The sequence below is a fragment of the Python bivittatus genome, unplaced genomic scaffold (genome assembly GCF_059951505.1).
Source record: "Python bivittatus isolate LINGU-HERP-01145 unplaced genomic scaffold, Pbiv_v1 ctg000850_np1212, whole genome shotgun sequence".
Taxonomy (NCBI): domain Eukaryota; kingdom Metazoa; phylum Chordata; class Lepidosauria; order Squamata; family Pythonidae; genus Python; species Python bivittatus.
This window is the reverse complement of record NW_028277112.1, coordinates 22,226,708-22,287,655: the sequence shown is the minus strand read 5'-3', so window position 1 is coordinate 22,287,655 and position 60,948 is coordinate 22,226,708. Positions and strand designations below refer to the sequence as shown.

General features: G+C 37.0%; 1 protein-coding gene across 1 annotated transcript; it reads left to right on the top strand.

The window, feature by feature from the left end:
- Positions 1-10,365: 10,365 nt before the first annotated feature.
- On the top strand, positions 10,366-36,165 carry TRIM36 (tripartite motif containing 36). Its single transcript, XM_088129967.1, has 10 exons — positions 10,366-10,633; positions 15,146-15,383; positions 21,725-22,050; positions 24,912-25,058; positions 26,060-26,155; positions 29,140-29,393; positions 29,986-30,110; positions 31,289-31,582; positions 32,288-32,585; positions 34,506-36,165. The coding sequence occupies exons 1-10, from the start codon at positions 10,607-10,609 to the stop codon at positions 34,870-34,872; spliced, it is 2,172 nt and encodes a 723-aa protein (XP_087986093.1). The 5' UTR covers positions 10,366-10,606; the 3' UTR covers positions 34,873-36,165.
- Positions 36,166-60,948: the final 24,783 nt, after the last annotated feature.

Genomic DNA, 60,948 nt, shown 5'->3' with positions numbered 1-60,948 from the left:
ATGGGATGAGGTACCATCAATATGTTGATGATATTCAATTATATATCTCCATCCCAGATGACGTAAGTGGTGCTGGGACCACCCTTTCGCAGTGCCTGGAGGCTGTAAGGGTCTGGATGGGGAACAACAGGCTTCAACTGAACCCTGGTAAGATGGAGTGGCTGTGGGTTAATGGCTCCTCTGTATCCAGGACTTTGTCATCTTTGGTGCTGGATGGGGTAGCATTGCCCCAGACAGACCCAGTGCATAATCTGGGGGTCCTCCTAGGCTCAAGGCTCCTGCTCAAAGAGCAGGTGGCAGCCATGGCAAGGAGAGCCTTTGCATAACTTCGGGTTGTGCATCAGTTACGCCCTTTCCTGGATTGGGATGCCCTTTGAACAGTCACTCATTTCCTTGTTATCTCCCATATAGACTACTGCAAGCACTGTACATGGGGCTACCCTTGAAGAGTATCCGGAAGCTAGTAGTATCTGGAAGCTGGTCCAGAATTCAGCCACGTGGGCTATTCTGGGAGCCCCAAGAAGGGCCCATGTAACGCTGTTGCTCCGTGAGCTGCACTAGGTACTGGTTTGTTCCCAGGTCCAATTCAAGGTGTTTGTTATCACCTTTAAAGCCCTACATGGCATGGGACCAGGTTACCTAAGGGACCGCCTCTTCCCCATGACTTCAACCCATCCCACCCGATTACACAGAGAGGGCATGCTTCGGACCCCCTCAGTAAAAGAACTCCAATTAGCGGGGTCCAGAAGGCGGGCCTTCTCTGCTGTAGCCCCCGTCCTTTGGAATATCTTGCCCCCGGAGGTGAGATTGGCCCTCTCACTCCTGGCCTTCAAGAGGGATTTGAAGACCTGGTTCTGCCACTTGTCCTGGGGTGGAGAGGGAATACATCAAGCATGGGGATGGCTAGCCCCATAGAGGCCTGCTGACTTCACCCCCAGATCCATCATCTTCTTGGACTTTCTCCTTTTTTAGTAATGTTTTGTTTAAATTTTTAGGTTTTGTGTGTGTGTGTGGTGTGTGTGTATGCATGCATGCGCGCGCGCGTGTGTGTGTATATGTGTGTGTGTGTGTGTATATATATATATATATATATATATATGGTTTTACTGTTTTGTGTGAGCTGCCCAGAGTCCCCCATTGCGGGGAGATGGGCAGGGAGAAATTTAATAAATAAAATAGATAAATAACTTAAAATATATTATAGAAGAATAAAACTATATTCAAACTGACATTGAGAACATTCACAGCCAGTGGATGTAAAGCAGAAATGTTTTTAATGGAGATAAACATAAAATAGTCACAATAATAAAATAGCCCTAATACACTGAAATATGTTAAAAACTTGTTTTAAATAATTGAGAAAATAGGCGAGAACAAAAATATTTAGGCAGATTGTAACACAGACATGTTTCAAGTGATTGGGATATGTATAATAGAATATATGAGTTGCTCAAATGCAAGGCAAACAAGACTTTGATTCATGTTAAGATTGAGTATGAGTATATTAATACATTTTCATCTGCACATGTAATAGTCTTAATGTTAAAGAACAATGTTAGTTTTAAGCAACATTCCCAACAAACCATTTTTATAAATAGACTTTAACCCTGTCCTACTGAAGACCAAACTTAATTAACTTAAAAAAGCAAAGATTTTAAAGCACCTGCTAATGTCTGCTGTCTTGAGTTGACCAAAATATATAAAAGATGGGATAAAAGTATAATAAAATTGTCATGTGATGTCATAGAATGGAATCATGCGCACTTCATGATAGAATGTTTTAACTTGCAGAAAAGAAAACATGGATACGTTTGTTTGCATAATGCCAAATGGATATAAATTAGCAAAGTGAGCCATTTTATTAATAGTTTATTATTGATCTACTTGTTAGATTTGGGGTTTGGTATCATCATATAGATAGCCAATTTGGTGTAGTGGTTAAGGCATCAGGCTAGAAACTGGGAGACTCTGAGCTCTAGCCCTGCCTAGGCACAAAGCCAGCTGAGTGACCTTGGGCCAGTCACTTTCTCTCAGCCCTAGGAAGGAGGCAGTGGCAAACCACTTGTCAAGAAAACTGCAGGGACTTGTCCAGGCAGTCTCCAAGAATCGCACACGATTGAATGGATTAAAAAGAATAATCAGCATAGCTTTACCTCTCAACCCATAGCTGCACAGGTGAAGCTGCAATGTATTGACCCAGTATCTGGAGGCTGTTCAAGGCTGGATGGAGAGGAACAGACTTTGGCTTGCCTTCAGCCAAAGACTGAGTGGCTGTGGCTGTTTGGCCCCTGGAAATATTTGTTGTTGGTCTTGGATGGGGCTGACTTCCCCATTCAAGACTTGTGTTGCTACCTGGGGGTCCTTCTGAACTCACAGCTACTGCTCGAAGAGCAGGTGGCCTCTGTGGATAGGAGGGCCTTTGCACAGGTTCACCTGGTGCACAGATTCATCTGGTGCACAAGTTGCACCCTTTCCTCAATCAGGAGGCCTTTCAGACAGTTACTCATGGCCTGGTCACCTCACGACTGGATTATTGCAATGTGCCCTACATGGGGCTGTCCTTGAAGACCGCGTAGAAGCTACAGCTGTTTCAAAATGCAGTGGTGTGAGCAGTAATGGACACCTGTTGGCATACCCATGTGCCACTACTGCTGTGCAAGCTGTATTGGTTGCCAGTTGGCTTCTGAATGCAATTCCCCAGCATGTTGGCTGGGGAATTCTGGGAGTTGAATCTTAAAGTTGTCATGATTGAAAAACACTGTTCTAGAACATATGGGGGGGGGGGGGTGTCACAGATTATAAAGAGGAGGGGATGTACTATTGTACAAGTTGAAGTCCCCTCACAGGACAATAGATGTCATCCATCAGTTTTATATAGTACCAAAAGGGGTTATTTTAAGAATGTAAAACTTTCCCCTTAATGGCTATTTCTGTTGACTTGCTAAAGGAAACCTTTCATCTTCCATTGTGCTGCTTTTTTATGGTAAAAGTTCAAGATGGCTCACAATTACCATACAATGCCATTGTCATTGGTTCCAAATAAGGGTGCATTCAAGTAACTTGCAGACTTGAATGATATGGGATAGGTAAAGAATCTAGTTCAGGTTTTTTGTGAAAAGTCTTGTTTCTGTGCAAATGAATAATTATACTCTCCTGAGATCTTTATGGCCTATCAATTTTTGTAGCAGAAGTGTGTTCTGCTAAATACTTTACCCAAGGTTTACTCCAAAGTATGTATACAGTATTCAATGGGACTGACTCCTTGACATGTGTTGATTCAATACTTAGGGAATGAGCCCCATTCAATACAATGCATCTTATTTTTTGAATAAAAATGGACAGACTGTGCTGTCTATGTGTCTGTCCTGGAAGTGGTCACAGACTGTGGTTTCCTGCATCTGGTAGACCAGAAGAGCACTTAGTCTCTTCCTTATCCTAACAGACAGAAATGGTCTTAATGCATTCATTTCAACAAACTCAATTAGGATACGTCTTCAAGAGCCCTGCTGAATGAGAACCATTTTGTTCTAATAAAAAATAGGTGAAGAACGAATGAATGTGCTGCTCTTACAGTGAAATATATGGTGTTAATAATATCCTTTGCTGTATTTTGCTGGTCAATATTATGGCTGCTTGTTTAAGGTACTGTAATATTATTTTATATTGTACATTTTGGTGTATTTCTCCCAAAGAATGGTTTATATATTTATTTGTTCCTAGTAAATACATTCTATGATCCATTTTGATATTCTACACTAGCCCTAGAGTTTTAGTCTAATTCCAGTCAGTTCAGATCTCTAGCCAAAATGATCTGCCCTTTTCTGGCAGCCTACTGTGTAAGGTGGATGGAGAATGGAGAAAGAGAGGGAGAAAGAAAGTAGGGAATATCAGAAAAAGAAAAAGGGGGGGAGGGGCAGAAAGCAATTGGCTATTCCCACATCAGGCTGCGGTCCTACTCACTGCTGGTTTCAGCCCCATCCATAGTTGGCATGCAGTGCATCCCTCAAAAGATGATTCCAGGAGGAATGTGGCTCTCAAAGAAAATAGGTATGTTACTGAAGCCAATGATTGATTCAGAAGGTTAATCTGTTAATTAAAATGATAGCACGGCTTCAAATAACAACAGAAGAGGATGCTAACACAGTCAGCTCTCTATGGAGGTAGAGGCAAGGATTGGTTTTACCCTTCTGTTTGTCTGGAGATGGGCAACCTGGGCAAAACAAGGCAGGTATATGTTACTCTGCACAGAATCTGTAGTCTGCACATAGAAAGGCTAGCTCTGCTTTTGTAAATGTATTTTTGATAGTCCTTAACATCTGAATAGTTCTAGTGGACTGAAGGTATATTTTACTTGATTAGTTTAAGATTAGGATTCTCAAACATCTTGGGTCCACACTTAAAATGGGCTCATCATAGAACTTCAACATTCCCTGCAAACAGGGAGTTTAGTACATCAGGGAAAAGGACTGAGGTCAGCATTTTGCTGTACTATTTTTATATTAAGGAACATTTCATAAGTACTATATGTTGCATCCATTTTTCTGCAGAATACCAAAGTGTTGGGGCCATTGGTGAATTGTGCTCCTGGTTCAGTTCAAACTGGGCTTGGCAAACTACTTCGACCAATCATTACAATACTCAGAGCTGCATTTTTCTGAGCTACATTTGGACTCGATTGTGCTCCTGGTAACTATATTAGTAACAAAACACTTGCTGGCCTGTTTCAGTGGAGTCACAGCTTGTTTCCTGCTTGCTTGCTTGATTCAGTGGTGATGGCAGGAATGGCATAAGGATGTGATAGAGAGCGCTTTCTCTTTAAATGTCATTTAATACATTTCTCTTTAAATACATTTTATATATTTTGCATGAGTATCAGGCACCCTAAAGAATATTGCATTCTTTAGGGTGCCTGATACTCATGCAAAATATATAAAATGTGTAGGGAAAGCTTACATGTTCCAAGTACAAGGGAGCCTGGGAAGTTGCATGGCAGGATTCAGAGCCTCAGGGAGAAGCTTTCCTTCCTCGTGGCACTACTTCACAGCAATCATTCTTATTGTCACGTAGGTGAGTGACTAAGAACCTATCACCACATATATAGGTTTTAACTTAGCATGTTGCATAAATCCAGCCGCTGCTTTGTGAATCATGATTTACTCTGAAATCCCAGCCAATTCTGACTTATTCAACAAACCAATTAAACAAATCAAAGCTTAGTGCAATGTGTGAACCAGATAAGTTAATACGTGTAAATTCTTTTTTGGTTCAATTGTAATTTATAGAGGAACTCTAGAATTGTAATGTTTAATTCAGTTTACAAGCTAATCATTATGACTCATTGTACTTTATCTCATACTTCATGAAGTTATTCCTTTCAGAACAATAACAGGGATAGCACTGCCTCTCAAGGTCTTGTTTTTATTTTTTTAATTATGGCCTAAGTGAAAATATATAATGTGTGCTCAAAGCATAAAATTGATGATGTAATTTACCAGTGGTTGCTTGTATTTATTTATTTACATTTGTATAGCCACCCATCTCATATGGTGAATCTGGGCAGTGTACATAGTAAGACAATCAAAATACATAAAAACCATTAAAACCAATTTAAATTAAAAGATAAAAACAAAATAAAAAACAAAATGGCAGCAAAACATACAAAGTGTGCATTCCATTAACTGTCACATAGCCATTTAGCAGGCTCCACTCTGTCATGGGATCCCCAAGCTAGTTGACAGAACCATATTTTAAGGGCCTTCAGGAAGGCCAGCAGAGTTGGGGCCAGCCTCACCTTGGGGGGAATGATGTTCCATAGGGCAGTGGCCATGGCAGAAAAGGCTTTCCACCTAGGTCCCACCTGACAAAACTCCCTTGCCGACAGGACCTACGATATGCCTCTCCTGCCAGTCCTGATGGGACAGGTAGATGTAACTGGGGAGAGGCTGTTCCTCAAATATCCCAGTCCAATGCCACGTAGGGCTTTAAATATTTATATTTAATTTTCTCTGTTTTAAGTGTTGACTGTTTTTATTATTGTTAGCTGCCCAGAGTCACTGGTCTGAGATGGGCGGCAGGCAGGCAGGTTATAACCAGCACATTGAATTGGACCCAAAGCAATGCAGCAGAGGTATAATGTATGCAGTTTTTGGAGCACGCATAATTGCCCGCTCTGCTGCATTTTGCACCAGCTTAAGCTTCTGGATACTCTTCAAGGGCAGCCCCATGTACAGCAAGTTAAAATGTTGTTAAAATTAGCCACATATATGTTTATTTTTATAGAAAGAATGCTTAAAACTTCCAAAGAGAAATATTTTGCTCCGAACTTCTCTTATCTCCTGTATTTGTTTTGAAACAGTGATATATTTTCTTTTAAGACTGAATATTAAAAAAATACTGGACAGAACATTTACCAAACAGATGTGTGTGTGTCTGTTTGTGTGTATATATAGAAACAATTTAGGGTCTCACATAGGAGATAACATTTTTATTTTTAATATAAAGTATTTTACATATATATAGTACTGTGCAAAAGTTTTAGGCAGGTGTGAAAAAATGCTGTAAAGTAAGAATGCTTTCAAAAATATATACTGTAATTGTTTGTTTATCAATTTACAAAATGCAAAGTGAGCGAACAGAAGAAAAACCCAAATCAAATCAATATTTGGTGTGACCACCCTTTGCCTTCAAAACAGCATCAATTCTAGGTACACAGTTTTTGAAGGAACGTGGCAGGTAGGTTGTTCCAAACATCTTGGAGAACCAACCACAGATCTCCTGTGGATGTAGGCTGCCTCAAATCCTTCTGTCTCTTCATGTAATCCCAGACAGACTCGATGATGTGGAGATCAGGGCTCTGTGGGGCCAAACCATCACTTCCAAGATTCCTTGTTCTTCTTTATGCTGAAGATAGTTCTTAATGACATTGGCTGTATGTTTGGGGTCACTGTCCTGCTGCAGAATAAATTTGGGGCCAATCACACACCTCCCTGATGGTATGGCATGATGGATAAGGATCTGCCTATATTTCTCAGCATTTAGGACACCATTGATCCTCACCAAATCTCCAACTCCATTTCCAGAAATGCAGCCCCAAATGTGCAAGGAACCTCCACCATGCTTCACTGTTGCCTGCAGACACTCATTATTGTACCGCTCTCCAGCCCTTTGGCAAACAAACTGCCTCCTGCTACAGCCAAATATTTCAAATTGTGACTCATCAGTCCAGAGCACATGCTGTCATTTTTCTGCACCCCAGTTCCTATGTTTTCGTGCATAGTTGAGTCGCTTAGCCTTGTTTCCACATTGGAGGTATGGCTTTTTGGCCGCAATTCTTCCATGAAGACCACTTCTGGCCAGACTTCTCCAGACAGTAGATGGGTATACCTGGGTCCCACTGATTTCTGCCAGTTCTGTGGTGATGGCACAGCTGGACATTTTCCGATGTCGAAGGGAAGTAAGCATGATGTGTCTTTCATCTGCTGCATTAAGTTTCCTTGGCCGACCACTGCATCTACTGTCCTCAACATTGCCTGTTCCTTTGTGCTTCTTCAAAAGAGCTTGAACAGCACATCTTGAAACCCCAGTCTGCTTTGAAATTTTTGCCTGGGAGAGACCTTGCTGATGCAATATGACTACTTTGTGTCTTGTTGCTATGCTCAGTCTTGCCATGGTGTATGACCTGTGACATGAAACTGTCTTCCACAAGCTCACCTTAGTAGCAGAGTTTGGCTGTTCCTCACCCAGTTTTAAGCCTCCTACACAGGTCTTTCTGTTTCAGTTAATGACTATGTTTCAACCTACATATGAAATTGATGATCATTAGCACCTGCTTGGTATAATTGGTTAATCATACACCTGACTCTAATCCTACAAGATCCCTGACTTTGTGCAAGTGTACAAAGTGTGCAAATGTAAGAATTGATGCTGGTTTGAAGCCAAAGGGTAGTCACACCAAATATTGCTTTGATTTAGATTCGCTCACTTTGCATTTTATAAATTGATAAACATAAACAATTACAATATATATTTTTGAAAGCATTCTTTCTTTACAGCATTTTTTCACACCTGCCTAAAACTTTTGCACAGTACTGTATATGTAAAGTACTTTATTATATTAAAAATAAAAATGTTATCTTCTATATAAGACCCTAAATTGTTTTTTAATTAACTAATCTTATTTTTATTTAATTATCAACAATGGTGAAATCACTTTTGTTCATGCTTGTGATGAGAGGTCTTTCCTTACTTGCATCTAACTGCAGCATAAACATAGTCTAACAAGATATTTTTGTTGTTGCATACACATGATTTGCCTTTATTTTGTGTCTAGCCCAAGGTGAGAGAATCTTTAGTTTTCCTTTCATGTAAGGATATTTCCCCTCTTGTCACAAGCATCCAAAGGCAGTCTCAAAGTTATAAAATACCTTATGTTTTGTCACCTTGGAGGGAAGTCAGGCAATGACTTGAAGCAGGGTAGAGATTAGCAATGGATAGAATACCTTTTACATTATAGTTTCTGCTGACTCAGGGATCGATAGATAGCAAATCAGCTGAACAGTGAAGAATGGCCTTATGATTTGGAAAAAAAAACCATCTGAATGTAGGAAAAGTGATTTAAAAAAAAAGTTTTATGGCAGATTCTTTGTTTTAATCAAACTCCCCCCCCCCACCCAAAAAAAGTGAATCAGAGACATTTGATGTAGAGGGAATTGACCTGCAGTTGTTTGCTTTCCCAAAGATTTGGTCTAGCCAAATGGAAGACTTGTGTCTGCCTATGACTTCCCTGTACTTCAGTGGTTCCTAACATCGCAAACCAATGCGTATATGCACCATTGATGCTGGGCTGTGAGATGTTTTGTCTCAACTTAAAAAAAAACCTGAAACATTTTCAGTTACTCATTTTTTACATGCATGTGTTTGCAATTAATATATATATAATTCTGAATAAATACCAGTAACAAAATCTATATCTTAACTGCCATTTTTTTCTTTGTCTTATATTACAAGAGGACTTTAGTCATATCTCTGGTTTAACTGCATAAGCTCCTTAGAGCAGTGTTTCTCAACCTCAGCAATTTTAAGATGTGTGGACTTCAATTCCCAGAATTCCCCAGCATGTTGGCTGGGGAATTTGGAAGTTGAAGTCCAGACACCTTAAATTTGCTGAGGTTGAGAAACACTGCCTTAGACTGTGGGAAATCATATGCATTTTGTAACAATCCTCTCCAGTAAGTGATATTTCAATAAGGAAGTATATACTGTCTCTTAGTGCTCTTCCACTAAGTTCACACATTGCACTAAGCGATAATGTGGTTTGGCTTAGGCTTAGTGTATTTGTAAATCATGACTTATGGCTAATGTAAACCCCCAGCCACTGGGTGACTTTGGGCCAGTTGCTCTCAGCCCAACCTACCTTATAAATTGTTCTTGTGGGGAAAAATAGGTTCTAGACTGTGCTTAGATATATTTAAAGGCCAAAGATGATCTACTAAGCATATTGCACAAACCTGTCCCGCTATTGTTAAGAATAACACTGGAAGCAGTGAATGTGCTTCAGTTAGTTACTAAATCATGGTAAAGCAGAAGTTCCATTTTCAGAGTTAATTTCCTCAAATCTAGCGTCATTCTTAAATCCTTATATTAAGCTAGGGAAGCTGTTTTGATGCTCCTCATACAGGAGCTGGACCAAGACTAAGAAAAGAGTGACTTGCGAAACCCTAGGCCTGCAAAGGGTGACTGATCTGCGCTGATTAATCCTCCATATAATCTGTTGGTTGCTTTAGAAAAAGGCAAGGCAAGTTTCAGAGCATCGGCGAGTTCTGCATCCGAAAATTATAAAACGCCCTGGTTGTCGCTTCTAAGGTAAAACTCCTATTTGTCTTGAAAAATAATGTCAACACTGCGTCCTTTTCCCTCCTCTCTTCCCGCCGGCCTCCCCCCGTCTTTTTGACCGCTGAGGCAGAAATCCAGTTAGGCGAAGCCCTTCTTGTAAGTCCAGGGAAAGCTGCCCTTCTTCGAGACTCCGTCAGTCTGGAAGCGGGTGGCAGTGATTCCAGTTCGAGCCCGACTGGAAGGCATGGCCGTCCCGCACTCTTCTGGAGAGAGGTATAGCCGGGCTCCTCCTCCTCCTCCTCCTGGCTTCTACGCATAGGTGTGTCCGGCCGGAGACTCACTCCGTAAGTCTGCCCCCTTCCTTGAAAGAGAAGGGCGGGGAAAACAGCCCCAGCGCGGACGCTGGCGACGGCTCAACAAAGGTGCCAGGTGGCGCTGACGCCCCACCCCCATTGTGGCGTGGACGCTGTTGCCAAGCAAGACCCGCCCCTCTCCCCGTGCCCCGCCTCCTTCTCCGCCGCCCCCCCCCCCGCCCGGCGTCGGAGTTTCCTAGGGGCAGCAGTGGCAGCTGCTGGGCGCCTCGCAGCCGCTTCGCGCGTGCTCTCTTGCTCCCTTCCCTCGCGCCGCGCTCTCGGGGGGAAGGGCGGACTCGACCGGTTCCGAGAGTCTGCGAAGAGGGCGAGGGAACCAGACTCGCGCGCCCCGGGCACCCTCGGCTCAACCGTCCGGGACCAAAAGCGGCGGCGGCGCTGGTAGTGGTAGTGACGATTCCAGGATGGAAGGGGACCGGCTGGAACCCGTCGTGAGTGCTCCTGAGGGGGAGTCTCGGGCCGAGGGAGATGGGAGGGTCCCCCGAGAGGGGCTGTGACACGGGGGGGGGTCGTTGTTTCGGAGGGGAGGGGGCGGATCTGGGGTTTTCTCCCGACCCTTGAGGCTGACCGTGGCTTTCTCCCGACCGAAGGGAGGCAGGAGCCCTATCTCGGCAGGGCTTCCCTTCTCTTTCTTTCTTCCCATGGCTCGGCTGCAAAAGCAGAACTCTGTGGCAGCCTTTTCCGCTCTTTTCTATCAAGAGATTGTGGTCGCCTTTTCAGCAGCTGGCTTGCCAAATACCCGCACCCCACCCCGCCCCGTCCTCGACTTGAAGGCTGACACTTCTCCCACCCCCTTGTTTGCTTTAAGACATAAGATTGGAGACTGGGGTGTTGTGCCGTCCGCCCAGGCTTTGTGCAAACTCATAGTATGTAGCTGAGCGTTTGGTGGACTCTATCCCAAGGAGGGGCGGTCAGCTATTTTGACCAGGACTTGTTTCAGATCTTTCAGGAATGTCTGCATTACTGCAGATGTGATGGGAATACTTGAATGGAGCTTGTGTGAGAGAGCAAGTGTGTCAATCCTTCATGCCCCCTTGATCTAGGCTGGGAAGGTGCAGTCCATCTTTTAGCTTTTCACTGTGTGTAAGTATTGACAAGGCAGGGTTAGTTATTCAGTCATGAATTGCTTTCCACATGCAAGCAAGATGATTTCAAGTCTTGCTTTCTAAAGCATACATGCAGCAAAGTAGATGAATGTATGCAAATACACTTGGGAAGATGATAGGGAAATTAAGGCAAAAGACTATGTTCCGCATATGCTATTTGCATTACTGCAGCTGTATCCAGGTTTCTCAAATAAAGATGACCAATGCAAATCAGAATATTAGACTACACTCTAGCCTGCATGAAACCAGGATGTGGGAAACTGATGCCAAGGTTATTACTGGTAAAGAAACTTAAGTTGGAAAAAGCACTCCCCCAGCCATCAAAGTCACTTGGATTAGTGAACCCAAAGTTAATACCTAATTGTTCACTGCAACTCCTTCAGGACTTTTTTTTCCTTCAAATTTCTATTGTATAAACAATCTATACAATAGTTTTTTGTAATGATTATGCTTCATTTAGTTTATCTTCATCCTGTGTAGAGCTGTCTTGAAACCCTTAACTAAGGATTTCCCAGGGATTAGTAGGTGGAAGAGAAGTTAGACTGTTGATGGTATCTTAGGTCAAGCTTTTCAGTGATTTCTCAGAGCAAGTTTATATAAATTTTGAAAAGCATAATTAAGAGTGTCTTGGGGTACTTTAAATGCCATGACAAAAGCATATACATCCAAGGTCAGTGTTTATGCACAATTTTCTGAAAACACTTCACTGTAATATCATGCCTTTCAAATATTACTCTGGAGAAGTCTTCCAGATGGATACCATGCCAGTGATTTAAACATCTATGAATGATCCAGGGTGAGAAACAAAATAATACTCTCCCTGTCCGTCTCCAAGCACAGATCCTCTCTCATTCTGGGACACAGTTTCAAAAACTGAGTTGAAAAAAGGATGAAATAGCTTCAAATCCAAATCTAAAATCGAAGTTGAAAGATCATCACTTGGTCATCTGTCTTTATTTAAAATGATACATTTGACACTGAATGGCAGTTGTTCAGCTTTATAGCATCCAAGGTATATTTTAAAAAGGCAGATTACTGCATCTTCCAAAATGGAAGAAAACTCATAGTTCAAGGAAAGTTTTACAAAGGTTTAACTCATTTTGTTTGCTTTCAGAAGAATAAGATTGTCATCTAGAGTATAAGTCAAGCTACACAAACTGAAAGGGAGTATCAGTACCATAGGCTGCAATCCCTCCTTAAGAAATGTCAGTTTAAAATATGAGTGGAAATCTATGTTTAAACAGCAGAAAATAACTTTTATCAATTAATCTTTATTGAGTGAATTTGAGTAAATATATGAAGAGATGGTGGTTTATGTATGTCTTATGTTTATGTCAGAACAAATGTTTTGAAAGATCAGATTGCAGCTTGTGGTACTTCAAAGCTCCTTTCATAATATAACAATGTGACAAAAATGAATCTATCCTTCTATCATCACATTTTCAGTTTACTGAAAAAGTACTGTGGGTCTCTACTCAACACATCACACACTAAAGTAGAACTGTATTTCTCTCATTTCCCTTTTTTCTTTGGATAAGTAGAAAGTGATTTTATTTTATTTTATTTTTTGCTTCTTGAGAATGAATAGCAACTTGACTATCCCACACTGAATCTTTGGCAGCTGAGTTTGTAAACTGCTATTCCCAAAAGGCAACATGCTGAAAGTTGCAGAATACATCTTCTGATTTATTCAACCAGGCTATAATTTATTCTGACTGAACTGTAACTGGGACAAGCATCTTTCTTTTCTATCCATGTGCTTTCTTGTACTTCAGAATCCTTTTGGAAAGAAGGCAAAGAAAACTGCCATGTGCTTACTAGATGTCTATTTAAAGCACAAGCCCTTCAGTCTATCTAGTACTATCTTTAGTACTAGAAAATACAACCAGTGATAGATTGGATAGGATTTGCATGCCTTTGTTAAATATTTAGGCTGAAATAGTCTTCTAACAAGTGACATTAATTCTCATATCTAAAGTGGTTTGGTAAATTCTTAAGGTATTTACTGCCATACCATGGTATCACTGTGAAAGTGCAACTCTCAGAATCAAACATTTTCAGATTGTATTTGGCATTTGTTTTCTTTCTAGTATTTTTTTTTTTTTTGGTTTTATACAAGAAGTGAAAAAGCTTCACTTTTATTATATTAGTAATTATATATATAAGTAAAATATATAATATATTTTATTGTATTATATTAGTCAGAATAATTTATTATCATTTTAAGATTTGTTTATCTCTGGTTTGTTTTTAACTCTGTTATATACTATCCAGGCTCATAAGATTGCAGTGGTTAACAAATATAGTAAATCAATCATTTTTAAATTAACATTTTAAAATTATTTAGGGGAACAGTATGTCAACAACACATTAAAAGTAAAAAAAAAAGCATCATAAAGAAGAAACAAAACAAATACATACACACACACAAATATTTAAAAAGATACTGCAGTATTAAATCTGTGCCTTGCTGGATTAGTTGATATAAGTGATTAATTATGGTTTGCAAATGTTTGATTAGAAGCTAATTAGAGAAAGTGGTGTACTGGAATATACAGTAATAGAAAATATTTCATTCTATTCTGAGTAAAGAGAAAGTTGATCATTGTGATGTTTAAATATACATCATTTTCATACAATGTGTTTTAGTAAATGTATATTTACTGAATGTATAAGCAAGTATATACTGGAAACAAGGATGGCTTGAAAGGATAGAAAGGTATGACTTATACTGGATTGTATTTGTGTAATGTAAATTTACCTATTTCTATTTTATTTCCTTTTTCTCTCTTTTTTAATTTCTTTTGCTTATTACTTCTTACTCCTTTTCTGTGCCTTATATAATGTTGCTTTCTCCAAAAGAAAATAATATGAAAGGTGTATATGTGTGTATGAAATGGTATAGTATACAGAGAACATAATACTTCTTTTCATAATCAGATGCCTCACATTTTTATTTGGAATCAAAACTCAGGTATATCTTTTTTCATGTTGCTCCAAAATTTGGTTTTTAGAAGTTTGTGTTGGCCTTATTTTCTGTATGGTGCTCTCCAACATTCAGAGAATGTGTGCAAATAGAGGATATCACATATTACCAGTACAAGTGATGGCACTCTGCAGAGTAAAAATAAGCCCAAACCTCTGAGAAAAACTACTTATGTTTTATAGCATTCATTAAACATAGACAAAAATTAGTACAAACTTATACATGTTTACTCACTATAACTCTCAGGTAAGTTAGATTGCAATATTAATGGTACAAATGAATGACAAAATAGCTTTACTGGTGTTTGCCATGTAATTCATTACTTTTCCTTTTTTTTTCTCTTCAGTTTAGCCTTGCTGTAGCTATACATCTACTTTAAACAAACACATAATACATCAAGATTTTTGCAGAGCATCTCTCTTGCTCAGAGTAAAATTCAGTTTCTTTTCACTAAGCTCAAGAAATCAGCCTTCTTTCCAGGGCAGTTAATAAGCTTCCATACTAGTTAGAGCTCTATCCTATACCTTTTTTTGTCATCGTTTATATTCTTTCCCATTTCATTTTTATGGTCTTGGTCTTATTAAATGTGTTAACTGACTACTTCATTTTTTACTGCACTTGATTAATCTCTGAATCAGAATAGGAGTCTTTGTTGTCTTTAGTTATTATATGAACATTTTTTTATAATGGAAATTACAGGTAATTTGGACACAATGTCAAAACAGAAAAGTGCAGCATATTCATATTTTCATTTCTTTGAAGTTATTTGACTGAAATAATATATGTTACTTGTCTCTGTCTGTAGCCATCATACTGCTCCTTATCAGCTTCTCATTTCTTTTTGCTTATAGGTTACCATTAAGAATATTGAACGAGAACTCATCTGCCCAGCATGCAAGGAGTTATTTACCCATCCACTTATTCTCCCTTGTCAACATAGTATCTGCCACAAATGTGTAAAAGAAATTCTGTACTTAACATTTGAAGATTCGTTCAATGATGCTGCGTCAGAAACTTCCAATCATAGTAGCCCTCGCAGTAGAATGAATTCCCCTAGCTTGGATAGAATTGACAGGGTTAATAGATCAGGTATGTGAAAAAAACACTATTTTTAAAAAATATTTTCCTCTTAAAGTAACATGGTAAGTTACAAAATAAAACAATCTTAATCAAACCACATCAAAATACAATAATAAAACATGTCATGACAACTACACCCAGCTTAGTCAGTCAAAATGGTTAAGCAAGTAGATAGGCTTTGATCTAACACAAAAAATAATATACATTATCTTGATTAGTATGTGAATTGCACAATGTATTTGTAAATAACCAGTGCATTAAAAAAAGTGTAAAATGGTGCTTTTTGCTATGTGGTTGGCAAGGTGGGGTTAGGGTATTAATGTTCCAGCAAAATAGGTTTTATATCTGTTGTGTATCTCTGCATGTACATGTAGTATCATCAAATTGTTCTGGTAAGCTTAATTGCTTACTTGAATACAAAGCTTAATTACTTTATAGTATGTGCATCTTCACTTTCCTAAGAATGCACCATATTTTTGTGCTGATTTAATTTCCAGGTCCTTGCATTTTGTATAACTAAGAAATAAGCCCATGTAAATTAATGTAATCCTAGGAAGAATGGCTAGGATCATGGTATTGATTTATCCACTTGTTTCTCTACTCAGCTGTGTTTGACTTCATCTGCATATACAATAGTGGAATTCTTCACAAACCCAGCTAAAATTGTGAAATGTTTTCAGCAACCTAACAAATCAAACTATTCATCTAGTCCAGAATTGTTTATAATGAGTAGCAGTTGCTGACTAGACTCTAAGGGAGAGGTCATGCTCACCACATATTTCCTTTTTCTTTTAAACGTGGATACCAAGAGGATGAACCTGTGATCTTTTGCATATAAAGCATATGCTTTGGTGACTGAATTATGGTCATTTTCATGTTACTGGCGTCTTTTTGGTGCTGTCCAAGATGATAGATTGATAGCCACTAATGATGGATCTTTGAATAATTTTCATACATTAGTATCATTTTTTTGATTCCCAGTAATTTCAGCAATTGTAACTAGAATTGAAAGTTAAAAAATAATGAGCCATGGCTGGCCTCCTACCAATTGTATAAGTGTCCTTGTTTATAAAATATGAATATTAACTGGTTGCTTTCAATCAGGAGTTCATAAGCTCTAGTACCAAATTTCCTGTTTTAGACCTTGAGAATCTAGTTAAATACAGATTCTGAAAGTTTCATGCTGCCCTAATTGAATAATCAAATAATGTTTTCAAAATAACTTCTGTAATTATTTGTCTATATAATTAGATTGTGTTATTGGTGTTACAGAAGCACAGAAGTGAGGTTATAAATGTTGATTCAGCTGGTTAGCTTGATGTGTGCGTTATTAAAATGTTATTAATAAAATAAATTAGACTTTATTTTATTGTGGAAATCACATTTTAATGAAAAAACATTCATGAAACCTTAGCAGTGTTATAGTTAAAGCATAAGTAAACTATGATCTAATAATAATTCTATCTTTCAGTTATAGATGGTGATCTTTTCTTCATCCCTATGATACTTGCTTACTTAAATGTCAATCCCATTAATCATAATGGAACTTCCAAATAAATGTGCATGGCTTGTCACTTAAGCCAATTTGCTGTTATGAAACAAGGGTAGATGCTGTGTTATCTCCAGCATATCACTGTAAACCAGTACATAATCCTTCCTTTTCAGCTTCTAAAAATGATTCTCTGTTCACTGTTTACAGCCTCACAAAGGAGGTCTCGTGGGTTGAGAGGTAGAAATGTTTCCTTTTATATGGATGTAGATAATACTTAGTTGAACTTGGGTCTTATTATACTAGGTCTAGTATAATTATTTTAAGTATCAGTGGTCAAGTCCAAAATTATCAGTTGGGCAATTTTGCAAACAAAAATTACTTAAATTTTGCTAATGCATATAAAAGTCACCTGGATTCAAATGGGCAATATTACACTTTCATTAGATTATGTTAAACTTCCATGCATTAAAGATTATCTTTAGACATAATTAATAAATGGTCTTTTGGATTTTGGTACAGTGATTCTGATGCTACAAAGGTGTCAACTTACATTGTTGTCTGAAGTGAAAAGTTTTGTTGGTTTTGATGTTCTGAGTTTTTCTTTAACACAGTTTTTAAGTATAGATGTCAGTTGCAGCATTTAAATTCATTAGTAAAGTAATTAATTCTAATCTGATTCTATTGTAGAGGAAATAAATAGCAAAGGAGTAAATGATGTATCCCATATACTGATTTTTGCTACCAGGTTTATATTTTGATTATTTTCTGAAAAGAATAATACAAGATTGTGCCCCTGTTTTTACTCATAGTTAACAAATAGTGTCTTATTCTGTCTATATGCAGCCTCTCAATTTTTTTGGATTGATTAAGTGGTTTTCCCCAACCTGCCCCCTTCCAGATATTTTGGGATTACAACTGAGTCTGACACCCTCTAGATATAAACAGTCTTTCCCTTTTTCAACTTTGATATGGCTGCAAGGTGGAAGTCACAAGTTTCAGCTATTTATGATTAACTGTAGCTTTCCTTGCCATCCAAATCTGGACAAAATGTAGTCAATCTTAGTTATAGTTGATGGAAACAAGTCATTTATGAAGCTTGCTTATTTTACTAGCTATAATTAAGATTAACCATAAACTGAATTTAAGAGAACACACGAAACTGCAGTTAATCTGAGTTAATTATCCCTTCAGTCATATCAGAAAAAAGTAAGGGGTGAGTATCTAAGCTCAGTAGAAGACTAGATGCATTCTGTGGATTGGCTTCAACCTAGGGTTAGGTTTCAGGGGTGAATAATTGTTGCTTGTTCATCTTGTTTTGTGAGAGCCATCAGTTTCAGTCCTTTTCACATGAAAGTTTCATAGGTAGGATATAAAATAGTATGTTTGTACAGACACAGGCAATATCCTGTTTGTAGATTAAGGCTGTGTTTCAAAATTCATTTTTGTTAAAGAAGATTAAACTCCAGAAAGGGATGAATGAAACTAAAAAGTATTTTAGTATGAAAGTAATACATTTTACATACTTTTATTCTAATTATGTCCATTTAACTCTATTCAAAAATTATTATTCCCAAGCTGTGATTTAGTTTCCAATTCTAGTTCCCAGTACAATTCTTGTCTAATAATCTTAAAATATTATATCAAAAGGTAGGAAGAACATTGTTGGTGTCAAATATATGAATCCAGTTGACTTAATTTTATTGAGTGTTTTAAAAATACATCCCATAAATGGATTCTTCTTATTCTTCATGTGATATGCTGGTGATACTGTTGATTCAAAACTCTACAATAAATTAAGGGTGTATTATCCCTTTTCTTCTTTGTCATGTGGTATGGTGAATTATTTTTTTAAAGCCATTAGAACATTGAATAAAATAATTGCTCTGTCTCTTAGTAGAAACTCTGTTGCATGCATTCAGTACATTGTATGTTTGTAAAATGGCTTTCTGGCTTGCAACCACAAATATTATTCTTGCATGTCATGTGGAAGCAGAAAAAGGCAGTTGGAAATAAGCATCTTTTTCTCAGCCAGCCAAATACTGTTTTTGTCAAGTTCTGCATTTATATAGGTAGAGGAAAATAGAATAGTATATGTATTCCTAAATGTTGAGCTGCTTCTGGTGCTATGCAAGGGGGATGTTCATTGAAAGATATCTAAAACAGATCTTAAATTCAATGCAGGTTCATATATGTCTTAAGTGTCCAGGTACTAAGCTCTTTAGTGGTTTAAAATTGAATTCAGTACCTTAATTGGAATATGACATACTTCAGGGATGTACTGTGTTTAGCCCAGCTGAAGTTTTTTAACTTATCCTCTAGATATAAAGTGTAATAGAAAACACAAGGGCTAATAATATACTGACAGTCTATATTATTTCTGCTAGTATGTTTTAACTACAGATAGTTCTCAACTTATGACCATTCATTTAACAACCGTTTGAAGGGATGATGGTGCTGAAAAAAGTGACTTACGACCAGTCCTCAGACTTATGACAGTTACAGCATCCTGGGGTCATGTGATTGCCATTTACGACCTTCCCGGGGGCTTCCAACAAGCAAAGTCAATGGGGGCTTCCAACAAGCAAAGTCAATGGGGGAAGCCATATTTGCTTAATGACTGCATGATTCACTTAACAACCAGTGGAAAAAAGTCATAAAATCGGGCGCAACTCACTTAACAACTGTATCACTTAGCAAAGGAAGTCCTGGTCCCAATTATGGTCATAAGTTGAGGACTATCTGTATTAGTAAGTAAATGCAAGTAAGACTTGCACAGACAAGTAGAAATTTGCTTAGCCACTAATAATAATAGTACCTGAATTTTGTGATATCTGCCATATAATACCTTAGTTTAAGCAAATATAAATAGACAACATGAAAAGGGATAGAACATCTTAGATCTAGTTATAACAATCATCAGCATGTCACATGTTTTCATTATCATTGCTTTTATTTTTAACTAATTTTGCTGCAGTTCTAGGCATTTAACTGCACGCTTTAGCTTGAATGAAAATATTTGCACTTGTGGGCATTTCAAAAGCATGTTACTGTCTAAACATTTCAAATCATACTATCTAAACTTGACCACTGCACTTTAATTTATATTGCATTTTATTTTTCATATCTATCTGTTTAACTGCCATCTGAATAAAAATATCTTAAATTACTTCCCTGCTAAATTTGTCAGCCTAAGACTGTTTCTGTGGCATCACTTAACTGCATGTTGCATGCTATACACCCTCCGGCTTCTTAGACTTTAAAGGCTGAAGTCTTATATCAGTTATTTTTAAGTAAGTGCCATGTAACTCAGTGGCACTTACTTCTCAGTAGATCAGTATAGGTTTGTGCTGTGAGTTAAATTGTGCTTAGAACATACTATATTTTAATGTTAAAAATGCATGTGTGTTGTGTTGTAGTGTGTGTGACCTTTTTAGATTAAACCTGCTGTCCAAACAAATAATTCTTTTTTTAATAATCATTTGAAATTAGTTTATAAATGCACTGGTCTCTGTTATTGCAAATTTTCATATGCATCTGATGCTAATCATCTTTTTGAAGGTTTCCTGGGATATCACTTTATCCTTGATTCACACAGATGTTCTGAGTCTGAATAGTACATAATAATTTGTTTAGAAAACAATATTTTAATGAGTTTCCATTATAAAAGTAATTGAGAATGACCACTTCTCCGTACATTTTAGAATTATGTTCAGAAATTCCTTTGCGTGTAAAGAAGTCCTGTAATTTATTTTACCTTTCCATTCTAGTTTTCCAAAACAGTACAAATGTTGTGAGAACCTTAATCTGGGAAGGAATATCTATATAAAATATCTGAAATTTCTCTAGATTTACTTAAACTTAGTAGTGAGATTTAGATTTTTTACATCAAAGGTGGGAAAAAATAAGTTTTTCTTTCTGTAGAAACATGTAAAGGATTTCATGAGTAGTATTTTAACGGGCTGTTGTTCTTGTAGGTCCAAAAGAATATTATTAATGTTGAAGTATGTGACATGCATATATTTTCATGTTCTATCTATAGATGCATTAATTTTAATGACCAGCTAGTACAGGTAGTCCCCAGTTTAAGAACGACTTCCATTCCCAAGGTCTGCCCTTAAATCGAATTTATATGCAAGCTGGAATGGTATTATTGTATAATACTGTATAAATGGTATTGTGTAACTTGAACCATTGTGTATTTAACTCGAATCATTGTGTATGTTACTCAAATTTTGCTGCAATAGGCTCCATTCTTAAGAACTATGGGTCGTTCTTAAACTGGGTGTTCTTAACCTGGGGACTACCTGTAATCGCTTGCAGTTTCGGAATGAAATCAAAGTTATATCACTCCTCTGCTTTGAAAGCAGATTTCTTTCTTTTCCTGTTTCTGCTCCACAACCAGCATATATTGGAATCAGTATATACCTTATTTAAAAAAAAGTTTGCAAAAGATTGGGTTGGAAGACCCTAAAGTACAAAAGGCTATTGTGAGTTTCAAGATAATCAGGGATCTGAACAGAGATTCTCATTACCCGATCTTTCTCAGTTAAATTATACTATTTTCCATTATGGTTTTTACAAGATATGTATGTATTCATTCCAAAATTTTACTCATAAATCAAAGGACTGTCCATTTATAAAGTATTTAGTGTAATTTTCAAAGTAACACACTTTGTTGTCATGATTTCGTAGTTCATATGAAAACTATGTTATTAAACAGTATGACACTCATTTAGTGTCTGCCTATAGTGTGCATCTTTTTTTAAAAAATGCAATCCAGTAGCTTAGCATTTCTTGATCTCTTGACAAGGTAAAACATTTTTTTTATTGCATTGTAATTGTCCTACCATCTACACAGGTTGGAAACGCAATTCATTGACTCCTAGGACAACTACCTTCCCTTGCCCAGGATGCCGGCATGATGTAGAACTGGGTGAGCGTGGCATCAGCGGCCTATTTCGAAACTTCACCTTGGAAACTATTGTAGAACGATATAGGCAGGCAGCAAGGGCAGCCACAGCTATTATGTGTGATCTCTGTAAACCTCCAGCACAAGAATCCACAAAGAGCTGCATGGATTGTAGTGCAAGTTATTGCAACGAATGCTTCAAAATACATCATCCCTGGGGAACTTTAAAAGCCCAACATGAATATGTGGGACCAACCACCAATTTCAGACCTAAAGTAAGTGGTATTTTCCTTCAGTGTGGATATAAGCACATAGAATTGAATGTATGTGTATTTATTTAAAACCAACTGTTCATTAAATGTTGTTATGAAACAATTACTTTACTACTCTTAACAGACATGTTCCAATAGTACCATTCACTGTTCAGCTTTTGATTCAGTTGCTATAGATGTTGATGAACGAGCTGAAATGTATGTAGTATACGCATAAGCTGCACTTGGAAGAAGTGTACAGTTTAGTGTAATTGCCAAAGCAGATTTAGGATAAGAAGCATAGTGTTTATATTTCTTATTTTTTAAAAGTGCATATAGCTGGCTTTCTATATTCAAATAATTTGAAATGTAAGTTTGTTAGGATCTAATATTTATATTCCTTTGTGGAATTAATCATGTTGAATTCTTAGTATTTTCTTTGGCTTAACTTTATTACTTTGTATATTAGCACAGTGAGATATTTTATGCTGACTAGAGTATTATATTTAAGATGGTTATCCTAAAATCTTAAATATTTTGTAAACAGTTTTAAATGTAGGTTAAGAAACCTGCTGCTGCCGCTAGAATGAAATTTTAGGTCTTGCTGGTAGAGTGTTGCTAGTGGAATTAGACTTTTTCTTCCTCTGTAAGCCACTGTTTTGTAGGTGAATTAGCACATTTCAAAACAAATAAGAGGTGATTGCCTCCCTTTAATACTTGTTTTCCAAGAATATGTACTGAAACTATGTTTGATCAGAGGTATTCTTAGAAATCAAAATGAGGGGTTGTGCTTTGCTGTTGGCCAAATTCCAGTTTTAAAAAAAGTAAGGTAGACCTGAATGTTTGATAATGTCTGCTCACACATAGGTATCACAGATCCCAGGTATCCATCCTTGTTAGATCTATATCCTATTTCCATATTTTATAATAATTGTGTAAAACTGCTGGAAAAGTAGTGCTTGTGTAGAGCTCTCAGTGCTGAAAATGTTGCCATCCCTGATTTACTATTTGATTTAATCTGTTTCAGAGAAATTGTAAAAGTTTTTGTTCTGACAGTCTTTCATAAATAGATTATAATAGATAGGATGAAAGAAGAAATCAGATTTATTTTTTGCTAGCATGGTAAAAGCCATGCTTAAAATATTGAGAACAGATGTTTTTCCACACTGCTAAGTGGGATAAAGATCAGAGAACTGGGAAAAAATTGATGTCCTGAAAAAAGCAATTCATAGAGCTGGTCTTGTGACTTGTCACAGTAACAATTCTGACATCATGGGTGAAACTTTCTGCTGTTCAACAACTGTTGTGGTTCAGAGTGAGGAAACCTGCTTGATAGTGGGGCTTTGGATCAGCTCTGTCCTCATTGTATGATGTAAATAGATTGTACTTCAGTATGAGTCAGGTCATATCATTTTGTGGGATAGTTGTGGAGTCAGATGTTAACTGGCCTCAAGTCTCAAGTAAGTATGCCCTGCAGCATATTACAGAACATTTCTTCTTTCTTTCCTGCTCAACATCAGTTTAGGTTGCATGGGGATCTCTTTCAGATTTGTAATGCTATCCCCAAGACTACTGCTATACTTCAAAAAACCTATCTACTTATCGTTTTAAACTGATCTCCATATTTCATAATGCCATAAGAAAACGAAGAGAATCCTGAGTCTGGGTGACTGCTTCCTGATTCTTTTTTTAAAATACAACTTGTAGTTCTTTAGGCAGAAGTATGAATGGGAATGAGGATAGTTATATCCTTAAGATTTGTCTATTGAAGCCTGATGCTGACATTTATTGTAAAGAATGTATGAAATTGTGCAGTTTAGGAAAATTAGGGGGTTTAGCTTTCAGTTTTATTAAGGGACTATTCCAAATCTTCACTATCCAAATTATTAACTTTTTCCCCCTAGTTTCCAGTTTATAATTTGCTCATAGATGCATCCATTTGTACTAGCTCTTGAACCAGTATCAAATCTGAATTCCTCTTTAGTCCAAATAATAGGTTAAATCAAATAATTAAATGTATGAATTAATGGTAGGGAGATTGTAGAGTTGCAAATACAATTGTCACAACCACCATTAGGGATGCTGATAGTTATATAGTGAAACCTTAGTTTAATAGATCCCTTTTTAGTAGACTTTGGATAGAATGGAACAAAATAGTCTGGATGAACAGTTAAATTTACATTAATGTTGATCTTTTGTTGCTATTTACATCTCTAACAAAATGCACAAATTATGTAATTTGCATCCATTTACATCTTTATTATGCAAATGATGAAAATAACCAGGAATGACATCATTTGCAGGTTTTGCATAATGATGTAATTATGCAAATGACATAAATTTGCCACGGATGAAGTAATTTGTGATTTAACAGACACGCAGGAGCAAGGAGCGTTCTTTCCCCTAATTGATCACTGTAGTTCAACAGCATCTGGATTTCACAGCCATATTATAAATGCCGTAAGCCTATCCTACCTCTTGAAAAATGCTTTTGTTAACATTAGAGAACCTTCCATTATGGCATATCCTGCAGCAGAGGACTATAGCTTCAGCTTTATGGAAAAAAATCAGACAAGTGATTTTCTGGATTTTTTCCCCCATTTTGTCTCTCATAGTTGAGGTATACCTATGATGAAAATTACAGGCCTCTCTCATCTTTTTAAGTGGGAGAACTTGCACAATTGGTGGCTGACTAAATACTTTTTTGCCCCACTGTATATAAGTACTATTCTATCTGATAAGAAAGGAAGAAAATAATTTTAATATCTGCAGTAAATACCATCAAAATGTGTATGAAAAACACATACCATCAAAATGCTTCTGATTTTATTTCATAATTACGCAGTTCTTGAAGTATATTTTATATTCTGTTATTTTGTTCTCAGATTTTGATGTGTCCGGAACATGAAACAGAAAAAGTAAATATGTACTGTGAAATATGCAGAAGACCTGTTTGTCACCTTTGCAAATTGGGTGGTACGCATGCAAACCATAGAGTGACTACCATGAGCAGTGCCTACAAAACACTCAAGGTGCCTCCTTTCTTCATTTCTTGTCTGGTTCTATGTTGCTTAGTGTTGCAAAGAGTAAAGCAGCTGCTTTGTTCAACTGATTCTGTGTGTCATGAAAATTCACAAAAACCTGGGATAATTAAATAGTGTCCAACCTTTTTCTGACTTGATTCTGACTTATGCCATAATTTTGTGACCAGCAACCCTCAATAATTTTCAGGTTTCCAAGTGGGTCATATGTGTAGAATGTTAGAAATTTCCTCAGAAGTAAAATGGACTTCAACTTTGTTTAAAAATCTACAGTCTAAATGATGTTTTTAACATTTAGGCACATTTGAGTATTGCTACCCATAAAGCTACAAAGAAGGTCATGGCCACGGGTTGTAAAATTTTTAATATCCTTGAAGGGGAACATTTAAATTTAATCAGTATCGTTGAATACCTTATATTGGCTCATGCCATCTGTTCAAATAGACAAATATTTTATGATGGGTTTGATGGGACAAATAACTTTTTAAATTAGCTCTTGTAATAGAGGCAAAGTAGATTTAATTTGATAATATGTAGTACTGGCTAAAGTTGTTTTGGTTCACTGCAGGTTTTAATGGACTTGGTTATATACTATATTCTTTCAGTAATCTTTTTAATTTGGAAGCAAACAAATAAACAGTTAGAATTAGTGATGACTACAAGCATCTCCATGTGTAGTGAAAGAACAGGTTATACTTTTTTTTAATGCAGCTTTTGATGAAATAAAGTTGACTTTGGCGCATACATAGTTTATGCCAAGGTCCATCACGTTTCTTTGTTCTCATGTCATGATTGAATTATGTACGCTTTTAGTTAACTCTGAAACAGTTGCTGGGCTGCAGTTTTGATAGATGATATAGAATACTGTGGTTTATTGAACTGAACTGTTAGTAGCTAAGCAAAAATATTAAAATTCCTTGTATTCGCTAACTTAAAATGCAAAAATAGAACTTTACAATCATTTTTAACCAGCATAGTATGATTTTTCATAGGAGAAACTTTCACAGGATATACACTACCTCATTAGTAAGGAGAGCCATGTGAAAAACCAAATTACAGAGCTTGGTCTTTTAATGAAAGAAGCTGAGGTAAGAACTACTTATTTTTGCCATGGCCACACTGTGGCTCTTTAATAGTACTAGTATTAATGTGAATTTCTACATGAACAATGTTTATTGCATTTTATTGAAACTCTAAAACATCACTTTCAGTTGTAATTTGACCAATTTATTTAAAGGTCTTGCATACTGCATTTAAAAATGAAGAGCTACATACAGGGCATTCGGAAAGTATTCAGACCCCCTTCACTTTTTTCAATTTTGTTATGTTGCAGCCTGATACTAAAATTGTTCAAATTCGTTTTTTTTCCTCATTAATCTACACTCAGTACCCCATAGTGACAAAGTGAAAACAGAATTTTAGAAACGTCTGTAAATTTATTAAAAAGGAAAAACTGAAATATCACATTGGCATAAGTATTCAGACCCTTTACTCAGTACTTTGTTGAAACCATTGGGGGATTTTCTGCCATTCTTCTTTGCAAATCCTCTCAAGCTCAATCAAGTTGGATGGGGACTGTCAGTGGATAGCCATTTTCAGGTCTCTCTAGAGATGTTCAATAGGGTTCAAGTCAGGGCTCTGGCTGGGCCACTCTAGGACATTCACAGAGTTGTCCCTAAGCCATTCCTGTGTTGTCTTAGCTGTGTGCTTAGGATCGTTGTCATGTTGGAAGATGAACCTTTGACCCAGCCTGAGGTCCTGAGCGCTGTGGAACAGGTTTTCATTGAGGATATCTCTGTACTTTGCTCCATTCAGCTTTCCCTCAACCCTGACAAGTCTTCCAGTCCCTGCTGCTGAAAAACACTTCCACAGCATGATGCTGCCACTACCATGCTTCACTCTTGGGATGGTATTGGGCAGGTGATGAGCGGTGCCTGGTTTCCCTTCAGATATAACGTTTAGAATTGAAGCCAAACAGTTCTATCTTGGTTTCATCAGACCAGAGAATCTTGTTCCTCACAGTCTGAGAGTCCTTCAGGTGCTTTTTTGCAAACTCCAAGCGGGCTTTCATGTGTTTTGCACTGAGGAGAGCTTCTGTCTAGCCTCTCTGCCATAAAGCCCAGATCGGTGGAGGGCTGCAGTGATGGTTGCCCTTCTGGAACTTTGTCCCATCTCCACACAGGATCTCTGGAGCTCAATCAGAGTGACCATCGGGTTCCTGGTCACCTCTCTTACTATGGCTCTTCTCCCCCGATTGCTCAGTTTGGCTGGGCAACCAGCTCTTGGAAGAGTCCTGGTTGTGCCAAACTACTTCCATTTGAGAATTATGGAGGCCACTGTGCTCTTGGGAACCTTCAGTGCAGCAGAAATTTTTTTGTAGCCTTCCCCAGATCTGTGCCGTGCAGTACTCCTGTCTCTAAGCTCTGCAGGCAGTTCCTTTGACCTCATGGCTTTTGCACTGATACAGTATGCGTTGTCAGCTGTGAGGCCTTCTATAGAGAGGTGTGTGCCTTTCCAAATCATGTCCAATCAATTTAATTTACCACAGGTGGACTCCAATCAAGGTGTAGAAACAGCTCAGTAACTATCAAGAGAAATGGGAGGCACCTGAGCTAAATTTCAAGTGTTGCAAAGGGTCTGAATACTTATGCCAATGTGATAGTTCAGTTTTCCCTTTTTCATACATTTGCAAACATTTCTAAAATTCTGTTTTCACTTTATCATTCTGGGGTACTAAGTGTAGATTAATAAGAAAAAAAATGAATTTGAATGATTGTAGCATCAGGCTGCAACATAACAAAACTGAGAAAAGTGAAGGGGGTCTGAATACTTTCCGAATGCACTGTACTTTCTGCTTCTCAAATAGGTTTGTGTTGTATTAGAAAATTACGCTAAAACTGGTCATTCGGTTATATGTGACAGTTGCCTATAAATGTATTGCTAGATATTATGACTGTCAAATAAGAAATATTTGGGCTGTAAATAGCTGGATAATATTTATCTTCATTGTAGAAATTCTCTTGTTTAGAATCAGACTAATAAAACTCTACAACATGGCAATCTATACAAAATACTCAAAAAAGTATGCCACAACGAAGAGGCAACCAGCCCATTATACCATTTCGTGCAAATTAGAAAAAAGTACCTCTGGGATGGAGAAAGTGGGGAGCTTGTGTGCACACACTACTGTGTCCATCACCCTGTTTGGCAAGGACGCATTCCCTTTGGGGCAAGCTGAGTAGCCTAAGTGCCCTCCCTTCTGTTCACTTTTTATTTTGCCCAGAAAAGAAAGTGCTGCAGACTCCTTTTTCTTTGACACTGTTGGTCCCTGCCCTCATGGACAGCCCTGATTAGAACTATATTTGCATTGAGCTAAATGCCTGCATACTGAAAAGACATCTGTCCCCTCCCCGCTCCACAAAATAACTCTTGGTGTCATAAAGATAGTTTCCTTTAAATTGTTTTTGAGATTGTGAGATTGAAATATATATAATTTATTATTCTGAAATGCACAGTGAAAATGTTTAAATTTTTACAGAGTTTTGAAAGGCTTCTGTTGTAAACATGTTCTTTTAAAAAATAGGGGGGGTGTTTCTTATTTTTTTCAACAGTTTTCTACTGAGCCTAAGATCGGAACTGTTTTTTAATGTCAGAGAAGTAATTCAGATGAAGTGTTTCTTCATCCTAATATATTTACCCTAATTGTCACAGATGTTCTGGTGTCTAAATTTTTAAGAACAACCCTTTGTTCACAATTGTAGCTTGTCATGGTTAGTTGCTCATGTGTAAAGTGTTGGACTAACATAGAAAGAAAAGTGTATCTAAATGCACATTTGACTTAAAATTATGGTTTTTAAATGTTTTGTTTAAAAGCAACTATCCTTCAGAATCATAAAGATGAACAACTTATTTCAGTCCATCAAATATTTTAGCCTATGTTCCTGTGTATAAAGAATCCTAGATTTGTGCATTACATTAATCTGACTACCTTCCTTGAAATTGTTCTGGTAACTAATAAAAAACATTTTTAAAGTTAATATATTATGTGTCTTAACTTTTTTTAAAAAAACAGTGCAATGGTGAAAGAGCAAAGGAGGAAGCTTCTAATAACTTTGATAAGCTGTTTGGTGTTTTGGAGGATAGGAAAAATACTGCAATCAGAGCTATTGAAGCATCCAAAAATTTAAGACTGGAGAAATTGCATTCTCAAATAGAAGAATATCAGGGACTTTTAGAAAATAATGGCCTAGTAGGATATGCTCAAGAAGTTCTCAAAGAAACAGACCCATCCTGTTTTGTTCAAACAGCAAAGCAGCTTCATGACAGGTATGTCATTTATTTCTTTTCAAGGTGGCTTGAATTGCGCATGATGCTTTACATGTCTCTTGGGACTTTCCCAATGCCCTTTTAGTTGTACTTTTGCAAGTGCTTGCCAAGAAACTCCACTGGTTGGGATGCATGCAGTGCAGGGGGAATGGGCACAAAAACTAGCAAGTAGAAGTACTTTCTGCTGATGTATGGTCTACTTTGGACCCAAGGATATAATCTGAGATTATGAGATCCATGTGTAGTTCCTATCCGTTTTAATTAGTTTGCACAGGAGAATTTTTTGATGGATTACATCTTTACCATCTTGAAAATTTTATCCAATTTATATGAACTATATAGTTCAGTTGCTAAATTCATTATAATACAGGAATTTGTTAGAAGTATTTTCTCTGGAGAAATCATTCTGTTTACTAATTTTCAGTCAGAAGTAAAAATTAAAGAATCATGTATTTTAGTATGGTTCTTGAATGGTATGCATTCACATTTTTCCCTCTCACATTAAAGCCTTAAAGGCAATTTGTTAATATGTGTATAATGTTTTTCTATGTGTATAATTTAAATTATGTGTATAATTTTTTTCTATCTATAGAATTCAAAAAGCTACTGAATCTTTGAAGAGCTTCAGGCCTGCAGCCCAAGCTTCTTTTGAAGACTTTGTTCTTGACATAGAAAAGCAACAGGATGCTCTTGAAAATATGTGTTTCCATTCAAATGGTAAGCTTAAAAGGAAGAAACATTTAACCTTTCCCCACCTCAGAGGGAGCAAAAGAGAGATTTTATTTGTAAACAGTTTGCTCTTGACTCAGTATTCAATATTCTTCAAAAGTTGGTTGAATGTGCACTTGATTATCCCTCAATGGGGATTTCTTAATATACTAAAAATCCTTATAAGAAGAGAAATAGACCATTAGGAACAAGCTATTACTACCATCTCTGATAAATATGAGTACACATATACTGTTTGGGTGCATCCTGGAGTTTCCATTTTTTATACTGTCAGTGGAGCAAAACATCTTTAGATTGGGAATGGATTAAAGAAGAATACTAGCAGGACCTATCAATAACATTTTGGACAGTTTAATATGGGTAACCTGTAGGCCTCCAAATATTGCCAAGTTAAGATTTCCAGCAGCCTCAATCAACAAGGCTTGATTTTTTTTATCTGGTTATGGAATTTATTCACTGTTTCAGTTTGACTGTACCCCAGGTGGTTTACAAGTAAGAATACAACAACAACAACAGCGATGATGATGCAAAGATAATAAAATAGAAAACACAGTATAGTACAATAAAACTAATTTTGGCATTGATTACACCACAATCAATCTACAAAGGCCATCTGGAAGAGCCAGATATTTTCCAGTCTTCTGGAAGAATGGGCAGGCCTATGCTCAAGTTAATGAACAGAATGTTTCACTGGAAGGGAACCCTACAGAGAATGCCTGAAATCAGGCCCCTATTCATTACACTTCCTGGGTGATGGGAACCCATAGCAAGTGTTTTCTGGCCATCTATGTCAGGCAGGCCAAATTTTTGTCTATCCCTGATGTAATGTTAGTTGCAAGGGGAAAGTTAGTATGGTATGAGCAGCACTGTGGTTTGGTGAGGGAAATAAGTGTGGGTGAGTAACCTGCAAAAAGGTCTATCAGTGTGTTCCTACTTATCAGAAATGGTGCCCACTCCATATTTGGACATACCTGGTCTTAGATAAGCCTGGATGTTGGCTGTATGAGATAGACTGGAGATGTGGGATGAAGATAACAACACTTGAATAAGATGATGTTCTACAAGCCAAATAAATATATGGTTTGCCCCTCTTCTTTCCTTAATTTTATGAATATACATGGAGTGAAATGTATTTTTATATGTAACATCTTGTATGTTTAATTCAGGGAATGATATACCAGAAATCAGTGAGGAACGGAGCAAAATGTATAACAAAGCTTTGATCTGTTGGGATCATCCACAGAGAACTGGTTCAGCTGATACTTACATACTTGAATATCGCAAGCTTAATAAAGAAGATGCTAATTCAGTAAGGCAAGAAATCGAAGTCTGCAGTAAGAGTGAAATAATTTCTGACCTTGACACAAACAGTAGTTATGCCTTTAGGGTCAGAGGATATAAAGGATCTATCTGTAGCCCATGGAGCAGAGAACTTATCTTACACACACCACCAGCTCCAGGTACAATAAAAATCTACATGTGATGCTTTTGTCCCTGTTCTCTTGTTGCATTTAGTGAAACTGAAGAGACTTTAGGTATAAATTTAAACGGCTGTGCTTAATAAGTCTACACATAACATAAGCTAGATGGTATCCAGTTTTTCCTCAGTCTTTTAAGTTGCTATAATGAGGTATAAAATGTCATGATATACTTCTTTGTACTGAGTTTATTGTACTTTTAAATCAGAATGAAGAAAATATTTTTTAGTATCAGTGAATATAAAGTAATAACTTGTTTTTAGGGAAAAAGGCATAATTCTGTAGCACTCTGAGTAAAAAGCAAAAATTGAACAGTCTTGGCTACCTGGTTTACTCTCCATTTTCTAATAATTTATGCATCAGAAGAAACACGGTCACAAAAATTATAGTAATGTATGCTTGAGATTCCTTAGCAACAGCAGTTACTTTAAAATACTATTTAAAATATATCTATATATAGTATATCTATATATCTATCTCTATATATCCTTTAGAACATTTTGCTGTTCCTTCCAGATGACACTATTTTCTGGGTTTTATTTTGATTTTATTGTTTGTACATGTTAAGCCGCCCAAAGTCATTGTCAATGGGCAGTCTAGAATTTTGGGAGAGATGTTTATTGCCCTGTCCTTTAGGATATTTTCTGAAGCTGCAATTCTATAATTGAATAATGTATTCATTTTTAGTTTTCAGTTTTCTTTTGGATGACAAATGTGGCTACAATAGTGAACGTCTTATGCTGAATGCAAGAAGAAATGTTGTGGAAAGCAGGGCTGGGTTTCCTCTGCTTTTGGAAGCTGAACGTATCCAACAAGGCTGTTACACTGCCCTGGATTACATTATTGGAGACACTGGAGTTGTGAAAGGAAAGCATTTCTGGGCTTTCCACGTGGAGCCCTATTCATATCTTGTGAAAGTAGGAGTTGCATCTGATGCTAAGATCCAGGAATGGTTCCAGAGTTCTCATGAACTAAATAGCCCCAGGTAAGTGATCACTTTCTGTTGTTTTCATGGATTTTATTTTCTGTTAAGTTCTGCTGTTGTAACTTAATATAGTAGCTTGGCTCTTTTCCATCAGTACAGATATATTAATTGGATGTAAATATGGAAGATAATATTTTTAGATAGTGATCTGCATCTAAAGAAACACAACCATTTTTTTATTCATGCTCAAGGGAACTTTAGACCTGTGTGTGTTAAATGGATTCCCACAAGGTTTCATTCAATTGAGGGTTCCAAAAGCAATTTGAAGTATCCTTTGATGGGAGGGAGGTCTGCCATTCAAAGAAATAATAATAACAACAAGAACAGCACCAATAATACTTAAGAGGTACATCCAGGGTCTTAGGCATTATATATCACATATGTTAAGATACTTAAAACTGACACACTTGTGTATATGATTAACAAAATAATTAGAGTACTTCCCCCAAGTTAGGGATCTATAATTTTATATATGCACATACTTAATCCAAAGTGCCTTGATTTTAAGAAATGTGACAATTGGAAAATGATGTTTACTTAGGAGAAAGAAAATATACTTGATAATAACCAGTATACTTCATGGAAAGTAGAAAAGAATACATGTAGCTGAAAGAAAAGCAAATAGAACACTTCTAAATCTGTAGGTTAGCAGTAAAAGACAGTCTAAGAGCAGGCTAATCTCACATGGAAAAGAATGTGGCTCTATAAGAATTCTATTGTCCCTTCACATAATTAGTTTGGAAATTGGGGGGTTAAGATTTTCCTTGGTGATTTTCCTTGCAATATACTGCTTTGATTTCTTTAGATTTATAGTATTTACAGAAGTAAGTGCTCTGCTTTAATTCATAAAACTTACTGAAATACTAATAGGGGGGAGAAGATTACTATTGCAAAGAACTGTTTAAAGGATATATTAATTGGTGAGACTTGCCACAAAATGTTGCAATTACATAGTAGAAAATTAATTCTGTTCATATCTGTGAGATGTGTCATCCTCCAATAGCTGTAAGAAACTCTTGAAAAATCATGATGTCCTCTCCTTTTTCTAAGCTTTATGTATTTTCTAGGCCAGGGGTTCCTCCAGTTGTTCTTAGATTATCCCTCTTAGTGGGTATTCTGACCTTGTGAGAAGGTAGTTTTAGAATCTGAAACTCACATCATTCTGATGTTTTCTTATAGTCTAAAAGAAGTCAGTTGTTTATAGTATGCTGAGGAGATGAGATGAAATGATAGGTAGATCTCAACAATTATAAACTCTGATAAGGTAAAAAGAGTGTGTGATCACATCTTGTACATGTCTTGTTCAGCAGAGCACCCCGGGATTTCTTGGATTAGGTTATTTGAGGCTTTGTTAAGTATCAGAGGATTTTAAGATTCAAGTAGTTGTGATATGGATTAGTTACAACAAATACCATACATGAGAGAATCTACAGTATACAGGATAGATTAGGGGGTTTGAAGTTCCATACAAACAGGCTTTGGAGGGCAGTGGGCTTGTTTTACTTCTCTTTCTGCTGGCATACCCTAGCTGAGGTGAGTACTGGATGTGGGTGGATTGCTTCTTCTTATTACAGAATTTTTTCCCCAAGAAGTTACACTGAAATAATGTTGCAGCCAAATTGCTTCCCCACCACAACTGTATTGTAATGCTTCATCTGAAAATAACATTTTGATCACTTTAAATGTTCTAATAAGTTAGAATCCTTTCTGGTCTGTAAGAAATATTTAATAAAGCAAATACAATATACCTTTCTTGTATAATTCTGTCCTATAAGTTGTGTTGATTTTTTCTCTTTAACACATTGTAATATTGTACAAGATTTTAAAAGGCAAATACTTTATTATATGAACATTGTGCTGAAGTCTGAAAAATCTACTGAAGACTTAAGTGTTGTGACATGACTAGTGTTTATTTTTCAGATACGAACAAGACAGTGGTCATGACAGTGGGAGTGAAGACATCTTTGCTGAGTCCTTGCAGCCTTTCACATTGGTAACCATAGGCATGAAAAAATTCTTTATTCCTAAGGCATCATCTGCTTCAGCTGCTCCCAAAGATTCTGTGAACAGAGTTCTTTCCATGCCATCAAGCATCGGAATCTGCCTTGACTGTGACAAAGGCAACATTGGATTCTATGATGCAGATCGGATGAAGTGTCTTTACGAACGTCCAGTGGAATGCTCTGGTAGAATGTATCCAGCTTTTGCACTGATGGGGAGCTCAGGAATTCATCTGGAAGAAACGATTGCAGCAAAATACCTGCAATATCAGGATGAAGACATGTAATACCCAAGGACCCACCTTTAGTTTTGTGTCTTAATTACATTATAACTCCAAGTGCTTCTGCTGCACCCCCTGCTTTTGAGTCTGTTTTTCTTTTGTTTTTTAATTGCAGAAAAATATTCATCTCTACTAAATGTCTAGTGTCCAGAAAGCTCTATTGGAAGACTTCCTTGAACTGTCTTCTGTCATTTAGTGACCTTGAATACTCAGATTAGCACCCTCATTGCCTTTTGTAAACTGGAAACCTGTCTGCTTATCTAATTTTAAACCCTTACTTTCCTGATATTGTTGCCATTTACATTCCATTTTTAAACAAATGGAAGTAGGCTCTTCTTTCTTGGAGCTATATGTTCACTTCAGAAGGAGCTAATTTTGACTACACTGAGTGGCCAGGTGTCTTGGAAACTGTCTTTGCATGAGAGCAAAGTGCTTTGTGAATCCAAGCTACGAGACAACTGGTAGCATTTGGGAGATGGATAATGAGTCACAGTTACTGTGTCTCACACAGATTTATTGTGATTCATATAACTGACTTTTAAAACTGGTGTAATTGTAAGAGTGATTAAAAGGGTTAGGGTTCTTATGTGTGTTTTCAGTATTTTAGGTTATGTCCTATATGCTGTATTTAAATATGTTTAAATAAGTGCAATTTTTCATCAGACCTTGGGGTTAAAACCTCTGCATATATAATAAATCATGGGGGGTGGGGGGATAAAATGCAGACACAATTTGCATTTTATATTTTTCTTTGAGAAAAGGTATTGGCACATTTAATCCTTAACTTTATAAAATTAAGGTGGTTAGTGTGTTTAGAATAAATGCACTGATAATTACGTTTGAAACACTTTCACCTTAAGGTGCCACCATCAATCTAAACCTATTAGCTAGAAAGCTATCCATAAAAAATTGTCTAAAGCTCCATATAATCTACTTAAGCATGTGAAAAATATTGCTCTGAAGTAGAGGTTTGTGAAGCTCAGTATTTCAGGTCATAGGGTTTTTGTTTGTTTTTATGGAAATAAAATGTGTGTAGTACACTTTATGCATTAAATACTGTTTCAAAAAATATCAACTATGCAGAAGTTTCCCAAGATCTGGTAAGCACTAGTTATTCTGAATCAAATAATAATAACCCAAAGCATTAATTTAAGCTTTTTTATTTATAATGTGGTAATTATTTATTGTACAGTGAAGTGATATTCTGCCTGTAGATCTTAAATCATCAATTTAATCCACCCAATGGATTTGAACATTTCTACTGCCTTTACGTACTCTGTACTGTTTGAATTAAAAATAGTAATTTGTGCTGCGAAAAAGTAGAAGGCTCAGGACCTCCTCAGTGCAAAAAGTGGTGCTTTTTCTTTAGTTTAAGGGACCAGGGAAACATCTAGGCATGTGATAATTTGATTTTCAACAAAAATGAAAAAAAAGGAAAAAATAAACAGTTTCTACTTTCTGCACTTTACATACAGACTAAGCTAAACCTTGTGTAGATTACTCACAATGTAGCTGCTATAACTAACAAATAAGTTGGTAACCACTCTGTGATTGGCAAACTCTAGGCAAAGGTACATCATGTAGACTGTTTTTTAGAAAGTAATTTTTGAAGCTTTAATGGAATCCATAAGGCCTTGTTTTGAGAATATTGTGAAGTGGAAATGTAACATTTCTGAATATTTTTTTTTCTCAATTCTTTTTTTCTAATAAAAATAACAAATAAAATGGCTGTTTCTTATTATACTTCCACCTGGTCACTAAATTACTGGTATGGGAAAATTGATGTGTCTGGGAGGCAGGAATTTGGTTCAAAACCACAGTCATTAAATTAAAGTTTTAACAATGGTTAAATTAGGCTTTACTTTGCATTGTTATATGGCAAAATTAAATATTTATTCAATATTGCTTTATGGTTTTACACATCCTTGCATATATGATTAAACATTTATGTTGCATGCTGCAAGTTTACCACTCATAATTTGTATCCATCTTTATTTTTCAATTAATACTAATAGTGAAAAATCAAGGACTTGCAGCTACTAATAAAGACTTCCTAAAGAATTTTGGGATTATTTTGACCTAAATTCTACTTGCAGGTCCTTCACAAAGCAATAAGGTGTATATAGTATAGTATATACTTCTGTGTATATAGTATAGTATAGAAGTTCACTTCTATTGGTATATAGTATCAATTGCAAATGATTCGGTAAGTCAGTTTATTTATGAAAGAATTTGTTTAGCTTATTTATACACTATCTGCCCCTGATTCTTAACCTCTCCTTAGATATATCTAAGCTCCTTCACTATTATAGAGCTGATATTTCAAGGTAGCTTCTGTCATGTACCCTGAGAGTCACTCTATGCTAACTCAATGCTACTGATGAGTGGGCTTTATGGTGGTGCCCTCCATGACCTCCCCAATTTAGAAGATGCCTACTATAATATCCTTTGCCTGTTTTATTTCTTCCTGCTGCTAGAATAATAACTTTTAGTAAGCAAGCCTTCTCTAACCCCTTGTCCCTTACTCCAGTCAGTTGGGTTTCAGTTGCTATAATGGCTGTGTTACCTTGAAATTATGGGGGTTCAAGTCCAATATGCTAGATTGATTAACCCTTTTCTCAGTCATTAACCTGTAGTGCTTCTAATTTCAAAGGTAACTATCAATACATACTGGTTTGTTGTTGAATAGCAACAATATTTTGATAGCCTTAAAGTCAAAATCTTTTCTTAAAAGGATGACACATTAAAAGAGGTATATTATCTATGCTAATATTTTGAGTCAGCATTCATCAAAAGCATGTCAATCACCATAAGACTAATAACTGAAATATTGCTTAAGTCTGTTAAGTGGCTGAAAGCACTATACAGTACTGAATAGATAATGCCTACCATTTACTGCATCCACTACAGGAAGGAGAATATTCACAAAACTGTTAGGCAAAGTGTTTTAAAGTTGGAGCATGCTCACAAGCTTTGACAATAGCAAATAAACAAGATAAATGGAAGGTAAAAAAAAAAAAAATGCTTGTGTCCTTTTAAAAACAGCAGGAGAAAATATTTGTTGGGTCAGGGAATATGTAAGAAGGTTAGGAACTGTTGGGCTGACTGGATCCTTCCACTTACATATTCCAGGGATCCACTTCCTATATCTTGTTCTTGTCCTGGGATCATGGTTTGAAAAATCAAATGGTGGGCAATCTTAATGGGGCTGGGAAAGATCATAGCACATCTGTCTATAGATAAAAGCCCTTTAACTTATAGTGGCCAGAGCAGCCTGGATATATGTGGGAGATGTGATGTTTCCTTATTGTCGTCTTTTTTCTTTTTTGTCTGTCTTGTTCTGAATAAGGAAAGGGAATTATGGTGATCTGTTCCATTACTAGCATTATTGAATATGGATTTTTATAGGAAATATCCCTGGAGGAAATTCAAATTGCTGTCCAAGTTGTAACCATTTAACAAGGTAGCTATAAATAATGTGAATTCTTAGGCCTGACCTGTGTAATTTTAATTTTCTTTATATTCTGCATAAAAGGACTAATCAAGCAGCAATTGACTATGCTGAGTTATTGTAATGGACTATATTAATATAAAACAACCCTAAGTAAACATGTATAGGTATTTCATGCTGAAACCTCTCTAATTTCACACAGATGTGTTGCACAATACACAATGCAGTGCACATTAACAAATTCTACTTTTGCATAACTGACTTATGAACTGATAACCACAGCAGCTATAATCCAGATGTCATTCCAAACATTTTGCACAGTGCAGTTCCTAAGGATAGATAGTGGCCAACTCAATCCACAGGCAAAGAAAACATGCTGCAAAGAGTTCTGGATATTATCCAACTGTTATCACTCTGCTAAAGGAATGCTAATTTTCTCTATTAAAGCTTCCTTCTGCAGTCTCCTATCCCTCCAGATCTGCTCTGGAGGGTTGGGAAACTCTTCAGAATAGCAGGAAAGATGGGGCTAGGATAGGTGGGGATAATAAAGCCTATTATTGTGGAAACCTCTGCTAGATTGAAGTCCATTCAACAGAACGATAGTAATTGGATATAGCCTTCAGTCTCTAAGAGAGGTAAACTTTCTGAAAATCTTAAAATTATGGAAGATTTTTCCTGGGGGCAGAGGGCAGGAATTAGGGAGACAAAGAAATAGAACTATTTTCTTATTAAACCTTACTTTACTGTTTCATCAATAAAATGTATCATTTGCTCAGCATACTGTACATCTGTACTAGTTGGCATATTTTGCAGAACATTTTTTAAATTATTCATACACTTACATTCTGACTTTTCTCTGGGAACTTAAGGCAACATATGGGCTGGGGAGGGAGGGAACCTTGCTTTTATTCCCATAATAGACATCGTGTTAGGTGGGTTGGATTGAGAGAGAGAGCAGCTCACAGCCACCCACTAAGCTGCGTGACTGGTCCTGGATCTACACCACTACACTGCTCTGGCTCTTCCAATTCCACACAATTGGCTTACATTGCATAAGCCAATTGTATACATATACTCAGAAGAGCCATTGTGGTGGAACTTCTACAAAAGCAAGCATGTACCTGAATGCAGCCTCAAAGGTACAAAAATACAGTTTTGCATAAGCAAACTATAAATATAGTGCTGCCCAAAATTAGAGGACTGCGTGCTGCTGTTTCTAGGCTAAAACTAATACTTTAGTTTTTACAATCTCTGAAGTGGGAAGAAAAATTCAACAGAAATTTTGCAGTTTGCAATTCAGGCAGGGATTTCTTAGACAAACAGGTGATACATTCAGAGTATTAGGAAGAGATAGCATATTAAATATGAATTTTACAACTACTTTTAAATTATTAAACTCTTCAGAATTAAATTACTCTCTTATAGTACATAGCCTTACATAAAAGTCTTATTACACATTTTGAATTAGTAGAATGCTTTACAAAACTTTTCAGTCAATTTTAAGACGTATATTTTATAGGGGTTTTCCCCCTTGTGTCTTCATGTTTTTTCTTTTGGTTAAACTGAAAAGTATCCACTCTTCTGCATTTTTCTGTTTTTTTCCTCCTCTTCCCCAAGGATCCAGTTCATTTTTGTCCTAATCAGAAAGAAACTCTCCAAACCTCACAAAACGGAGCAGCCTTTCAATCTGTTCAGATCAAAGAAGCAAGAGTCAAGATGGTTGCCATCTCATGGTGCTGCTGATGGAGAAATGATTGAGGAACTATTTTGTGATATTTACTCTGCTGCCACTAGCGTTATGATTTTTTTTTTTTTTTACAGAGCATGTATTAATTTGAAGGCCCATTGAATAGCTCTTTTAAGGAGGGCTGGAAAACATAGATATGATATAGCTTCCAGCCATACACAATGGTGGTGGAGAGTCAGTGGTTTGTGTCAAAAAGCTTTGGGGACTGGAAGACCAAGAATAAATATGGGCATGGCAGCTTTCATTTTGACTGATATTTATCAAGGGAAAATTCCCGACAGTTGTTTTCTGTCCACATCTAGGTGTGCCTTCCATACAACACAAAATATTTGTGTATTGGGGTTTTTTTGGTTTTTTGTTTTGGTAGACTGACAGAATTTCAAAGCATGTTGTTTTGACTGAATACAGTATGAGTCCATTGCATTGGGATCACTGGACAAGTGCCTGGAAAACTGTGACTTGTTTGGAAGAGATGGTGTGACATGCGGACAGGGAGACACCTGGGTTTAACTGGGTTTAACTTCTAACTTACCAGGAAGAATCATAGTAGTGTTGTCTCAAGAATAGCCTATAACTAATCACACAAAAGACTGCTTCAGATAGACTATGTCTGTTATGACATGGGTTAAGGCTGCTGTTTCCAGTAATAGCCAATGACATCAAATTTGGGGAGCTTGTATTATACTAAGAAATGAAAGCATGGCTTATTGTAAGAGAACTGAATTCAGCAGGAACTTTTGCTAGAAGATATATTCCTGAACATAAACAGAGTGCTGAAAGCAGTATTAAGTAACAATATATATATATATATATATATATATATATATATATATATATATATATCTCAGCCCACTGAATTGTAGCAACTGTTCATACTGATTTAACTAACAATGGGGCAGATGAGAAAGAAACTCAGTGACAGCTTGTGAAGATCCTTCCACTCAGCTGCCTCTTGCCATTTATCATAGTGGCGAATTAGGCTCATAAATTCAAAAAGATGATACAATCTACAACGTATCATTATCATTATATTTAGCAACTGCCTTGGAACCAGGGTCAACAGTCTGATCTCTCTTTTATACTTTAATTTCCACCTTCCAATATCCTCCATGTAGCACACTGATGGTTGACTTGCTGTTGCTGGTCTTCAGTTTTGCCAGTAGATGGTGACTATTGACTGTTGACTGAGCAACATTGGAAGAAAAGAATGAGTTTCATTTCCAGCCTTACCTTCTGCCCAGCAGACTTGCTTCTTTTTTTGGTATTTATTGCACTGCAGAGTGAGAAAGAAAGCAGGGTCACTAAATCCTGTGGGACAAGCCACACAAAACCTGAATATCTAATGTTAGGTTACCAGAAGAAGACATAGCAACATACTACGAAATCTATGTTAAAAATTGCCTGAGGAATATCATCTGTCACTAGCAAATAATTTTCAAAAGATTATGTGGAACTATACCTTTTCACTTAAAGTCTATTGGACAATTTAAATTTCTAATAACTAAAAGATTAAAAAACACTTCCTGCACAGAGTGATCAAAAGAGTAACATGCAACCTTTACCAGAGCCAAGGATTCATTGAAAAAAATCTCAGTTGACACGCCTGTCTGAGTATTATGTACCACGTTCATGCATACTTTCTGCCCTGCCATTGGAATGCCTATCAGATGAACCCCCAAAAGAATGGGCTATTCCACTGTAACTAAACTTTGTTTCCCAGTCATCTCAATGTACTCTGAAATACCTTTTTCAATGGCCACTACCAGCATTTCTGCTTGTGAAGGAGAGAATTCCAGAATTTGGGAGTGAAAAATTGCCCCAATATATATGATGATGATCAGATGTAGACTGATCAATCCATTCATATTAAAAACATGCAGGCAAAAATCATGTGTCTCTGAGTCCATTTACTCTTGGAATATCTGTAACTACTTGTTTATCTGGGTATCAAATCAAGTGTCTTTACCAAGCTAGAGTACCAAGTGTCTTTACCAAGAAAAGTTCCCACTTTTTTTCTTAAAAAATTCTAGATAACCACACGAATCCTGATATTCATGCATATCTAAATATAGCAAAAATAAAAAGTAGTAGCATTTTTGTATGTATCTTAGTGGCCCAAGATCCTCCTGGGCCACCATCTAGATTATCTCTCTCATCTCAGAGTCATTGATAATCTGTATGAGCTTCGTACCTTGAGTTTACTTCTTCCTCTACATTGGAAAATGGAAACAATAACCCAATGTTCTTCTTTTCCACCATAAGTACAAAATGTTTAATTATTCTTGACTATTTCTGTTACTCCTGAATGTGACTTGAACAAATATAACATCTGAAAGTTTTATTGTTTTGCTTAAATATGTAAATACTTATTTGTATTGCATATTTGACTCTCATTTCATATTAAATCAGAAAATGAAAATAACTTTCCAATTACCTTTTGTGTTTGTGGGTGTGTGCCTTCAAGTCAGTTTTTGACTCTTGGTGAATGCCTGGACTACTCCCTGCAGTTTTCTTGGCAAGGTTTTTTGGAAGTGGTTTGCCATTGCCTGCTTCCTAGGGCTGAGAGGGTGTGACTGGCCCAAGGTCACAGGCTGGCTACATGACAAAAGCACGAGTAGAACTTCTGGTCTCCCAGTTTCTAACCTGGTGCCTTAAACGCTGCATCAAACTCTTTACTACTGCCCTTTTAAATAGTATGGCTTTCACTCAGTTCACTTCTTGCATATTCCTTTACAGTAAATATAGGAAAATCCTGCTTAAAGAATAAGAACATTTTAATAGGTCCTCTGGAACTCAAGGTCCTTTCCACGAACTTTAAAAATGTTCATATCTTTTAAGGTATTTTAGTAGAACTGTACAAGACCTACCATTCACTTTGTGTCCAGATTGTTAGCTCTGACAGTAGTCAGATCTGTTTTGCATTAGATCATTCCTAATTCTGGATTGTGACAGTAAAAATGAGCTGTATCCTCTCATTAGGTAGCTTGGGAAAAACCAAACACTAATGGTACCTATAAATGTTCAGTTTTTATCATAATATAATAAAATGTTCAGGGAAATTAGGTCATTATGAGGTGGTAAAAGCTGCAAAATTTCATAGAAATCACTGCATCATTTTCCAGTTAAGCTCCTTTAAAATCTGGTTTATTAACGACAGCATTTTGAAAGCTCTAGGTAATCCTCTGTCAGAAGATTTTGAGCTCTGTCTCTTCCCCCCATCTTTGAGCTCTCCAGTGAGAGACAGAAATCTGAAACAATTGTGTGCACACACACATACAAACACCACACATAAACACCTATCAGTAGGCCAAAATAAGATAGAAAGAAAACAACACATAATACATTACTTATAATCAGCTACAACTAAAAATAGAATTTTACACTAAGTAAGGAATTATCTGCAGGAGGGATAAATGAATGAGAGATGACTAAGTAAAAGATGATAGTACAACTGACAAATTGTGTTTAAACAGAACCACATATTGAAATGTGCTATATTGTGAAAAGGGAGAAAGGAAAAAATGGAAAGTTGGATAAACAAATTTAGTTGAAGAGAGGTCAAGACTAAATCAGTTGGTCACTCAAAAGAGAGCCCAGTCACATTACAGAATCACTCAGAAAAGAACCTGGGCAACAATGAAGTGTGTTTACTGTGATACAAATATATACATCTTTTCCTTTTTCCCTTGTTCAAGACTCATCACAAGCCCAAAATACTGAAATTGGGGCAACTGATTACAAGGGACACAGGATTTGGAGACTGACTGTGGATTCTCAGTTTTTCATTTTCATTCTACCTTTTTCTGGTATGCTGTACATAGCATGCTGAATTTCTGAACTGAATATCAGAGGGTTCCATAAAAGATTCTAAATCAGAGGCAGGACGAGTTCGAGATAAGTATTTATTTTACATTGCATTAAAAACTATCCTGATTTTTTCCCAGTCTGCTCTGGATTCAAGCTGGAACATAGCCCTAGATTTTATAGTAAAGCAATTCTTTGACTACTAATTCCAGCTGGTTTGATATTATTTGTGGCCTTTACTCTTGGCTGTCATTTCTTTTTGATATGCTTTGAGTTATATGTTTTAATGGTAATTTCTATTGTAGTCTATGTTTTAACTTTTTTTACCACCCTAAAATCACTGTGGCAAGAGGGTTGACTATATAAATAAACAAACAGCTCCTGTATAAATTTTGCTGTTTAATTTGCAAAAATTGCCACTCTGTTTTGAAGAATTATTGATTAGTAATATGTGATCAAATCAATTTGCAGTTTTCGTTAATTAAGATAAAGCATTTGAAGATCTGAGACTGGAACCAGATCTTCTTATTGGGATCTAAGTAGACAGCATAAAGCTTCAAAGGGGTACTTCAGCTGACATTGTTTTGAGCAAAACACCCTTTCAAAATTTCTTCTAAAACTGAAGCAAAGTGATTGGATTTTTTTACTTCACCTGATCTTTCAGTGGATGCTCCTCGTATCTTAAGTACTATGAAAGGAAGTGGTGTGTATTGATAGAATTCAGTATATTAAACTCCACTTTAGCTACATAAATACATTTTCATACATCAATTAAACTATAATTAAATATTTCCTAATTAGATTTTTGTGGAAAGCCATTCGCCCAACTATACTTCTAAATTTATGAATTAGCTGCACTTTTTATATTTAACAGATGATGATTTCAAGACAAAATGAATTCATAACAGAACATCTGATGCTCTTCAATCAATGAATCAATCTAGTACTGTAAATGGTGCTTAAAACACCCAAGTATGTCATTTTCTTCCTAAATTTTAGTTTTCATCTCCCACCCCCGCCCCCCAGTTAAACTTTTTTTTTTTCCTGGTAATATGTTACTTCTCCAAGAATACACAATTCTATGTGGACTATCACCAAGGTTTTGAAGCTGCTGCTTTGAAATGACTGGAAATCATAAATACAACCTAACAGAAATGTGCATGAAAACAGAAAATCAGTTTTGTTCAAACCCCAGCAGATCATCTTATTCCAGAGGCTTAGACAAACTGCTTTGAATCAACAAAGGTTTAACAAAACCCAGAATAGTTAGTTGTTCTGGAGTCTGACCAAAACAAAATCAAGAGCGATCCTGGCATACTTTAAATAGTGAATAGGACAAAGATTGCTCCATCTCTCTCCTCATCCCCCACATGGCCTATGCACCAGTCCATCCATCCCCCATCGTTCCAGCATTTTCCCTTCCCTCTGGCCCCTGTCTCCATCAGCTACTGGCATTGTTGTTGATGTCCACATAGACTATCACCAAGGGAACCCCTCAGCCATGACTTCTTCCAGCCACGTCTGCAACCAGTGCTCCTCAGAGTAATTGTCCCTTGGTATGTATTTGGAACAAAACAGCCATGATTCATTCTGGATACAGACCAAAATATTTGAAACATATCTGTTTCAGTTCAAGCATGGAGCACCCAAAACTACCTGTTCTGTGCACAGAATGGCTTCAGCATGGATTGTTGGGTGCTTCCCAATAATATGCAGATTTAAGTCATCTCTATTATTGCAGAAAAGAATTACAAGAACAAATGGACTTTAAACGAAAAGCCCTAACAAACAAACTGACCGGCAGAGTCAGTGTCAGCCCCATTAGATGACCAGACCAGGAAATCAACTCCACAAAAAGGCTAAAGCTACTTTATAGAGACTGGCTGTAATAACAAAATTACAAAATCTCCTCCTCCCTCTTATGGTTCCATTAATTAGGGAGGCATCTGCTTGAGCTGCTTCTGAATGTTATCCGGCTGTTCTGGACATAAAAAATGCTCCTGTCCCTTTTGCCTAGGCAACAGAGCCTGTGCATCTCCATGAAGGTCATCTTCCTTTATCTCTCCAGTCAGCAAAGGTACACAAGGGGCATTTGCACTCATTTATTAAATATTATTTCTGTCTCAGTTGATGCTTTCTTAAAACTGTGTATGTGTTAAGTCCTTTATCATAATCTTTGGAAAGGAGCCAAGTTAAACAGTTTAGAGATAAGAAATAGAGAGATGAAAAGCCTATTAACATTAGGAGTGTGACTAATTAACTGAACTGCTAATGTTATCTGTGCAAGTTATTTTCATGTATCGAAAGGGTTGTTTCCAATCTTGAAAAAACAGAACCAAAGCACAGCATTATCTTCATCTCCTGATCTATTTAAATGTATGCAAATTTCAAAGTGCTTTTAAAGGGAAATTGAAATGGCTAGAAAATGTCCATCAGAAAAGAGGCAATTGCCTCCATGGACATGTGAGTGTGTACATTAGGAAACCCAGGTTAAAGAAGAGTGTAGTCCTTAAAATGGATACATGGAGAACTGGGCATTTTGGAAAAAAGGGGAACTGAGCGAAGAGTCCATTGCTAAGGGTCCATAGCAAAGTCCCATTAGGGTCAAAAGGGGTTTGGCTGGGGGGAGCTGGTGCTGGTACAAGGTAACAAAAGTCATGTCCCCATGAAATCCACTCTCTTGATCTCTTATTGTTCTCCACTGGTGATTTTCCACCTGTGGGCCAAATCCCTCTCCTGTTCTTCTCAAACATTGTATCTGAACTTCATTACTGAGGTCTTTATCATAATTTCTCTCTGAAGATTCAGGAGAGATATACTTCCTCTTCCCTGTCTCTTTTAGTTTCCCCTCTATTCAAGTAGAGAATTTCACCTTAAGTAGAAATTTAGCTCTATATTCTACATCTCTAAGGGCTCCTTCCCACTTGCCCCTAGCCACAACAGGAACATGCTCCAGTAACCCTTTTTTCCTGACATGTCCTCATAACATCACCTTTCTCTCATCCCCAGCCCATAAATGAAACAGCTTAAAGTTGTCTGGAGCTGTTCCAGTTTTAAAGAAGGGGTTTTCTTCTTTTCTTGATTCAATTTTTGTCACTGGTCTAATCTGGCACCTTTCACTGACTATTTGGTTGTGGTTAGAAGTTGGAAACTGCCCAGCTCCTTTTGGCCATTTTAGGCTGCCTTAGGTTCAACCTCTGCACTTTGGTTGCTGGGCACAGCCCCCCTGCACCTCCCCCCAGCCATTTTGGTTTGGAGTACAGGAAACCACCAGTCCTCTGCTGCACAGTAGGTGAATTTAAGCAAGGGACAAGAATGAGATTCCACCAGCTACAGTATATGTTGCTAATATGTTAACCTATGATTTACAGGTTTCCCACTACTTTGGCTGACAAGGGGGGTGGGTGGGTTGTGTAGTTATATTTTTAACTTATTTTTATTATCTCTGTGGACTTGTGCAAGGACACTACAGTCATTAAAACTGTTGTCCTCACTAGGCAATACTTCTGGATCTCATGCAGCTGCAGTTTTTGCAGCTGTTCATGCAATGCACCACACCTATTTGTGTCCCATTCAGGGATGTGCCATTTTGTCCACTCCATTGGGGGTTTGGAGGCATCAGGTGCCTCTGTGATGGTGATTTTTATTACATGCAGGCCAATCACAGTTGTGCAAAGCTGGAAGTTTGCTTTAGTGTGTGGGTTCTGGGGGGCTGTCCAGCAGCTTTTTCCAGGTTCTGCCAGCCATGAGGCCAGAACTTGATCCCTTGGACACTCCCTGCCAGCTTCCCCTTGCAGTATTAATTGGGGACGGAGTAATGGTTTGATGATTGCCCCCTCCCAATTCAACCTGTGCCGCCCCCTGGACATTTTACAGGCTAGCTGGGCTGTTTTTGAACATGGATTTAGCACTTTTCCAGAAGCTCAGGCTCAGAAACAGGCTGACTGGTAAGTGGCACAATGGGGGGGGGGGGATGTACTGATCAGGAACATCAGGAGAGCTACCTCCCTTTACAGCCAGTAGCAATTACTTGTCTACTGAGCAGCCAGACAGAGGGTTAAACCTCCTGTTCTAAGCATCTGCCTAACTTGCCCCACTCCACATTAGAGAGAATGACTGGTGGTTGTTTTCCTGCAGGCAGATGATGCTTGGTGGGAAGGGAAAAGAAGCCTGGGGAATCCACCAATCCCTTTGCTGAGCCCAGCCTACATAAAGAAGGGAAGAATAGCAATATTTATTGGTCTTGCTGCCCTGGCAGCAAAGGGATTGACACATTTTACATTGGCCTACTTTCTGCTGGCTTGTGAAGTGGTGGATAGCTTTAACTCAACCATAGGAAGAGGCCTCAATCTCTACGCTTTCTGAATGCCAAACTTTGGAACCTGTTTTCATACTTAAATGTTATTACTTTCTGAGTAAATGTAAATGTCTCTCTTTCTGAGATACCTAATTATTTGATTGCCAACTGAATGACAGTTGAATAATGACCCAGATCACCTCAGGAAGTGGTGAGCTCTCCTCAGCTGGAAGTGTTTCAGCCACAGCTGAATGGCCAGGCATTGGGAATGGTATAGTAATGGATACCCACACTGGGCAGAGACCAAATGATTTCTAAAGTGTCTTCCAGATCTTATATTTGATAAGTCTATGAAGCTTGCTCCTCTCTCCTGGCATTGTATGGCCATATTTCAATCAATTATAAAATATTATCTCGGTACCTTTTGATATTTTTCTTCTTGCTTACACATGTACCTAGCCTTTGTCACAAATATCCCTTAAGACTAGATTTCTCCACACATAGTAGCAGGGGATCTAGTCAGCACAAAAATACTTCTATTTATTAGATTTATATCCCACCTCTATTTTGTGCAATTCAAGGAAGCCCCTCCTCCTATTTTCCCCACTGCAACAACCTTATGAGGTAGGTTGGGGTGAGAGAGAGTATGACTAACCCAAAGTCACTGGGCCACTTTCCATGCCTAAGGGAGGACAAGGACTCATAGTTTGTAGTCCAGCACCGCTACACCAAATGTATTATCCTAAAAGCGCGTGCTATTATCTTGATCTTGTGGGGGGAAAACTTTCACTTGAACTCTGTACCTGTCCTAGAGTTACCTTTAATTGCCTGTGAACCTTTGGCTGTTTTATAGCCCTTAAGCTGGTTCTTTAAAGTGGATGAAAAAACATGTAGGTAGAAATTGAATCCGGGTCTCTTTCCAATTATCAGTTGCAAAAGAACTCTGTCAAAACCTATAGCACTGACCCCCTCTTTTAGGGGGAGATTGTTTCAGAACTTGATCCTACAACCAGTGGTTGTGTGCTGGCTCCACTTTATAATAATACAAAATACAATACAATACAATACAATACAATACAATACAATACCTAATACAATACCATATACAATACCATATACAACATATATAAATAATGCTGTGAGAAATATTTTGAATTCAGAATATTTTAAGATCAAAATGCTCCATTTCCAAGTTCAAATTTTAATTTGAAATAGATTGTTCCAACAATTCCAAAAGACTTTTGAGGTCCAAACAGTTTGTATTTCAAGTTCAGAACAATGCTGTGGTCTGGAAATAAAGTTCTCCTAGCCTTAAAAGACTTCTGGAGTAGTCAAAACAACCTATTTCAAACTAGAAATAATTGGTTTGAACTAAAAATGCAGCACTCTGAATTTTTTTCAAATACAAAACCTTTTGCACATCCTTAACAAAGGTGCTCCAGACGTTACCTAATTTGCAGAGTTGCTGGCATTTGAATTAGAGACAAGGTTATGAATTTCCTAATAATGGAAATTATTGGGAAATACTTTATTAGTTTTTACTTAAAAAATCAGCAAAAGTAAGGTATGTCAGCTTATCTGATATCTAACTTCCATTACAGACATTAAATTAAAAGCAGCTTGCTTCTTGATATTTCATTTGTTGAGTCATAACTTTGACTTTTTTTCTTTAAACTTAAAGTCTCTGGCAGGGAGTTGGATAGCTAAAACTACCAATGGCTTCTGCTCAAAGGCATGGGTTGGAACTTAACCTCACTTTTTGATGTAGAGTCACTGTCTACGTGATTACAACTTATTATATTTTAATTTCTACATAATATTAAAATAGTAGTTCATATATTTCCTGGCCCATCCTTACGATTCTGCACTAGGTTGACTCTGCTTCCAACACTCTGGTATTGAAGTTACAAAGGGTGTTCACATGTGAGTATCTACTCATGGACAGACACACTATGCATTTGGAATCCTGTTTCATGTGAGCAGCTGCTTACAATATATGGAGGTCTGCTTGGTAGACTTTAATGCACATTGTAAAACAGTTGGGATAAACACACACATGCTTGTGCCTCGGGAGAAGGACAGAGCTGCAATTCCTTTCCATGTCACCTCGTGGGACTTCTCCATGTACATAATGTATGAAGAAGGCTTATCTGAAATCTGTCAATTGAGATATAAAGCCAATTTTGTCAGCTTACCTAGTTAATTCATAGAACCAGCAACAAGGAAAGGTGCTGATAGATCTTGAACTGAAATGATTTCTGTCCTTTCTTTTTTCTCCTTTTTTTTCTCCTATGTTTGTCAATTCCAGATGTGTTTCCCTTTTCTGATTAGCCCTGAATAAATTTGTGGCAGAGCTGTCACTAATAGTCAATAGAATATTATTGAGTTGATCCAAAAAGAAAGCAAGTGAACAGGTTCACCTTTGATCTAAAATGAACTTATTCTGTTTATAAGTGCACTGTTATAAATCACATCGTTTGTGGTTTCCCCTAAAGAAGGAATGTAATTGCTTTTTCCCCCCATAATGTGACTACTCTACTATTCCCAAGTAGCTCTGACATGTCAGATCTCAGCTGCTCCAAGGTTTTTGTTTGTGTGAATACAATACTAGCCATGATTGCCTGTGGAACAGCAGTTCTCGATGCATATATGCAATTCATGCCTTCAGAGTGCTCTTGAAAAGGAGTTCCATAATACAAAGCAATCTCTCTGCAGCTTTTTCCAAAGTAGGCTGAGATTACTGCTGATCATGATTAGCTCCCTTTGTGCCATGTTGAAATCAACACAATCTGCTCCATTAACTCTGTAAGAACTCTGACGGAGTCTCCTTTTCAGCTGGAGGAACAAAATAAAACAACTGACATCCAAATAACAAAAGGTTATTCATGGAGCTATGCTGATGTTGAGCAGTAAAACATGGGCACACAAGTTCATTTATGAGTACTGTATGATAGTTTTTAATGGAAACTTTTAAAGAAACGGGAGAAGAAAAAAGTAAGAGAAAAACTCAAAGGGAGCACTCATTGTTGCTGTAAGAAGGAAGCTCTGCTTGGTGTTCCTGTAGCCCCCAGTTGTCCCTGTCCTAGTTCATAAAATTATTGGGCTTCTAGAGTCTAATGGAGCTGGTTGGCCTTTTAAACCTAACAAACAAACAAGCAAACTTTCCTTTGGTGAACTGTGCAAGAACACATGGATTCTTCCCTTGCCTCATGTGTGTCTCATAAAGTATAAGATAACTTTAAACTTGTAAGTATGTGCTTATTAGACTAGTTAGTATATGGTACACAATCATTTCTTTTGTGGGAAAAAGATCTAATGTAATATACCTTTGCATGTCCTTGTCTCCCCCGCTACAGTATCGGAGATTATCAGCCGAGGTCACCCTCAAGCATATGATCCACATGAATAGATGCTACCATGCCAGCTACAAGAGTATTTAGAATGCCTCTAGCTTAGGGATGGTGTTCTACATATTCATCTTTGGTAAATCTAAACATTATTCCATATATTTAATTAATTAATATAAAATCCTTCCTCTACAAGTAGTGCTTAAGGTACTATTATACTTTTAACAATAACATTTAAGAAAAATTTAAATTAAATTATAAAACAAAACCACATGAATAGAATTAAATAATAAACCACACCAACAGTTAAAGTTTACCACTGTGAACAAGTGAGCTTAAAAATAAAAAGGTTGCTGGGATGAAAATGTCTTGGCTTGCTAATTGTCAGGCCCAGCCCAAGAACAATGGTGAAACAGTCCACTTGAGTAAAGTTTATCTGTTTACATCTTATAGACAGATCTTGCCAGACTAAATCTATACCACTGCAACTAGTGGATATACCCTGGGAGATTCTAGGGAGTGGCTATCCTGAACCTCTTTTGCTTCCCATACTTCCCCCGCAGGCTGTATTGTCTTTTGTCTCCTTTCTCCTCCTGGAATGCATCCCCTCCTTCCTGATAGCCTTGATCTCTGTTGCTATCCCCCACCTCACCCTCCTCTTCATAGATACATTCCATCACATTAATAGAAAAACTTGATAGACAAAAACTGACTGGAAGTACTTCCAAATGCTCATGAAATACCTCTTTAAATATTTTGTAGATCTCTACAATTCAGTGCTACTGAAGTTGCAGTAAGAGGGTCACCTGGCAGCACAAAGATAGATAGATGGTAGATAAATATAGAGATATCTAGATGATAGCTAACTAGATGATAGCTAGCTAGCTAGCTAGTTACCTAGATAGACAGATAGATGATAGATGGCATCTATGGATATAGATGATAGATGGAATCTGTACATAGGATCATCATCTTCAACAACTAACAGGATCCCTAGAAGCAGAGTTGACTGCAAAGATAAAAGTGACCATGTGAATACTAAAGGGATCCTCTCACCCCTTTAGCATGAAACACTTTGGGGCATGGGATCAGCCAAATAAAATGTTGAAATGGAAATTGAGTATGTATTTGGGTGCAGCACAAAAATTATCATCACAGGTATTCATATTAGCTGCATGTTGCTATAATTAATTTCAAGTAGTCACTGGTAGGTAATCATGGAAAAGACTAATAAAAATCTGTTGGCTCCACACATTCTGAAAAATTAACTAGCACAGAGTATAAGAAGAATTTTGATCATTATTGTTCATGACTATTACTACCCATAATTATTTCAAATGAATCTATGTTTGGCAACAATCTGTTCAGCTCAGGATATGCCCAAAGGAGCTTTGAGTGTATCTTCAACTTAGGTAAACTAGAAAGAATTGTGTGTGCCATCTAAACCATCTTGCAACTTCAAATAACCAGCTGTCCTCTAATGCTGTGGAAGACAAAGCTCTACTTCCTATGTTGTAGGAAGATTCCATTGCTAGTTTAGCCCAGCCATCTTGTCTTTCCAGAAAGAAAGAAAAATGTCTTCAGCTGACATTGATACAACATCTATATGTTCTTTCCTGACTCCTTTAATCAACATCTGAAGTCTTGTTCCAGGTTTCTTTGCTGAAAGAGATATAGAGGGTTGGATAGCTGCCAGGAACAAATCCTTTTTGATGATGTCAATCCCTCTGAAAAAATGCTGTTTGTTAGGAAATTTGCAGATCTTGGTTCATTATTATTAAAACAGCAGCAACAAACATTTATTTTCTAAATGTCTACCCAAAACATGGCTGTGGTAGAAGGCTTTTAATTAATTATTTGTCTTAGCTATCATTATTTAATAACTTGTGGTTTATGCTGCTGATTGTTTATATTGAATATATTTTTATGGAAAGGATGATGCTATATTACATGAATCATCTTGAGTCAACTTTCTTAAGAAGTGTAGACTTTTTCTTAGCAAAACTGAATAAATAAAAGAACATGATGGAAGGCTGAAATTATTGCAATTCACTTCATCCTACATTTTTTGCGGGAGGCTCAACATACACATCACACTGAAAGGCTACAACCTTACTTCCACTTGCTCTTATTAAACTTAATGTGTGTGTGTGTGGGGGGGGGGGGGTTGGTAGACTTATATAAGATAGCATTTTAATCTGATAGCTGTTTGATATTTGTTTTGTAGTCATCACTCTGGCATCTTGTCTAATATATCTCATTTTTGTCATGGACAAGCTATATGAGCACAGAACTCATGGCAGCTAGAAGCAAAACCCTTGAAGAGCTGGCTTTGGGGTCAGATATCTGAGCCCACTAGGTATGCTTTATGGTGAGCTTTGCTTGGTGCCTTGGTCATATTTTCCTGTATTGTATTGTATTGTATTGTATTGTATTGTATTGTATTGTATTGTATTGTATTGTATTGTCTTTCCTTTCCTTTCCTTTCCTTTCCTTTCCTTTCCTTTCCTTTCCTTTCCTTTCCTTTCCTTTCCTTTCCTTTCCTTTCCTTTCCTTTCCTTTTATGTTTTTAAAATATTGTTAGCCACCCAGAGTCAGCAGGTTGAGATGGCCAGCCTTGTAGATTCTTTGTAGATATCATTATGGCAATAATAACTATCTTCATTAATGATATTGCCACAGTGATAACTGGATGATATTATAAATTGCTGGTTTAAACATGCTCAGGAGTTAAGCAGGTATTTTAATCCTGGAATGCTGAGCTACTTCCCCTTTAGTTGGATTCACACACTAACTAAGCCAAAATATGGTTTGTATGTGGTTGAATGTTCCATGTGAACCAGTCAATTGTGGACTATTCAATAAACAATAGTTAAACAAAATATGGCTAAGCATATTGCGTGAACTTCACAATCTTTATCAAGATAAATGGCATTTATAATCCATTTGGAATACCATATATTGTTTCGGAGACTTTCAGATTCGCAGAACTAGAATTCTTTTGTTGTATCATGTTTGTCAGGTAAGCGATAGACAAAACTATCTTCTATTTAAGTCACTCTTCTAGTGAAACTGTGTGTGAAATAAATTATGTGACCTCTTTCCTAAATCCAAAAGACAGGAAGATCTCCTTGCAAAGTATATCCCTCATCAAGTTGGTGAATCATATTGGAGGTGGTCTCCCCTGCCTCTTTCCCCAATCAACAAAAATAAATATAGAAATACTTTAATTCTTGTTAGCATTCTAAGCATTATTTGGCACTCCACTTACTTCATCATCTTTTCTGACCAACTTACTAGATGCTTCAACATTTATTTCACCCCAACTATTTAGTGTAGATGAGCCTGGTCATTTCACAGTTTGTTTATTTACAATTATCTGATGTTCTTTCCCATCATGGCTCTTATTGTATTCCATTAACCAATATTCTTTTTGGATTCGGAGTTGAAGTTTGGATGTGAGTTTTCAGCAGTCTCAAGGGAGGCTTGTCTTCTTATCTGCCTAACTACTGAACCCAAGAGAAAATAAGAAAGAAGTAAACTGCCTTGTCTATGGTTGATATGAGAGCAGGAGAGAAATTGCCCAATGAACTAATTCCCATTTTGAACATAGTTAAAGCTATGACTTTTTATTATCAGTAAATTGCTCCTGTTCATCATCAGTCAGTTGGTCCAAAGTCAATAGCCCCACTTCCATCCAATTTTTCCATATCACCATCTTCTTCCCAATTTTTAATGTTGGGTTTCCCCATAAACTCAACTGATGATGAAGATGAATTTTTAATATAAACTGTATTAAGAGATAAATATCTACCAGATGTAACCCAATGGCAATATTTACAGCTACAACAGTTATTAACAACATTGTTTGGACTAGCACCATTTTCACCTTCTGAGACACCTGAGTTACTAGAACAACCTGTTAAATGCTTTATAACTACAAAAAAAACAACCCTACTATTAGCTTTTATAGATATTTGTTATCAATAAATAAATTTGACATGCAGATGTTAAGAGAAGAGTGTAATAAAGAATTAGAGGTTTCTATATTACTAGGACAATAGAAGAATATCTTAACTTCTATAGCAAGAGTGCCAATGGACCTTAAACTACAACTTATACAACAAAAAATAATATTTAGAATTTATTGGACTCCATTACTTTTGTATAGAAAAGGTCTAACACAGCATTTTGTTGGAGATGTAATAAGGACAATGCTTCTTTAAAACATATGTTTTTACTGTCAGGTTCAGCCTGCCTCAGCACACGCCATTCAAGCTAGCCGCCATTCTGCCTAGCTAAGTTCAAACGTGCCTAGTCAGTTTCCTTGCCTCAGGTGCAGGTGATCGAAAGAGGAAGTGCTAAACCGCAAGTAAACTGCCGACAGGTGGCGGCAATCAACCCGCAGCAGGAATCAATTACTTTGTAACAAGCGGGATTTCCCCCAGCCACCGCAGGCAAGCAGCCAACAATAGAGACAAAGAACTCCACAGCTCAAGCTGCGCTCAACTGCCCATCAAGCGCAAACGTGAGTCAGCCTCACGGGACCTGCCACGCAAGCAAGACAGCCGAGAACAAAGGACCCTGGCTGAAACTGCCATCGGCCCGAGGTGGGGAGAGCCGGGGGCGAGGGGCGAGCCAAGGATGGGCAAAGGCGGGCAGGGGTGGTCAGCAGGCGGGACTTACTAAGCGCAGAAAATGGGGAGACTATAAAATACTATGTAACCTGCGCCAAGCCAACCCTGGCTTTGCTTGTAAACACATGTATTACACCTGAGTAAATTGCTTTCGTACGAGCCTGTGTCTCACAGGCTTTATTCAGCAATGAATGCGGCAACTCTTATATTTACAATGTCCTGTACTTACTAAGTTTTGGGAGAAAGTACTGGACCATATAAATGTGACGGTGCAACAAAAGCTAAAATTTTCAGAGGATAATATTCTCTTGAATTACATATCTAATACATGACATTTGACAGTTGGACAACGTAAATGGATTATCTGTGCCCTTACTATGGCTAAAAGACTGATATTGCAATTGAAAAGATAAATGTACGGCCTCATTCACTTAATGGACTGAAGACCTGATTGCACTTGCGACTTATGAGTGGATTGCCTATAGATGTAGACTTTGTATGGACAAGTATAATGAAATATGGGACTCATTTATACAAAATATATTAGGTTAGGAAAAAGCGTGATAGTTGTATTAGATAGATACACACACACTTGCATAATGTTTGCATTGGATAAATATATATAGAACTGTAATTGTTTACTATTGTAACAATATATTATACTTTATATTTTTTTATTATTTTTTCTGTTGTATTTTTTCCACTTATTTTTTAAGAACTTATGTCATTTTTTTTTAATAATGTGTGTATCTCTGTGTTTTGTTCCTTTTCATTTTTTTCTTTTTCTGTCATTACTTTAAAAGCAATAAAAAAAATTTTTTAAAGTTTACATTTCAGTAAACGGGATGGGAGTGCAATAAATGACCAGTCATACAAACACAATTCTCCTTGTGTGCTGTTAGAACAACTGAGTATAAGAATATAAGATTTTAGATGCAGGATTTCATTATTGCTGTAATATTTAAGAATGATGGTAGTGATATTGGTGATCTTGAATCAGTCCACTGCAGAAGGAAGGCTGCTTCATTGAAGGTTATAGATTTTTATCTACAATACAAAGTCTGGGGCTGAGAGAAAACGACTGGCCCAAAATCACCCAGACACCTTTTATGCGTAAGGGAGGGCTAGAACCTGAGTCTTCCTGCTTCTAATCCAGCATCTTAACTACTACACCACACTGATTCTCAATCATTTAAGGCTATTTAAATTGCTTTAAATTTCATGGGATTTCAGGGATAGAAATTGTAGAGCCCTGATTCAGCTTGTAAGCCATAAGAAGAAGCTATAATGAGATCACATGTTTCGATGAAATGCCACTCAGAATAGACATCTCATTCCAATGGTAGAATGTACACAAATGGCATCTTCAATTGGCTATACTTTGAAAATCGTATTTATTCAGTGTTTGCAGTTTCCAGTCCAGAATGTATGTCCAGAAACCAGATCATATGCATATATCTATTTAGCTAGGTAGGTTATATATGTCTCTAATGTTGCTGATATTATAGAAATTCAATAGCATCTTCTGTACATCGTAACTAATCTAATGGAGTAAAGGGAAAGCACCCATCATTTTGAAGTATATCATTGACTTAGAAAATAAACATACACTGTACTAGTAACATTATTTTTAGTAACTAATCGCTTTGATTTAATTGAATTATCACCAGCAAGGAAGTAATCATTCTTACTTGCGTACATTTCAACAAGTTAGGTGACTCATGCTGAAGAAATAAAGCAAAAGATATGCATTTAATTCCCCCCCCCCTCATTTAGTCATAGCTGGAAGGCATTTGTGTTCCTTAATTTGGAAAAGTATTAAGGGGAGGTGTGTATGTGTGGGTCACCTTTATGTTATCATTGTTCCTGAAGGGGATTGTAGGGAAAGCTTATTGCAAAGCAAAATTCAGCAAAAATTATAGTCTTTGAGATAACACAAAATCAATAAGTTAATAATGATCATATCCCACAGGCTGGTAACACTCTATTCATGAGCACTGTGGTACACACAACTCCTAAATAGCTCCTGTGGAGCATTTTTTTAAAAAATATCTAAAATATGGCCAGATCATCATATCTCATGAGATTTCCACATTCTCACATAAGATGTCATGAGATTTTGGTAATTCTAATGGTTTAATGTCCATGAGATCACAGTAACACCCCAACTGTAAAGTTGCTGACCCTGTCATATCTGAAAAAGGTATTTAAAGCCCTGATACATTTGTGATCTAGGCATTTATTGAACTGCTTCTTCCTGTGTCCAGTTATCTCTCCACAGAAATTGTCATCTAAGGGTCTCTGTCTCTGTCTCTCTGTCTCTCTCTCCTGGTGCTGTCATACCATCTGATGTGAAAATCTAAGCCTGTTCAGTGGTGGTTCCTCATTCATGAAATGTCTTTCCCAAGATTACCCAGCTGGAGCCTTCCCAAGCAAAAACATGATTTCCCATTCCCCCGCCCCCAGGTTTGTATAAATTAAATATTACTATTTTTAACTTTAAATAGTTTGATTTTATTATTTGACAGCTCATTACTATTATTATCATTTATACTTTTTTCTTAGGATCAGAAGATTTTCTAGCTTTGTTTTACTTTTCTTATGCTTAATTCATCCCTGTATGATACAGTTCCTTCTCAACATGCAGTACTGTGCAAAAGTTTTAGGCAGGTGTGAAAAAATGCTGTAACGTAAGAATGCTTTCAAAAATATATATTGTAATTGTTTATGTTTATCAATTTACAAAATGCAAAGTGAGCGAACAGAAGAGAAATCTAAATCAAAGCAATATTTGGTGTGACTACCCTTTGGCTTCAAACCAGCATCAATTCTTACACTTGCAAACTTTGTACACTTGCATAAAGTCAGGGATCTTGTAGGATTAGAGTCAGGTGTATGATTAACCAATTATACCAAGCAGGTGCTAATGATCATCACTTTCATATGTAGGTTGAAACACAGTCATTAACTAAAACAGGAACAGTTTAAAACTGGGTGACTAACAGCCAAACTCTGCTACTAAGGTGAGGTTGTGGAAGACAGTTTCATGTCACAGGTCATACACCATGGCAAGACTGAGCATAGCAACAAGACACAAGGTAGTTTTACTGCATCAGCAAGGTCTCTCCCAGGCAAAAATTTCAAAGCAGACTGGGGTTTCAAGATGTGCTGTTCAAGCTCTTTTCAAGAAGCACAAAGAAACAGGCAACGTTGAGGACTGTAGACGCAGCGGTCGGCCAAGGAAACTTAATGCAGCAGATGAAAGACACATCATGCTTACTTCCCTTCGACATTGGAAAATATCCAGCAATACCATCAGCACAGAACTGGCAGAAACCAGTGGGACCCAGGTACACCCATGAAGCATGGTGGAGGTTCCTTGCACATTTGGGGCTGCATTTCTGAAAATGGAGTTGGAGATTTGGTGAGGATCAATGGTGTCCTCAATGCTGAGAAATACAGGCAGATCCTTATCCATCATGCCATATCATCAGGGAGGTGTGTGATTGGCCCCAAATTTATTCTGCAGCAGGACAATGACCCCAAACATACAGCCAATGTCATTAAGAACTATCTTCAGCATAAAGAAGAACAAGGAGTCCTGGAAGTGATGGTTTGGCCCCCACAGAGCCCTGATCTCCACATCATAGAGTCTGTCTGGGATTACATGAAGAGACAGAAGGATTTGAGGCAGCCTACATCCACAGGAGATCTGTGGTTAGTTCTCCAAGATGTTTGGAACAACCTACCTGCTGAGTTCCTTCAAAAACGGGGTGCGAGTGTAGCTAGAAGAATTGATGCTGCTTTGAAGGCAAAGGGTGGTCAGACCAAATATTGATTTGGTTTGGATTTCTCTTCTGTTCGTTTACTTTGCATTGTGTAAATTGATAAACATAAACAACTACTATATATATTTTTGAAAGCATTCTTACTTTACAGCATTTTTTCACACCTGCCTAAAACCTTTGCACAGTACTGTATATTTTCATTTTTGTTTTTTCATAGAGAAGGCACCAGTAACTTTATTCTTTACTCTCTGACATTGGGCACTGCAAAAGTCAAGAAGAAACAATTAATAGCTGCTTTTTTTTTTTTTTTGCTTTGCAAGGTAAGTTGTTTCATTCAACAAAACAATAATTTAAAATATTTTAAAATCCTATAAAAACCCAGTAGATGCATGCAAATTCTTTTTGTCATTAAAAAGTTTTATTATATATGCTTCTTTTCACACAAATGCTTTCATCTTCATAGTTCAAAAGTAAATTTTGCATTCATTGCCAAGATATGAAAAGATACAATCCATTAACCTTTTAAACCTAATCTTAATCATTGTGGCAATATCCATTAGGAAATAGAGATTACAGCATTTCTGTTTTTAGAAACAAGGAAACCTTACAAAAGCAAAACATAAAGAACGTTAAGTGATCAATTTTAGGAGAAAATTGTTACTTGGACTCATTACTACTGCAAATCCCAGAGATATGCAAAAACTTTACAAGAAAGTGTTTATTTGGCAGGAAAAGAATTTTCAGTGGGTGTGAAATGCTAACCCAAAACTTCCAGGCGTATCTTTTTATACCTATTTACATTCATAATCAACTGGTTCTGTACCATTTTTAAGGTTGCTCACTAATCCAGTCAGCCAAGATTCATGTAAATTTGATACTATGATCTTATCTAGGAAATCATGTTTTACTATGTCACATATAATTGAAAGCAAATAAAGCCAATTATTCAATAACAATAACAATAATAATAATTTATAGCCCCCCGTGAGGCACAACCTTGATGTGATTGTG

What these genes read in the sequence shown, in the direction of transcription:
- TRIM36 (XM_088129967.1), top strand. Translation starts at nt 10,607, where the DNA reads ATGGAAGGGGACCGGCTGGAACCCGTC. An exon ending in GGGACCGGCTGGAACCCGTC is followed by an intron (nt 10,634 to 15,145) that starts GTGAGTGCTCCT and finishes TTTTGCTTATAG; the next exon opens with GTTACCATTAAGAATATTGA. An exon ending in CATGAACTAAATAGCCCCAG is followed by an intron (nt 32,586 to 34,505) that starts GTAAGTGATCAC and finishes TTTATTTTTCAG; the next exon opens with ATACGAACAAGACAGTGGTC.